Source organism: Elaeis guineensis, chromosome 11 (assembly GCF_000442705.2).
Source record: "Elaeis guineensis isolate ETL-2024a chromosome 11, EG11, whole genome shotgun sequence".
In the NCBI taxonomy this organism is placed as follows: domain Eukaryota; kingdom Viridiplantae; phylum Streptophyta; class Magnoliopsida; order Arecales; family Arecaceae; genus Elaeis; species Elaeis guineensis.
In genome coordinates, this window is record NC_026003.2 from 95,250,585 (window position 1) to 95,322,673 (window position 72,089).

General features: G+C 34.5%; 2 protein-coding genes across 2 annotated transcripts; both read left to right on the forward strand.

Moving 5' to 3' along the window:
* The first annotated feature begins 9,554 nt into the window (after positions 1-9,554).
* Positions 9,555-17,086, forward strand: LOC105053565 (ras-related protein RABF1). The gene is made up of 8 exons (XM_010934778.4): positions 9,555-9,752; positions 10,953-11,029; positions 12,794-12,877; positions 13,081-13,175; positions 13,266-13,371; positions 15,610-15,699; positions 15,791-15,877; positions 16,760-17,086. The coding sequence occupies exons 1-8, from the start codon at positions 9,728-9,730 to the stop codon at positions 16,799-16,801; spliced, it is 606 nt and encodes a 201-aa protein (XP_010933080.1). The 5' UTR covers positions 9,555-9,727; the 3' UTR covers positions 16,802-17,086.
* Positions 17,087-24,456: 7,370 nt separating this feature from the next.
* Positions 24,457-35,662, forward strand: LOC105053566 (cell division cycle protein 48 homolog). The gene is given in 10 exon segments (XM_010934779.4): positions 24,457-24,614; positions 24,732-24,897; positions 25,316-25,544; positions 32,343-33,109; positions 33,201-33,422; positions 33,550-33,621; positions 33,712-33,993; positions 34,082-34,235; positions 34,238-34,440; positions 35,195-35,662. Coding segments are annotated over 10 exon segments (2,433 nt in total). The 5' UTR covers positions 24,457-24,576; the 3' UTR covers positions 35,495-35,662.
* Positions 35,663-72,089: the final 36,427 nt, after the last annotated feature.

A 72,089-nucleotide genomic window follows, 5' to 3' on the forward strand; every position in this document is an offset into this window, starting at 1 on the left:
AGCGAGATGGATCTGCTCGTTGATGGGGTTAGCAATAATAAAGTTGAGGATGGCAAGGACAAATCTATATGAGGCGGTGGTTGTGGAGAGGGAAGATTCTGTGCGGCAACGAGTTTCGAGGTTCTAAGAGAAGGATTGGTGGAATCACTAGAAGATGATTTTGAGGGAAGTAGTGTTGTTTCCATTGAAGCAAGAAGGAAGATAACGGCTAAGGTTTGAGAGGTCCTTCTCTTAAGAAGGGATCGGTAACAAAACATAGGGAAAAGAACTAAAGCATAAAGTTGAGATGACTTACCTTATCGGAATGAAGATTTGAAAATTTTCTTTCATCAAAACAAAAGAATAACTCTATATTACTCAAACATTGGACTGAATGCATGGATTAAGCCTCTTACATACTTTTTTTCCTTTCAAAGTTGATTTTTTTTGTAAATAAGGTTGATTTATTTGAGTTACAAAATTTTTTTTTTCTTGATATATACTTTTTTATGCCATCTGTGGGGATCAAATAATGGCACTGTTCACTAAGGAATCTCTATAGTAGTGCAACAAGTATGACAACCATATTTTGCCAGATATTAATTTGGATTTAAGTTGTATTTTCACATGAAAGAATGATTGATCTTCTTTTGCAATATCAACCATTGGATCACGCTTTGCACAATTTTTGTAGGATGATAAACCTCTTCCTTCTATCCATGACATAGATTACGAAGCTAATATCATGTTTTGAAAGCTATAGAAGATGCAATCAAACAGTTGACATCTTGAAATAAGATTAGTCATTCTTTCGCATGAAAGATATAGCCTGAACCCTATGGATTTTTAATTCTTTAACATTTGTTTGATACTAAAAACTATCCCATATAATCACATTATAGTATTTGAGAGTAAGGAAAATAAAAAGAATCTTGCAAGTGCATTGTTTGTTTGTGATCAACTCTAAATTTTTAAGGCAAGTTGAGCGAGCAATAGATCGAACAAACAGCAACTAACATCCAAGAGAAGATTGCTAGGCCATTGAATGATTACATGCCTTACTTCATCTGTTCGTGCCAAAGATATTAATATGTGAAAAGTGATGTTTATTTTTAGTCCCACCTCCAGTTGCCTATCTTGAGGCATTCTACAATCCAGTAGTATGGGTGTGCAAGATTTGATTCGGACTAGTTTGGGATCAATCTTCAAATCGATTTGACTTAAATCACTTTTCTAAAACTGAAACCAAAATCGAACTGATCAAATAAAAAAAAACCAATTTAGATTGATCCAAAAAAATCAGTTCGATCTAATTCAATTAATTAGGTTGTAGGCTGAATATAGGTAGCTTATGGATTGGATAAATATGCTGCTAAATGAGCAACTTATGGGATGGGTTAAATCAGCTAAATTATTAGCTTATATTTGATGCAACAAATAGGTGAAGCCAGAATAGGTGGAGCCAGAGTGGGAGGAAAGATGAGGCACAATGGTGAATTGGAGATACGAATGATAAGTTTGTGCAATAAATTGATGGAGTTAGAATGGGTGTTGGAGTGGGAGAATAGAGATTTGGAGGGAGGCACGAGCTAGTGCTAGAGTGGGAGGAGAGGGGAGGCACAAATCAGAGCCGAAGTGAAAGAAAAGGAGAGGCACAAGCCGTCGAAGCGGCATAAGAGGAGAGATATGAACCATCAGAGCCAAAGTCGGAGTGGGAGGAGAGAGAAGGCATGAACACAATAGAGAATTTTAGGGATACGGAGGCCTTTAAATGTCTAGGGCACAATCTAAGAAAATGTGAAGTGAATCGGGGTATTGATAAGTAAACTGGTTAATTTATCATTTATCTATATATGTGTGCGCACATGTATGTATGTGTTGGTTTAATTTAAATTAGACTTTTTAAAACTTAAATCAAAATTGAACCAATTTTTTTGATTACTAAAATTTTTAAACCTAAATCGAACCCAATCTAGAAAAAATTGATTCAATCTGAACCAAAATTAGCAGCTCACATTGGATTTGTGGTTTGACTGATTTGGTTGCACACTCCTAGTCTAAAGTTTATTTTAATCCAACATCCACCATTAGTCTAGCCGTTAACATTAGATAGAAACCAAATACCATATCAAAAAAAAAAAGGAAAATAAAATAAACTTAAATAACATAATAACCATCCAAATATATAAAAAAATGTGCATCTTCCTCCTCATTCAAGGATAATTTTGATTTAATTTTCACATGAGGTAAATAATTTTACCAACATTTATAATTTAAGTGAGTGTAAGGGTCTGTTTGGCGATGTTGTAGCTTTTGGCCAAAAAATAATTTTTGATAAAAATAGTGTCTTGATATAAAAAGCTATTTTGGGGCAAAATAATTTTTTGCCAAAAAATGTTTAGCTATCAAGATCCAAAAACTATTATGAAACTGTAGTAGTACTTTGCTATATGTTTGACTGACAAATCCAAAAGTTATTTTTAAATAACAAAAAAAAATCAAAAGGAACAAATACATAAAATGATTCTAAAATTATTTAGAAGTAAGACAAATGAGTACATAACCACGAGATATGTATCTTACCTTATCTTTTGAACATGTGAGTGGCTATCCACAATGGCCTTCTTCGCACATCTTAAGATTCTGATCATGATGGGCTCCAGCCATAGCTTATATAAACTATCACTGAGGGTCTTTTAGATAGGTCAAACTAAGTTTAAAGTCCCAAGTCAGTCCATACGAAGTATAGAGTGGAAGATAGTTGAGATCCTAGCTCTCTCTTTCCCTCTTCCTCATAGACACACTGATTGACTCTGTCATTGGCTCTCTCTCTTTATATATCTTCCACTTAGGACTTCCACTATTATCTTGAGGTGATCTGACTTAAGCATCAGAGGATCTTTCATCGAACAAACTCCAACAAGTAGACTTCCTCTGTTTGTGATGTTTTAGGAACAATTCAGGTATTGGATCAAAGATCTAGCCATTAACAATCACTTCAAAATCTCCAGCCAGCTACTAGATCTCTTAATCATCAATTCCAGCTTTCCAGCTCACCATCCGGCTCACTAGCCTAAGTTAGACCGATCCTCGGTGTCAACAAGAATATAGTGGTGATTATCCTTATGATGGCAAAAAGAAATTATATCTCAATTTAGAGATATAAATTGATTTAAACTTTCTCTTATATGAGATTATTTTTGACTTCTAACTGGTTGAGCAGTGAAGATAAGCTACACACGATTAATATGTATTTTCTTCATTAACTCTCTTTTCCCCCTCCTCTCCATTACTTTCCTTTATTTCTATTTGTTTTCTTGTTTGAGAAAGAAATAATTTGAAAGTATTTATACATATTTTGACTATATTTTTTAAGAAGCAAACTAGCTTGTGGATTTATGAGCTAACCATATCTAGTATAAAACTGCTGCGATAACCTATGTTTCTGAGTTTCATATTCCATCACATGATCTTAGTTCCACTAGTTTATTTTCTAGCTAAGTTTGCTATTAGCCATAAAATTTAAGCTAGTTTGCTTTCACCCAACCCGCTAATGATGACAAAAATTAAGAATAAGATGGGAGAATATGGTAAAAAGTTAAAATGAAAAAATGAATATGTTTCAAATTAACCATGAAGAAGAAACCCAAGCACCAACTACTAATATTCACCTCTTACAATTTATAGTTCTCAACTACAATAACATGAATATTACACATGTTTTCAATTCTATAAATATTTAATGAATATCTTCTCCTTCTAGCCATTTTAGAATCTCCTTCTAGCCAATGAATCTCTTCTCCAATTACTAAAATACTGTACTAAAGAGTACCCACCACCTTTGATGTAATGGACCTGGTGAAAATACTTGATTGTTTTTTCAAAATGAATCCATGATTTTTTATATATAATAAAGTACTGTTACTTCTTTTTAAAATAAAAAGTTATTGTTCAAGCATCGAAGATTTCCTCCGTGACAAATGACCTACAATTCTAGTGGTACCAGCGGCTCAATGAGCCCTTATATTCTTCTTCAAAAATACTGTCTTAGTTACCCCCATCCCATGGCTTTGTAAAGATAAATTTTAATACTTCTTGGTTGAATGACAGAGCAGGCTTGGTTATATTGTTAGAGATCATTGTAGGGTTGTTCTGTGTGCTGGCACAATTCACTCATTAGCCTCTTTTGTACCTAAGGTAGAACTTCAAATGGTATGGACAACTTTAAATACTGCAACTTATCACTGGGGGTTCGCTAGAGTATGGCTCAAAGGAGATTCTTTGATGGTGATTAATTGGATTCTCAAACTTTGCAAAAGAAATGATGTGCTCAACAATCTCAAGTCCTCCCATAAATTGATGCATGATATCATGCAGTGTGTTCTTAATTCCGAAGACTTAAGAGTTTCACACTTATCGCGAAGGGAACCAACCTATGGACCCTTTGGCCAACCATCTGGTGCAAGGTGCCTTCCTTTCCTCCTCTGAGCTCCCTTTTCCATCCTGGAATCTTGTCTTTCTGATACGATTGGCGTTGTCTTCCCTAGATTGTAATGTTTGCATCCAATTTTTCTTTCTTTGGGGCTTTAGCCTTTTCTAAGAAAGTGTATTTGAGAAGACTACTACCAATGGTCTCATTGTTGTTGTTATAAGATGCTATTCAATCCAATTTGTTTACAAAAAAATATTGCTCTAACCCATAAAATTTATGTCACTTCAAATTCTTCTACATGTAACTTCCTCTCTCATTGGAGTGCCTCAATTCCATCAATGTCTTCTCTTCTTTTGTATTTTGATTAGCTTTCCATCATCAACAAATGATCATGAAAATACCTAGAGTAAGGTGCTATTTACTCTATGGTTATATTTGGTGCATCGCCAGACAATTTTAAAAGATAATATAGATTGTCTTCAAGATAGATTGCAACCATTAAATTGCTAGTAATGTTGATTATTGTATTTGGTACATGCAGATAATATTGTAGTAAAATTACTGAGAATCTTAATTGACATGTTTGGTATGACAATCAGATTATCAGTAATGTGAAATTAAATTCTCAAAATATCTCCATTAAATTTTATGGAATGTTGAACTACTAGGGATGAGTTTAGTTTTATTTTCTAAATTAAAATTAAAATTTTAAAGTATGCCTAGCAAGAAGGAAAAACCCTCGAAACAAACCTTATCGCCTTGGCCTCCGACATCGAGACCCGTCGCCCCCTGAGCACTAGATCGGCAGCATTACCATACTCGACGATCGCTGGTAGCTGCTGGAGCATCCTGAGGTCGACGGCGAGGGCTAGGCCAACTTCCTTAATGGAGAAGGCATCCTCGGAGTAGCATTGGATGTTGCAGGCAGCAGTGAGGTCGACCCCAACGTCGATGTAGGCGTCGTGGATCTTTGCCACCACTTGCTTCCAGCAGTGCTTGACGACTAAGATTGTAACCTGCAGCATGAGGATGCAATGGTGGAAGAGCTCACGGACGGTAGTTAGGTCATCGAAGGAGGGGGCAACAATGATGGAGGTAAGGGAGGAGAGGTCGATGTCGGTGCAGAAGTGGGGCTCAGGTTGGAGATGATGAGTGCACAAGCGGAGGGGAGGCAGTTGAGGACAACAAGGGTGTAGGGGTGTTCAGAGAAGAAGGGGAGTGTGAGAGCATTACGCTAGGCCTCCGGGGAAGTAAGAGTTGGGGGACAGATTTTGTGTGATATTTTTGAGAGATAAATTTATCTAAAATTTTTATTACAATTTTGCCAAAGAAATGGGGATAAAACTTATATGGTCAGACCGACTATGGAAGGAATTATGATCGGATCGTCATCACCTACCACGTCTCCGAAGCACGCCGCGTGTGCTTAATGTACGCATTAAAATACTAAAAAAATAGGAATAGATAAACCCCAGGGGTTACGTGATATTTATCAAAACTATTCAAATATCTCTAGGGTTTATCCATTCTTATTTTCTCAGTATTACGTGCGTACGGCGTGCTTCGGAGATGTAGCAGGCGATTACGGTCCGACCATAATTTCTTTCATGGTTAGTCCGATCATAAAAATTTTATCCAAGAAGTGGTAATCTAGATAGTCACCCCTCCCCAAGACTACCAAGTTATCTCATGAGAGGCAATATAAATTGCGAAGGTAATTTGGATCGCTATCCGTAAAGCATACCAAATGCAGTAATCCAGTGAGCCCACTTTAAATTACCGACAATCTGGATAGATTGCCAGCTACCAAATACAACCTATGTTATTTATGTTTTGATCACTAAATCTTTTGATGTAATGATTTGAGGTGGTTACATATCTTAAGTCAAATTATTACTATTGGGTCAGAGATAGATTATGCAGTAGCTATCAAGTGTAATTTTCTTTGAAAATCATAATGTTTTAGTCATGTATTTTTAAAAATTTGAGTTTGAATGTAAGTTTATACATGTTCTTTATATTTCTCATATATGAAAGAAGGCTATTAAATATGTCTGTTTGTCGATCAAACAAAGTTAAATGCATAGGATCACCCATAAAATCGGTAAAATAACTACACATTGACTGGAAGAAGTTGGTTTACACACACAAACACACAAACAAGAGGCTAAAACATTCTCTTTTCTAAGCTTAGAGAAGGAGAAGAGAGAGAAAAAAAAAAGGAAGCTAACTTTAAGACCAGTAAAATGTAATTTGACATTTACAGTACTTGTATTTTCCTATCATTGAATTGTGCTATCAACTACATGGAAATATAAATTTACTAGATGTTATGATCATATAGAATAAAAGAATATGTTAAGTTGTAATTAAACATGCATGCCTTCAAAGAGATAGAATGCATAAAAGTATTAGTTGCATGCGGGCAAGGAAGCACGAGGTATGAAATAGAACATGGTATCAAATATAAATTTTATAAAATTCACACTTGCAAATCTCATAGTTGAACGATGCTCATTTTATAATACTTTTAGAAATAGTGGGAACAATTTTCCTCTCAAAGAAAACGATATGAGACCTATCAAGAATAAAAGAGTTTAATATTTTCCCCTTATATTTCATGCTTGTGGCTCATGGGATTTTCTATGCCACTTTTTCTAGCTTATGATCTGTACCCTGTGGAAGTCATCTAACCCACATAGTTTTTTCCCCCTCTCTAATAAAGTACATAAATAGAGCTTTTTGAAACTAATCATTTATCCCACTAAAAATGTAAAATGGAAGAAAATAAAATCTTAAAAACAGAGATCATGGATGTGGGATGTTAGCATCCATAGGCCTAAGGCTTCTTCACATTTCCTCTGGCCGGTCGACATTGTCACCTTACTATGCTGATAAACATATCAAGCATAATAACGGTCTTGTTCTCCCAAGAGTTCATTGATTCACATTTAATTTCTTTTATTTTTCAAACAAGAATCCTGCTTACCTAAGCTAAACTCTCGTATTTCATATCAAATTAATACTTGCCATAGAAGTAAAGAGTATATTTTTTTGTTTTATTGTCAAGTAAAGAGTGCATTGGAATATGCTGAAATCCACCTTGATGATAAAAAAAAAAAAAAAAAAAAAATTCCAAATATAGGATATCGAAATTTCTTATTATCAACAAAAATATAATTCTTTATCCTTGGAACCTGTATTTTCTATATAATGACCCAACAGAAATTTAATAACATCAAAATTTCTTGTCTTCATACGTAGTCATCAATCAATCACTCCGAGGTCACAATATAAAACATAGAAAGTAAAATTTTACTTGTTGTGTCCCAATATATTTTAAATGTTATGAAAAGGTCAAAGTTTCATATTTCCTTACAATGACTTAAAAAAACATGGTCACCATCGAACACCAGAAATAAAGATTTACTTACATGACCTAATATATACATATCAAATTTGTATGAAGGCCCTCATTTTATATTTTTCTATAGTGATCTAGGAACCATTTCGAGATCATTATATAAATCATAGAAATTAAACTTACAATAAAGCCCAAAATTTGTATTTGCATATCATGACCAAGGGGCCATTCTGGGGCTGCTATATGATATGTGGGAAGTTAAAAATAACTCATGGACACCGGTATATTTCATATATTATATGAAGGTCATTTGCATTTCTATGTCCTAGTCTAGGAAGCATTTTTTGGCATTACTATATAAATCATCAAAACGTAATATTTTAATGAGGCCTGCGTTTTTATTTGCATATAGCCACCTAAGAACGATTCCAAGATTATTATATAAAATAGAGAAAACAAAAATTTACTTATACATTCCAACATATTTCAAATGTTGCATGAAAACTTAGATGTCATATTGTTTCAATAATTTTCCAGGAATCATTTTGAGTTCACCATATAAAATACAGCAACTGAATACTATATTATACATGGATGATGATGTTGTTAACCTGTTTTTGTAAAGATCATCTTAATTATCGTTGCATATAAAAAATAAATAATAAATTAATCTATATTAAAAATTATTATTATTTGTAGTACCTATTCCATGTTTAATATGCCAAAAACTGGTTGTAGCTGCCACTATCCAATAAGAAAATCATCGGTTTACCAGGAACTTATGCAATGACAAAGGTAGGTGGCGTGGCAAGTTCCAGTCATTTACCCCCGATCCATTGAGCAGTGATGGGACAAATGACCTTTTGGTTACTTGATGATCCAAATAGGATCACTGAGATGATCTTAAATTAATGGTGATTTTGGCAATCTGATACTTGGCAAACTAAGATCATCGTATTTGATATACTATATTCCTATAATTTAGATTTCTAAATATCAATAACTAACCAGTCTGGTATTCTATAGAAATCAAAGATCACAATAATACAATAACAAAACTACCTCTAATATGTTCTATACAAATATATTATTAATCATGTAAAATATATCATAGTAAAATAATAACATATTTATTAATATATTCATATATTTTATAAAAATATATTTATTAATTCTATAAATTATTAATCCTACAAAAATATATTAATTATTATTATAAAACTAATATTTTTATTTATATTTGTAATATATTATTTTTAATATTAATATAGATTTTGATCAGAAAAATAAGATGAATAGAAGTGATATATCAAATAATTTTATTATATAAATATAAAGTATAATAGTATAGAAAATAATTTTAAATTATCATTAGATAATAATATAATAATAATATAATTAATAATATATTATAATATAATATATCAAAAATATGATACATAATATTTATATAATATATTAACATTGATATATTAATTTTTTTCATTGGGCAGCTCCAAATCTTAGTCCAAAATTATTATCCTGGATGATCTTGGATACCTAACTTTGAGGAATGATACTCTATTGTTGGATTTGATAATAATTTTAGGGATAGAGATGGTTTAAAATAACTATTATATGGACTCATTAATCAAATACGATGGTTTTATTTGTATCATTTTTGGTCTTGAGGCCATCACCTAATATCAAACGTCCCCTCAGCCCTTGTTAAGCGGACGCTAAATCCAGGACGGACCGTATATAAAAATCCGTGCACTCATTGGGGAATACGGACGGCCGCACGGTTACGGAATTGCCTGGAGACGGAGCGGAACCCTTCTTTAGGCCCCGCCCCGCTGCGCCGAGTTCGTCTCCTCGCCCTCGATCGGCCCCCTGCAGCCTGTTAATAACTTATTTTTCGTTGCATTTCTCCCGCATAATTCGGCAGCCCGACCACTCCTATCCGCCGGCCGATGGGTTGCTCCTCCTCCCTTCCAGGTCTCCATTCCTCCCCCTATATTTTTCACATCTTTTCTCTTCCTCTTACCTTCTCTAGGGTTTCGTAGTTTCCCCGATTTAATTGCTTAGCTCTCGATTTCTTTTCCATAGGTGCAAGTAGGTAACCCTTCGTAGCATCTATTTGTTGAATTTTGGTTTGATATGATCTCTCTCTCGGCATGTAACTTGGAATGCTATTATTTTCTGTTACGAGAAAGACTGGAGTTGAATTCTTGAATAAATTGTTGTTATTCTTGTGCATTTATAATATTGGCATTGTTATCGCGCTTTATGATGCATGCGACGTGTATCGAATTGGCATTATAATTGTGAATTTGTTGTTTGCTATGAGGAAAAGTGCAATTTTTGCTCGCTTTGGCTACAAACACAAGACCTTCCAATCTCGTGTTGTTTGGTTCGTGAAATCGACTGTTTAGCTCGTTCAACAAAATATTATATCAACAGTCTGGTCTTTTAATTTCTTATGTTGGTTGGACATCAATATTTAGGCTTTTTTATCATATGGCAGAAAAATGAAGTGTCATAATAAATTGTTGATCTATTCAGTCTTTTTAACGTATTAGTTTCCAAGATATATGGTGATAAAACTAGATGATGCTTTCTTCTCCAAAGTTTCCCATAGGCAACATTCAGATACGCATAATGTCCTACCATCTTACTGCCATCTTTAAAGTGTAGCAGAGAAATTTTTATGGTTTTGGCCTTTTCTGCTTTATCCTCCAATAAGAGCTTAATTGTGCATTTTGCCAACTAACTTGTTTAAGTTAATCAAGTTTGTTTTGCCACGTCTTCAGTTTATGATGTCCATTATCCGGTGTATCACTAGCTTAGGTGCAAGACATAAAATACTAGTTGTGTGGATAGTGGATTTTTAAGTTAGATTTCTTCACATGCAAATGTTGAATCTTGGAACTTTTTTTTTTGTGTGTTTCTACGTATGAGTTAACTCAGCTTGATATGAAGTTAGGTTGTTACTTATTTGCAATCATAAGGCAACACAAGATTTAGATGAAAACAAATATATAAGTTTTATTTGATGGAGTATTCAGTCTAAAATTGTGTATCATAGTTTACAATTTTCGGTTATAATATTTAGAGTATGCTAAGCTACAGATGAAACAAAGTCAAGTTATTGAGACAATCCAGGATGCTAACATTTGATCTTTTGGCACTAATCAGATAGGAATGCTGGAAGGTTGGGTAGTCTGAATAGCGGAAACTCGATGGTTACTGACTCAAAAAACTTGCGCGTCAAGGTATGTTAGTTTGATTTTTCTGTTGTGACAACATTGTTTGACCTTGGAGCTGTAGACTAATTGATGCTTTGCTTACCAGCTATCTTGATTTTTGTTTCATCTTTTATACATACCATATTGCATTCTACAATTTCAACACAATGAAGAAACTCATGCAAGTGTTTTCAGATTATGACAATATACTTTACAAGATACAATACTCATTTTAATCTCTTTGTTCACTTTTGGTATGATGCTCAGCTCAAATGGACTGCTGGTATGCAGATATACTACATGTATGTGACTTAAAAAAAATGATAATGTAGGCTGAGTGAACAACTCTTGTGAGAAAAGGGAAAAAATAATTCAGTGACTAAAATGCAGATGATAGATATGAACCCTCATGGTTATATTACTAAATTAGTTTAGGGAGAATAGCTGAATTAGGCTTTCAATCCTGGGTTACGTAGTTCTGCATGTTTCAAAGATCACATTTGAAACAAAATTAGTGGAGTTAAATTCATATTTCAATTATTGGAGGTGAGTATTATCATCTAGATGGGCAAGTAGGATGGAGAATCCTTGCAGTGGTGCTCAAAGATGACAAATGATGATGGCTAGACATCATTGATATCCTTAACCTAGTTGTCAGAGCCTTTTGAGTCCATTCAGACCGCATTTTAATTTTAAAAAAATGACGTGATTAGTTCTTTTATTGTAAGACTTACTTTAGATACTGTGGAAAAAAGATAATTTTGATGTCAAGCTTAACTAGCACCTGACCTTTCTCAAAACCCTGTTTGGATGCTGGAATTCATTATCCAGCTGGTAAGGGACAATGACTGAGGGCTTTAGTTTCATGAAGGAAGATAAGTGTTACATAGTTGTGCAGGCTGTCAGTTCCCCTCATTCTGGTATTTTAGGAATTAGATATTCCGCTTAGAAGGTGGTTTATCTTATCAAGAAACACAATGATTTCTAATACAAATGGTGTCCTGATTCTTTCTTATTGTATCTATCTAATTGTGAATCGGTAGGGGGTTTGCATGGTACAAGCTATATCCTACCTAATCAACCTTTATTTGCCACCTTAGACGTGTTGTTTTCAGGATTAGTATTTCTTTCTTACCCTCTTCCTGCCTTTGCTTATCGCAAGCCATGACACTTCCTTATAAAGAATTCTATTCAGGTCTTCAAGGTGTAGGGGGATATGGCATCATTTTAGTAAGAACGTTGAACAAATGGCTTACTGTTAAGAGGATAATATCCCAGGCTAGTAAAAAAATGTATGTTGTTAGTTACTCATGGTGCCATTTACACGCATGATTGTTATGTTTCCTACATATCCATAAGCCCAGGATCATATGCAGTTGCTTTTTTGCTCACATCCACTGGACATTTTGTTCATTGGCAACTTATCTAATCATTGACTAAACATTAGAATAAGTCCATCCATTTTCTCTTACGGTTTTATATTTTTTTGCCCTCATTGATATTGTTTAGCAGTTGGTCTAACTCATGGTAGAAATTTCTTTCTTATTTTCAAACATGTCGATAGCTTTAATATGGGACTTTGGTAGTGTAGATCAATGGCATATAGAGAGGTAATAGTTCAAAAAAAAAAAAAAAGAAAAAAAAAAAAGCCTTTCAATATGGACTTCTGGAGCTTAAACTTGTGCACATGAAAATTACCATTTCAAATTACCATGAAGTCATCATGCTTTTTCTCCATTTGTAACATATAATTCACTTTCATATCGACCCCTTTTTCTTTTATGCATGCAGTTGGTATTATTGGGGGATTCGGGTGTTGGTAAAAGCTGCATCGTCCTTCGGTTTGTTCGCGGTCAATTTGACCCGACTTCCAAGGTAAATCTTCTATTGACCTTTACAGTTATTGACGTAATTATCAATAGTCATTGGACCTGCTCTTATCCAGTCACTTATGCTCATCAAAGTGCTATTCTACTTGTTATAATTTGCTTCTTGTCCTTTATTCTCTTGTAGATTGATTTGTCTAACATATGCCATAATATTTAGATATTGATGCTGTTGGTTCTTGATGTCTTTAGGTAACGGTTGGTGCATCATTCTTATCACAAACATTGGCCTTGCAAGATTCCACAACAGTAAAATTTGAAATATGGGATACTGCTGGCCAGGAGAGGTATATAGTTGAATTAGTGAATTTATTGCAGAATACATAATGTAATCTGCCTCTCTTTTACCATACATTTATGTTAACATATTTAATCAGGTATGCTGCATTGGCACCTCTTTACTATCGAGGAGCAGCTGTTGCGGTGGTTGTCTATGACATAACGAGTCCCGAATCATTTGTCAAAGCAAAATATTGGGTTAAGGTACTTGCATCTTATGACACTATTGTGATTCTTCTGAATATGTTTTCACTTTATGCTGCTTATATCTACTTCCATATTACCCAAGCAGTTCTGATTGTAAGGCTGTACCAGAAAACAAAAATTGAGTTCACATTTCCTAACAATAATGACTCTTAACACCTGGATGCCTTTCTCCTTGGAAGAGAGTATGGCATTGTCAAGGATCATTTATAAAAATTTCTTCTGGAAATGCTGATTGGAATGGAATACTGGAGTGTCCAACAAAGTGTTCAAACCTGTAGATGGTTATGTTGTTGGATGGTTTACTGTCATTTCCTTGGCAACCTCCAACCAACATTACTGTGTTCTACTTGTAACAAACAATTTGAGGCTCTATTTTTCTGTTTTAGTGGCCTGTTAATCTTTTCTCCATTTCATTTGGTTATTTTTGGTTCCATGAACCAAATCCATTCATCTTCTTGTGTTTTATTACTAAGGTGAGGTGTTACATTTTAATGATTTGGCATTTCTGCCTTTGTTATTTCCACTGGCTTGAAATTTAATAGATTTTAGGTGGTGGTATTTTAGGTCGTGACATCTTGACAATGTTGTCACCTGGATGCATAGGAATCTTGTGCAGTCTCTTGATCTGTCATCCACCTTGCCTTTAACTCTATGTCAGTTGTGATTGTATGGCATATCAGTTTTTAGTGGGCACAATGACATCAGTTTTTAGGTGGTACCATGCCTGTGAGTGAGAAGTATTGGAAACCTATCTTACTATTGGGTGCATACCATACCCCACCGATTATACTATAATGGACTATCCAACTAGTAATGTACTGGTATGGTTCAAAATATTGGTTTTGTAGACCTTGTTTGGAAGAGCTTTCCTATTTTGCTGCTAGCTGGAGTATATTTTATGCTGTCCAATCTCATGAATCATAATATAGCTTATTAGGTTTCTTGGGCATGCCTTTTATGTAATGGCCTAAACAGTAGAAGGGTCAATACTTTCGAATAAATTGTCTTATGGTTAAAGAACATATACTTCTTTTTTCTAAGGAGAAGCACCTTGTTTTCTAGAACCACCTATGCCACCTCAAATTATTAGAACATGAAAGTGCAACGAGAGCATTCACCTGAGCCATTTCATATTGCTTTTTGATTGTTACAAGAGCTATAATTGAAAGTTGAAACAACTATTATTGGAGCTTTGATTGTGCAAAATCAGTTGTCCTTTCTGCAAGATTCTTTTCTTTCAAACTACCCTCTTTTTGTTGGTTGCTAATCGTGCATTCTGTCTGAAAGATTCTTAACAAATGTCCTACATCATTAAAAATATCTGTCCGTTAACAGAAGTGTTCACTTCTCTCTCTCTCTCTTCTTCTTCTTCTTCTTCCTCCCTTTTTTTTTTTTTTGAGAAAAATGCACCTCATCAACATGTACGAACCCCTTAAAACTTTATGCACTCAATATTTGAAGCTACATGCTCCATACCCAGAAAGATGCGACCCCATGAATCCGGTATAAATCATATGCGATCTGACACTGGCCTCTTAAGAGTCTTCACACATCTCACTTTGTCTTTTTTTCCCTCAACCTGCTGACTGCATTGAACCTATACATGATTGCTCCTTTCTGATGCTGAAAGGCATGCTTAAGCCCCAAATAAAAGCATCTAGAAGAACATGTCTTCTAATCATTTGAGTGAACACCTTATAGATCTGTTAATTAACACTCCTTTGTAATAGTACTCAAATTGCTCCAAAACTTATCAAGTTCTTTCCTCAAGAACTCCAGCCAGGCTGAATCATAAATATTCATCAAAAAATGCCATTTGTACCAGTCCAAGTTACATTTTTCATTACTGTGTTTATTAGCAATGTATATTCCTTGATACTTCCTGTTACTCTTACGGTTCTTTAGGACTATGGCTCAAGGTAATTTGCACATTATTTGGCCAAATAGATGAATGGTTGGTGGAAATCTTTTTAGTATGTTGTCAATTTGAGTCTATCAATCTCTGCAACTCTTGAGATGTTTTGTGTGTATTTCAGTATTATATTGCACTCCAGGAATTTGTTTTAGTAACTGGAGTATAGTTTCCAATTTGCCTTTTTCTCTTTTTGGTTTCTGGTAAGAACCAAGATGCCCCTTTACTTAGTAATTTATCTGCCTGTACATGCTAACTTGACCCATTAAAATTATTTGCTGATCCATGTTATTGAACAAATGATGGCACTTTGCATCTTACAGGAACTCCAAAAACATGCAAGTCCTGATATCATCATGGCTTTGGTTGGTAACAAGGCGGATCTGCATGAAAATCGGAGTGTATCAGTCCAGGTATGCAGTGTTTCCAGATTCATTGGCGTTTTCACTCATCACTATGATATACTTGGTGCTGAAAAAATTGTCAATCTTTCATTTTCCAAAGGATGCACAAGACTATGCAGAGAAGAATGGTATGTTCTTCATTGAGACATCAGCGAAGACAGCCAATAACATCAACCAACTCTTTGAGGTACCCATTCACATTAGATATCGAGCTCCATGCTGTCAAACTATACCTATTTGAAGTTTGCAGGACCACACATATTGTTTGCACAACCAAGGTGTATTTAATAATAATATTGTTTTCTTTGGTCGAATCGGAACTTCTAGAATGTAATAATATGATTTTGAGTATATGTACAAATTATATGTGGTTTTATCTTTCTGTTTAGATCATATGGGTTTGGTTTGCATGTTTTTGCACATGAACTTAAATGCTTATGCCTCCTTCAGATGCTTAAAGGTGTTGCATGTGTTTTACTTCAACCATGATTTACTAGGATTCCAAGTAATTCTGGTTCTCAAATGTGACTGGTTCATAAGCTGACCCCAAATGGTTGGGAAAAAGGCTAGATGGTTGTGGCTATTGGTAAACTTTACTGGTTCATGGGCAACAGGAAAGTCTCATGCACTTGGAACAAATTCATAAATGGGAACAATTGGTGAATAAGAATTCATCAAGCTGACAGAAATAGTTGGAATAAGGCTTGATGATTATGGTTATGTATCGGTCCATCAACATTTGACAAAATTCTACATGCTTGTTTGAAAATCTGATATTGTGTACAACTATTTGTTACTTCACTAAAATTATAGCCAAGAAAATGAAGAGGCAGCTTATCAATTGTCCATATCCGGTCATATTCTCATCTAGATTATCCATTTCCACCTTGAGTGTGAATGTACTATGACAGTTTCTCTTTTGTTTTATTGATCATGAAATTGAGTGGTGAAAAATAACTTAATGCCAAGAAGGTTATCTAAACTGATGCAGCTCTGTTATTTATTTATTTGAATGATCGAATTGTTAAGATTGTTAACTAGAGTTCTATTCTCCATTTTTCCTTTCCAGGAAATAGCAAAGAGGTTGCCGCGGACAACACCCTCTTCCTGATTGAGGGCTTTGGAGACAAAGCCCACCAACATCCACCTTATACAGGGGACAGTTCATAATGTGTACAATAATAGTAGAATTCTCTTGTTATGTGATGTATCCCCCAGATCTCAGCTATCATCATATTTCATGCATCTCAGTTAATAGTATGTAAATCATTGACGTTCCGAAGTTTATGCATGAGTTACTGTAACAATCGTTATGACTGAGGGGTCTAATCAGTTGGCCTTGTTCTAAACAGGCTGAGCCAGATCACTTAGGTAATTATATTTTATGTTTCTTGTCCATTATGCTCATGTTATGTGAAAAGTAATCCATGACATCTAAGCTGAATAAGGAATGAAGGAATAATTATTTATTACATGGTAAATGTATTGGAAGTAGCGGGAAAGCCATGCAAAATTTTTAGCACACTTACATGTCCAGATTTTTTTTTTCTTGCCTCACTGCTGAACATTGCTTGCATTACAATTGAATTTTTCTTGCCACTACCAATTTCTATTTAGTTTGCTTAACTGATTAAGAATGGTTAGCACTTGATGAGCTGCCATTGCAGTGCTACTTTGACTACATTATATCAACTTATGGTGGTCAAATAATTGAAATATGCATTATTTAGCATTACCTTGGTCCTGGATTAAACTTTTAATTGCCGTAGCAGGTTCTTCCAGATCCAGATTTAAAATACCTGCCTTGATTTCGATATGTGAGTGCTGTAGACCTCTTATATTCCTCTGCTGTTTAATGGGATCTCTTTATTTCTTTTTTCTAATATACCAGGACCTAAGAAAATAATCCTGCTGTTCTTTCGTCACCCATCCCAAGTGACCACCTCTCATATATTAGAAATCATGATCTGTCAAATGCCGAAACAAAGAAAAGATTACTGTTCATAATTTATTTGTAGTGATATACAAATTTATCACAATATTTGCCAAGGAATAGCAGTTCATTCTTGAGTTTGCAAATCAGCAAGGTCAAGTGCATTAGTCCTTATGGACTATTAAGGGCCTGTTGGATATTGCTTTAGTTTTCAGTTTTTCCTTCTGAAATCCAAGAAAAATGAACTAGCCTATAGCATGTATGATGAAACATTACAGTTTTGTAACCTGTTTGTGAAATCTTTTGAGCTTTTTGAAGAAAAGATTTGTTGCATTCGGAAAGAGTTCCAAAAAAATCAAGAAATAATAAAAGTTTTGTGCAAATGTTATCTTTAACATCAATCTTCTTCTGATATTTCACTAATTTGTAGAGAAACAAAAACAAAAAACAACAATAATTTAATGCTAAAGGCTAAGTTCCCTGGCTAGGTCTCTGTATCTTTATTTTCGTATTCCAACATTTTTCTAACTAAATGTAATGTTGTCACTTTTTTGCTTTAGTTTTAATATAATGCATGCTAGTTTTGCCCATTCAACAAAATTCTCAATGTTTATACTCCATTAGCCTTTCTACATCCTCAGTCAAGCAGCAAGGGATCTCCATTCTGCACTCCCAGTGGCTAGTCCTTGGGATTCCTAAGATCTGAAGTATGTTTGCTCAACCTATGTAATACAAAGGCTATAAAGCACAAGATAGATGCATCACAAGAGCTAAAATAATAAAGGACTTGACCGAGATAAAAGAGGGGAAAAAAAAAATCTGTCTACCTATTTACATCACAAGGCTTAAATTACATTAGCAGTCAACACAAATTAGCTCATTGTGAAATAATACTTATTGATTGTTCTCTGTGGCCATCAGCCTTTTCTAAGCACAGACTTTGTAGACCACCAGAAACAAGCAGAGTGCTTGGCAAATCAAGATCATCCAACCAGATAAATATATTGACTTTAAGTAAGTCTGTGCTTATATTACTCAATAGTTGGTGGATCTAGATCTTTGCCTTCTGGACAGAATAGAATGAGAGGAGTTGATTGTCAAATAAAATTAAAAGGGCCGAGTAGGGCTGTAACATAAACGAGCCTGTTCGTGAACAGGCCCGGATTCGGCTCATTTAATTAAGCCCATTTATTAAACATTAAATAAATGACTCCAACAAAATTTTAGGCTCGTTTAATAAACGAGCCGGGCCGAGTAGTTCGCCAACTACTCGGCAGGCCCGAGGCCCTTTTATTGTTATAGCCTTTGAATGAAACGGCGTCGCTTTATGATTAACTTAAGCCCGTTTAATGTGTCTTTTTTTTTTTTTTTGAATGACTTTTTTATTTCGGGCGAAGTATAACTGTAGTACTCAATATTTTTAAATTGTTTCATGTTGATCCATAACATTTGAATTTTATCCCTTAAGGACATTTTTAAAAAAAAATGATGTTTCTATTTAAAGACTTGTTTAAAGGTTATTTGAAGGTTGTTTATGATAAATGAATCGGGCTTATTAAACGAATCCAATCATCTATGCTACTTAAATAACGAACGCAGCCAACAAGTCAAAGGCCGATTCATTTAAAGGCCCGGTTCGTTTAGGCTGAACGCTGCCAAGCTCGGCCGGCCCGATTCGTTTACAGCCTTGTGGGGGGGGAGGGCGGGGAGAGAGAGAGAGAGAGAGAGGAGGACTACGTGTGCTTAAAAATTACCACTGCAATGCTATTGAGTAGCAATAAATTAGAGAATCCTCCATCTTGGAAGGACAAAGCTATCTTCTGGATATGCACAAAGAAATTTCCATAAATTGGTGGATGGGATGTGTTTGGAGGCAACGCTGGACAATGGACGATAACTTGGAGTTCTTTTGCACTTGTCCCAGTAAGATCCACTGAACTGGTATCGGGATTCTTAGTGGTCCGCCATCAGTACCATACCAATACTCTGGCATCGATAAGCTAATTGATGAATCATTTCATTTATTTTTTTTAATTTTTCTTTTCACAATTTGTTTGGGATCATTTATAAATTTGATTTGATTATTGTCTAATTTATGATTTTACTCTAGTTTTGATTTATGTTTATCATAAAATGGAATTGGAGCGAACCAACCAATGTATATCTAAATTGGAAATCAATTTTGATGCATTTAAAGTATAAAATAGGTATCTAAAATCTAGTGGGGTATCAATATGACTCATAGATGTCGGGATCATAATAGTATTCTAAAGGAGCTTTACACCAATTATTCAAGAGGTCAGATAGTCCACCATAATCCTTCCATAGACACTAGATAGCTATTTGGGAGGAATCATTTATTTAACTTTAAGATTGAGTTGGCCATTCGTCTTCGAATACTGATAGTAAAATTTGACTTGAAAGATGGATGAAGCTATGAAGGATAGTAATCACTTGAATATGATAATTTGGATGATCCATATGCATATGGATCATAAGTTGCTGGTGTGAAATAGTGCTCGATATATAACTTTGAGCTAGATGCGTTCAGGGCCCTATTCTAATGCAATGTTATCTACTGTAGTAGCATTACCTCATAAATAATCGCAAGATTTTGTCATCTAACACAATATTATCTACTAAACTGAATGGAGTCACTAGCTTTTGTTTGGTTTGACTTGGTTTTGACTAGCATTTGCTGGTTTTAACCTATATTCTAGTTAAAATAAAAGAAAAAGGGCCTTCATGACTCTTTCCCCTCTTATTTCTTATTAGGAGGGCATGAAAGAGCTTGAGAGAGAGTGAACTTACAGAGATATTTTTATAATAATTATTAGTTTGGATCTATGTCCTAATAAGCCAAATACCCTCCTTTCTCCTCATTTTTTTTTTGAAAGCCTAAATAAGCCAAAAATTTAAAAGATAAATCATTCCCAAATTTTATATTTTGGCATGATTTTATCTTATATTGTAAATGTAAGTGTGGTCTATAATTGATGCTAACTTTGTGATTTTATTGATTGTTTAGTTTTAATTAGAAATATCTTTTAAATACTAATTTAGGAAAAAAAAAAGTAGAATGCTTGGGAGCATATGCAACTTGCTGTTTGTTCTATCGACTTCCTTGGTTGTTGGATCAATTTAACAGATTCATCTTTAGCAAAATTGCAAATAGAATTTAGTTTTCAAGTCTAACCCTAGAGTCTTGAGTGATGTTGATATACTATGTAAAGGCTGATTTGCTTGATAAATTAGAAAATGATAGCAGCTTTGAAAAATCATTGTTCATGGCCTCTTTGTATTGAGCTGAGAGTTGGCCGATATGTTCAACCTTTGAAAGAGTATCATCTCTCAGGAATTTTGAAAATTTTAGAACTTTATAACCTCTGGGAAACCCTGGATCATACATTTCTGAGTATGGTTTTCAATATTTCAGCCTTAGAGCTGGTCGACAAGCACATCCTAACTATCCCTGATCAATTGGATAGCTAAGTAGCATTTGGTAGATTTCATCTTTGGAGTATAATTATATGGTTGAACAAGATGAGTCGGGCCTTGCACAAATAGATACAAAGGGTTATAATATATGTTATAAGCACTTTGATTAACTTGGGATTGCCTCTTAGCATAATATGTTTGGCATGCTTGATTATTGGATAGGGCATGGGAGTAACCATAAGGGTAGTTGCTCCCCAGCCTCGAAATAGAAATAGATTGTGCTGTACATTGGCAAAATTGCCGCCCCATATCTGCTTCCCCAAAAGGTGACTAGCTCCAATAGCAAGGACTCGTGTTAGCATAATTCGATCGACTAATAGCATTCCATAGATCAGCATGGCTGAAGCCTATCTTGAGCTCTAATGTTAGCTTCATATCGATCCAAGTATTGATAATTACATGTTTAGTGAGAACCTTTGGTCTTTCATTTGCTTGTGGAGTAGTCTTCTTTACCTCAGTCTTTAGATCTCAAGGACTCTCTAGGGCAATATATAGCTTTGCCTTTCTCACAAGCCATAAATTTTTGAAGACAAAGTTTCTCAAGAAGCTTGACACTTTCATATCGAAAAGATTGATGGATAGATTTGTCTATCAAAAGAGTAGGATCAACTAACCTCTACATAATATATCAAAGGATACTATGGTGCTTGATAATGTTCGAAAAAAAAAAAAACAAAGGCAAGCCTCTCGAGCTGCTTTGCAATCATGGCTGAGGATGCTTGTATTGGTTGACAAATAGCCTTGAAACAATGGTGACCTGACTGGTAGTGGCTTCCATTAAATCCTCTAACTCTCATCCATATAGAACATGAACTACGAGATCATATTTAGCTGAGGACCAGTTGGTGGATGAATCATTTCTACTTGAGGCACATGGCTTTCAAACTTGTCACCTCAAGAAGCAAAGCTGTTTTGGTCATGAAGAACTTCAATTGGTTGTGGAGCTTAGGGACAAAGTCCATTTGGCTTAGTCCAGAAACTCTGAGATTCTTCATAAGTGTGGTGAAATAGACTTCATGGCAAGCCCCACAACTTGAACATCATTTCCCATTACTGCAACATCTCTAAAATACCTATGCTGTCCCATTGGATGTGTTAGAAATGTTAGCTCTCTTTTCCCTTTAGGAGGAAGGGCATGGACATCTCTCGTTGGGCCATGCAATCATGGTGGTGCGCCACCGATGTCTAAAATTTTAGAAAGGGTAAGGTCAATAGTGTGGGTCCTACCATCTTGAATTTTAAAGACTTTAACTACCAAGGCATTCTCTTCTTGGAGGAGGAAGTAGCTAAAGCCAAGAACATAGGCTAAGAAATATAAGCTAAGAGTAAACTAAGCTAACATAGGACAAGTAAGGATAAATTCAGAAATCAAAAAGGATTAATGATAAGCATTTGATAGGTCAATGGTCCTTCTTCAGAATTACATCCTAGTATTTATACAATATATGTTTGAAAGAGTTGAATCATTGTCCATCTCTACTACTGACATCTATCCAAACCCTGCCTCCACATTCTTGTGGTAGTTTCAATAGTTATACCCTGCGATATCTACTTTCCTTGTTCTTGTTATTGCTCACATTCTTCGCCCTAACGCAACTCTTTCTATTAAGCCAAAAGTCCAACTCTCATAGATCATTGGACTATGTTGATTGCAAGCTTGATCTTTGAAGTTAACATTGCTTGGTCTGTACCTCTATAGTATATTTTCTATGATCATTCAGTCTCTTCTGGCCGCTATTTTTACAAACTTTACTCAACTTATCAAATGTCAAATGATAGCCCATCTAAAATATTCTTTTTCTAACCAATTTGGTTTATCCACATGGCATTCACCTAAGCAATCCTATAGGTTGTTTGAATATGGTGTAAACAAAAAGCATGAGGTTGCCCATGATTGTGGTCCTCCAATTTGATTAACTTTTATGTTTTATGTTTTTTTTTTGGGGGGGTGGGGAAGAGATTAACTTTATGTTAATATAATTGATTTTTGTTCTCCTGCAAATAATATTATTATAGGCTCAATAAAACTTGCTTAGTTGAGCAACCAAATGCAACAGTAACATGAGATTTTATAAATATGAAATATGTAATATTCTAATAGTTCTAGAACTCCAAATATATGCTTGTGCAATAATTAGCCTAGTATGTTCCAATATGATGGACCTCAAACTATTATAACTAAAATTGTTTATGATCTGATGGTCTACATAGCTTGCTTGAGCCCAAATTTGTTGGGCAGGCTCGAGCCAAAAGATTCAGTCCTAAAGTAATACTTTGTACACCGCATGTGATGTAAAAAAAATAAATTATTTCATTTAATTGGATCACATAGCTACCGTTTTTCAATGTGTATTTAATGCCTGTAATTTTTTTTTTCTATTTAAAATTTTGATCGATGAAAATACCTCTCATATTTAAAAAATAAAAATATGACATGTTGTAGTCATATTATGATATCCTGTGATTCAATTATGATTTTCTGCATACAGAAAGTCATAATTTGATCACAGGATATCATAAGGGAAGGATATTTTTATCATTTAAAAGTTTTATAAATTTTCAATGATAAAAATATATATTCTTTAAATTTTTTAGAAGAAAAATTATGATATTCTATATATAGAAAATCATAATTTGGCTGGATATCATAAATTTTTTAGAAGAGGAGGGATATATTTGTCATTTAAAATTTTAAATAAAAAAATAAAATTATAAGTACTAAATATGTGTTCGAAAATAATGGTTATGTGGCTCAATTAGGTGGATCGATATATTTTTTTTACACCGCATGTGGTGTATAAAAAATTTTTCTTCGGTACCAAGACTTGGGCTCGAGGGTTGAAGCCCATGCACCATGATGGAGTCTAATATCCATGCTACTCCAAGCAATCAACGTGTCCACAAACTGGCTGCAGAAATGACTTACCCAAGAGAGCACCGTGTGGGATTTAATTTTCCCTTCAAAATTAAAATAAGGTTTGTTCTAAATTAGGTCTCATTAGAGCCAGTAAAACTGACGGCAGCGATCCGCTTATACTATCCGTCTGACATCAATGGCAGTTCGGTAGCCCTCCCCTATCTAACGGGAGCATCCAACGGCCCGGATCCTTCCGGAAATCTCCCCAACGAATCCCCACCCAACCCACCAAAAAGAGAAGTCCGCATAGAAAACTTTCATGCGGATTTCCGGAGATCATATCCCTTTCGTCGGTTCGGATTGATGGCGGTAAGAATGAACGGTGGATTTCTTATCTCATAGCATACGTTATGCGAACTTCATTAAAAGCTAACATTCCTTAGTGGACACGGATTCCAGTCATAGCTCCGCAAGGAGTCGCACCGCTCTGCTGGGGCCTATAAATACCCGTCTTCGGACGTCTTTTCTCATTTTGCGGAGATTTCTTCTATTTGATTGTTCATTTCTCTTTGGATTCCGGTTCTCTAATTGAGTTCAGATGGCAAGCAAGGGCGAGGCCTCCTCTTCTTCCGACCCGTAAGTTTCCTTCGTTTCCATGGATTCTTGTGGATTTTATCCCTTTTTTTGGGATCTGAATTCTAGGGTTTTAATTTTTTATTTGGTTGATTTTTGTGGCGATGGAAATTGATGCAGCAAGGGAGCGAAGAAGGATTTTAGCACGGCGATTCTTGAGCGGAAGAAGGCGCCGAACAGATTGATCGTCGACGAGGCGATCAACGATGACAATTCGGTGGTGTCGATGAATCCGGAGACGATGGAGAAGCTGCAGCTGTTCCGTGGAGATACCATCCTCTTGAAGGTGACATTCTTTTCTTCTAATTCTTTGTTTTTTTAAATTTTTGTGGGGGATTGAAATATGTGCAGGATTGGGAAAGCTTGGGTTGTTTTAGGGCAATTACATGGGTAGCTTATTTAGAACGTTTTGTTTTATATTTTATTTCTTGGGTGTCAGATTTCACGGTTTTTGGATGGAATTGGACTTGATCTAGTCCAATATGATAAAAGGTCTGAAGACAATAGCATTTTACCCATGTTTTCTTTGTGGATTTTCAGAAGTGGGCTTTGTTGTGGACAAAAGAGTTCTTGTTCCCACTTTACTAATTTTGGATCTTAAGTTCAATTTTATGGTTTTGATTTGTAATTTACATTGCGAGTTGGATTGTTAACTTGTTTTTATACTAAATATACCAGCTGTCTTTCTTTGTTGGTAATTGTAGGGGAAGAAACGGAGGGACACTGTTTGCATTGCACTGGCTGATGATACATGCGAGGAGCCCAAGATTAGGATGAATAAGGTTGTTCGGTCAAATCTCAGAGTTAGGCTCGGTGATGTAGTTTCTGTCCATCAGTGCCAGGACGTTAAGTATGGGAAACGGGTCCATATATTGCCAATTGATGATACCATTGAAGGAGTTACTGGGAACTTATTTGATGCATATCTGAAGCGTGAGCATTCTCTTTTCTTTCCATCTAATCTAAATGCTGGACTCTTGTGAGATATATAAAGTAGATTCTGTGTCTAGAGAATCTTGGTGCATGACTTTTCTTTTATATTTATGTTGGCGCAGGTATGGCTTGTGAATTTTTTGGTTATTGCTGTTCTTCTTGTTGTTTATATCTTCTCTATATGTTCTGTGACAATTTATTTTTCAGTCACTCAACGGTGCTTTTACTTTTGGAACTGAGTACTTGCTAGCTTCCAATTTGTGATTCTCAAGGGTGACGGTGTAGGCTTTGCCTGGTTGTATGATTATGTGGTACTATAGCGGTCTTGAATGGCTAATGTTTTGCACAGAAAATCGTGTTACTGTATTTATGGAAGACAGAATTTTCTAACAAAATAAGAGCTAATTGCATATCATTTTTCAAGTGTACCGTATCCGTATAACTTTGACAAATGCTGTGATCTAAAAAATCTTTATTCTGAAACTTGTCTGGTTTATGTTTTGTTTGTCCAATTTGATTATTTGTAGTGGAATAAAACATAATCCTTCATATGATGAAGTCAATCATAAAAGGCATATGAGTTCAGTACTAGGTTTATCAAAAAATGGATTGAAGTTTTCCCTGAGACTTTAAAACAAAAGCTGAAATGTTTTGGCTTTAGTCAGCGAGCCAATTCAAAAGTATCAGTGGCTAAAACTAACTTATTGGGCCAAATTTGTTATATCTAAACCTTTTAATGCTAATCTTTTGCCTTTCCTTTATTTCTTTAAATGTTGGAGACACATCCTCTAGCTTACAGTTAAATTATATATGCTAGATTTTCCATAGATATGGAGGAAAATAAATTTCCAAATATGTGTAATTGTCTTAGAAGGCATTTTTATAGTTGTATACTTGTTATAGTTTGATGTAGCCTCATTGAGAATTAAATGCTACACAAAGTAAAATCTGCGGCAACTTCTGTTTGAATTGAACAGATCTATGCATTGATCCTGTAAAAGCAATCAGCTTCAATCTGATGACTAATCTGCTGTCTAGATAATAATAGCAGTAGAAGCAGATCCAGATGTAGAATCAGGTCGGAAATTGAAGTAGAAGTAAGGTTTTAAATACAGTGAGACGGGACCATCTTGGTTTTCTTGTGGAAGGAGATGTCCCCATCCAGATACTTGAGATGGCAGACGTCCTCTCCCGTCTGATACCCGGGATGATATCCTGTACCGACACTCATCATTGTTGGATGCCTTGCTGTTCCACTTGTTTAAAATCTTGAACTAACTGGGAATATAGACAGGAATAGTAGAAAAGTAGAAAAGAAAAGAGGAGAAAGGATGCCCTTTGGCCCCTTGTTTTTAAGGTAATTTTACATACTAAAAATCAACCTAAGGTGGGCCACTTCTCGCTTTGAATAAACCTAACCAGCCACTAATCCTACTACAACGAGGACCCTTAAATAAGCAAATAACCCAAACTAAACAACCAACCATTGAATTTAATTGAATAACTGGTTTACAATAAGACTTATGTTAAGACTCCCTAATCTGGATATGAACTCAAATAAGCAAGCAAACAAAGTGCTAAAATAAGCCTTGATTACTGTTCATGGTACTATAGCCTGAATGGTAATCATGAACAGTGTGCTACGGCAAGTTGAACCCTAAAGAGAAACTAATCACTGTAGAAAAAACTGAAAACTCTAACATATCAATCGCTTCCACTACAGTGGATCTTCATCCGCGAGATCTTTTGTATGATTTCTACATGCCCAAGACATTTTTGGATCTCTATAATGTGATGATAAAGTCCCAAAAATAATTTCCTTGTGACTAGTCCATCAGATAGATTGTTGCATCAGTTTATCTTGATCAATGTTCCCGAGGACTTCAATCATATGATAGATTTTAAATACCATTGAATTCAAAACTTTATCGAGGAACAGATCCATGTAGTGTCTAATCTTAATGTCAATCTGGAAAAGAGCGTCAAGCTTATTTTCCATGACCAAACTCTTTAGCTGTTCTAAGTATGGCTCGGTGGCAATTTGTTCCAGTGCTTGTTCATAAATCAATGATCAACTTTCTGAAATAATATATCTTCAATCAAAAGATTATAGATAGTCGATCATCAACTTTTCTTTTCATCTTTATCTTCAATCTTCATTTGGAGACATTGTGGAGGGTCTCTGATTGTATCTTCGTCCAAGTTTTCTGTATCCTCTGCCTCATTGCAACTTAAAGGGATTCAAAGCATACAGAAATAAATCCTCTCTTTGGACCATTAATAGAGGCAAGAAACACATCAAATGTAGTGGATACACATTAATCATACTCTTTTGTTGTCAACACCACTCTTTACATTGCAAACTCTTGTCATGTTCTGCATAATTCACCTATCTTATGATTGTTGAAGAAGTCCTTAAATGATTGACTCCTATGATACCAAATCTGATGAAGCCTTGTTAAGAGTTGAAGTCTACACAAACTAATATCTGCAGGCTGCTGCATGTTCTGTTTAAAACAGAACTGAAGTCATCTGTGGATAAGTCCATGAAGCAATCAGCTTCAATCTGGTTGCTAATCTGCTGTCTAGGAATAATAGCAGTAGAACCTGATCCAGATCTAAAAAACAGCAGCAGAGAAAACCAGGAAAATAGAGAGGAAGAGTAGAAAATAGAAAAGAGGAGAGCAGGGAGAAAATTTGTCCTGTGGCCTCTTATATTTCCTATGTAATTTACATACAGTATTCAAAAATCAACCCCACAGCCAGCTACTTTCCCTTTTAATAAGTCTGACCAACCACCAGTTGTACTCCAATGGGGACTCTTAAAATGGCAATAACATAAACTACACAATCAAAAGTAAGCAATCAACTAAACCATTGATTTTAATTGATTTGCTGGTTCACAACTCGACTCATATTAGGATTCTATAGTCTGGACATAAACTCAAATGGAAAAGCAACTATACCCAAATAAATCTTATTACTGTCCATGGTATTGTATCATGAACAATCACGGTGAGTGTATGTTATATCAACTTGAACCCTAAACAGAAAGTAATGATTGGATAAAAAAACTGAAAACTCTAATATGCTTTTGTAATCTTAAGAAATTATGTAAAAATGACATATTTCTAGTTATGAACTGCTGATTTTTTTATAGGTGATTTGAAACATCCTAGAAATGTTCGATTTGATTTTATTTGGCAACTGTTTATGTGCTTTGATGGCTAGAACTAAAGGTTCTTACTATTGTTGATCAGTTCATGTTATTTTCCAGTAAATTAGAAATTATTTTGTTTGGTAAATTACTTTGCTGATGGTAACCTGACATTGACTGTTTGAAGGTGATTGTACTTATATCTCATCATTGTTTTTGCCTTTTTGATTCTTTGCTATTTAGTAATTTTCAACAGAATTTGGTTTTGTTAGGTGCCTGTTGAATCCGCCTTATCATATTTGTGCATACTTGGGTTGTAAATCAACAAGCATAAATTAACCTATTGTTGATGTTTGATGCAGTGCTTAAGGGTGTACATTCATGTAAATGGTCTTTTATGCCATTTTAAGTGTTCTGTGTATGGGTCTAATTGCTTTATTTTATTCGTAACAATGCCAGTTTAGGTGCCTCAAGCTTTCGAGTTTCTTGAATGGTTGGGCATGTTCGCACTTTATATGATAGTACACCCCTCGACACTTAAAACTTACCACCCTGCAATTGTACTTTTGTTGGATGTCAATGTTAGGCAGTTCTATCTAGATGATGTCAAGTTTAACATTGCAAGTAAAAGTTTGCTCAATTAACAAACTTTGGGGTAGTTGGTTAAGTTTATCTGTTATTACATGTCCAGGATTTTACTGGCTTAGATGGCACATGCTGTGTCATGCTGTTTTGTGCTGGTACATGTGTCACATTGTGCCGAAATAAAGAAAAAGTATTTAATATTGCTTATTTCCTAAAAAAGAATATTTAAGTGTCATGCCAACCTATAGCTAGTAATGATGTTGACGGTACAATGTGTGCATGTCAGCACTTGATTATAATTTGGTGCTGGAGTATTCTGTTCTTATTTACCTCAACTACATGTGGAAGTGAGATCTATTGCTTCAAGTTTATTTATGTGAATAGGTCCACAAAGGTTTGAGATCAGGGTTTTTGTGTGTACATGCAACTTCATAAAATAAAACTCGCATTTAAAGACTTTTCCATCAATTTTTTTAATACATGTTTCTGCAGGATGAAGTTTTTGATCCATAAGAGGAATTTTCTTGCCAATCCTGAAATAAATAAATAGGACAAGTGAAGGAAGAAAACTGACTTCATTTCTTAAGTGTGTTAGGTGATTTTAGCAACATTCTTCTATTTTGAAATTGTTGTACATCTTCATCAATTTTTTTTTATAAAATTATTGTCAGAGTGAGGTGATGCGCTCGTATTTTCACATATCAACGGAGAAGAATGTTCAAAAAGACACCCAGACTTGTTTTCATGATCAAATTCTCTTAGACACCCAAACCTGGTTTCAGCCACTGAAGATGACCCCTACATGGTTGAGCAATGTCTCTTTTCTAGTGAACTCTTTGTTTTTTAATATATATACATCCAGCTAACTACTTTTTGTGTTTACTTAATGGTGGAGTTTCCTGGTGTCGATCTGATTTATGGGGTTCTTTTTACTTGGGATTGCTACTTGTAGCATGGACCATTGTAAGGGACTGTTATGCAAATAGGGACTGGAAAACACTTTAATTGGTCACAAGAATTTAGTTTCATCCAAGGGCACTGTATCCATAAGAACCTCCTGATAAATTTCTTTTTCATTTTCTTTTATGCCCAAATTATTCTCCCTTGACCGCATGTTCATGATCCCATAATTTAGACTAGCTCCCTTGGTTGGAGAGGCATTTAGTTTGATGAATTAGCTGGAACTTTAATGTAACCACTTCTCCATGATTTTCTTTTAGCAATAGCTTTTTTTTTTGTTTTTGTTTTTGTGGAGGTTGTTTGGCATTCTCTCACTTAGATCATTTGCATCTGCTACCAACAATCTGTGACTGAACTGAGAATTTGTTATATGACTATGATCATCTTGTCTTTTTGAACTAAGTTGAGGTAATGTGCCTTGTTTGCTGTGATCTTTTGAAGTCTCAAATTTTGAGGTTTTTGATACTTTGATTCAATAATCGTGATGCAATGGTGCTCATGGTAAATGGCTGGGTATCAAGTAAACTATGAACGCTTCCATAGGCTGCTCCAGTGTTTCAGTGTAGATATGCATCGTCATAGAAAAAACGTCTTCATTTACAATTCCATCCAGCATTCTTGACCACATATATCTTTTTTGTGTCTTCAGCTTTGTGTGCTGCATCATCTCATGTGGTTGAGTAGCAGGGCTAATATGACACCTGGTGCCTGCACATTCCACCTTAGATTATCTAATGCATATCAGTCTTAGGACTTTTTTGTTGGGAGATCTGCTACGTACCTACCTAAATGATTCATTTGCTTAGTAGACTTATGGAGCAAAGTGGAAACTTTTATAGTTGCTTTGAGAGTAATAGCTGTTTTTTTTGACTTCCTCAAGCTGTTGCCACCTGAGAAATTGCCTTTACTGTCGCAGCATAAAGCTTTCCATTTTGTACCAATTAAATTAAACATGCACCACTCATTGGGCTAGGCTAGCTTTTTTTTTTTTTTTTGCTCTAGCCAGTAAAAATTTGCATGTTTATACTTTTTCTGTTATTCTAGATTGGCCCTTAATTTATGCCTAAATAAAACTTGAGTTGGGCTTGGTCCCTGTAGTTTTTATGTACCCAATAACATAGCTTCGACCATTTATAACATAAAACAAGTCCGGTCTATAATTTTTTGAGTTTACAGAGGTTTGGCCTCTAATATTGTGCCCTTTTAAGTTCAATTGGGGCTTGGCTTTCTAATTTTTTTTTTTGAGGCCATTAATTTAGTTTTGACCATATAGAGTATATAGAGTATATTATCTATATAGTATAGATGTCAATTTAGAGACAACAGCTTATCTCCAATTTTAGCTTGCTTGTGATATTTGAACTAGCCCAAGTTCTACAGCACTCCAGTCAGACTCAGATCAAGCAAGTCAGTTCCAACATGGAGTAGTTGAGGTGAAGCCAGGGGTATAATTGAGTGAAGCTTGTTTTGGCCTGGGTCTGATTAGGCTTCGCTTGAAATTATATTTGAGCTGGAATCAATATTCGTAGTTTAGTTCCATATATGACTGTTCATTTCCCTGGAGTTGTTGAGAAACATAGGTATGGCTTTGGGGATCAACAGCTAAAACTGGAGGGAAAGATAAAGAAAAAACCTCTAAGAATTCAGCTGATCCTTTCAAATATTATAGATCGTTCATGGTGTTTAATATTATGCTGCATTTGTCCTTTGCTGTTGACATCTACATTTTGGCAAGATAATTTTAAGGCATTCTTGAATCCTTCCTAGAATAATTTTTCATTCCAGTGATGATTTTGTATGATGCGCCCAAATACATTGCTTTATTCTATGCTGAGAGAAATACTTGATGACATATGTAATGCCTCTAGTTTCTAATGGTAGACAACTTTTCATCTTATTGAGAAGTTCTAATATTTTCATAATGCTAGTTGTTCACATGAAACGATCCTATTGGCTATGTTGGTATTTCATAAGCAGTTACAAAAGTTTGGATGTATTGTGGATTCACTCATTAAATATGTTTTGCATATGAAACATGCTGTTATGTGCTTTCTAATTTCAAATTGTAATCCTTTCATTTCCTGGATATTTTGCAGCATATTTCCTTGAGGCATATCGTCCTGTAAGGAAAGGGGATCTTTTCCTTGTCAGAGGAGGGATGAGGAGTGTTGAATTTAAGGTGATTGAAACAGACCCACCTGAGTACTGTGTTGTTGCTCCAGACACAGAGATCTTCTGTGAGGGGGAGCCTGTGAAAAGGGAGGATGAAGAAAGACTCGATGAGGTGGGGTATGATGATGTGGGTGGAGTGCGAAAACAAATGGCTCAGATTAGAGAACTGGTAGAACTTCCTCTGAGACACCCCCAGCTATTCAAGTCCATTGGTGTGAAGCCACCAAAAGGTATATTGCTGTATGGACCACCTGGTTCTGGAAAGACTCTGATAGCCAGAGCAGTAGCAAATGAGACAGGTGCTTTTTTCTTCTGCATCAATGGCCCAGAGATCATGTCAAAACTTGCTGGCGAAAGTGAGAGCAATCTGAGGAAGGCTTTTGAGGAAGCAGAGAAAAATGCACCGTCAATCATTTTTATCGATGAGATTGACTCAATTGCTCCAAAGCGAGAAAAAACTCATGGAGAAGTTGAAAGGCGCATTGTTTCTCAGCTATTGACATTAATGGACGGATTGAAATCCCGAGCGCATGTGATTGTTATTGGTGCTACTAATCGACCCAATAGTATTGATCCAGCTCTTAGGAGGTTTGGGCGATTTGACAGGGAAATTGACATTGGTGTGCCTGATGAAGTTGGACGTTTGGAGGTCCTTCGTATTCATACAAAGAACATGAAGCTAGCTGAAGATGTAATTGATCTTTGATGATTTTTCTTCTGAGTTTGATTCTTCATGCATTTCTGAAAATCTTTAAATGTATGAAATGGTTTGTCCTGTGCAGGTTGATTTGGAAAGAATTGCTAAAGACACACATGGATATGTTGGTGCTGATCTGGCAGCCCTTTGCACTGAAGCTGCCCTTCAGTGCATACGTGAAAAGATGGATGTTATTGATTTAGAGGATGAATCTATAGATGCCGAGGTACTCAACTCCATGGCAGTTACCAATGAGCATTTTAAGACTGCTCTTGGAACCAGCAATCCATCTGCACTTCGTGAAACTGTAAGTCTCATGCTTCTAGATCCGTCAACCTTTGCACTTAGTGCATGAAAATCATACTGGTTGAAAGTTTGAATGCTTTTAAAACCTAATATATTTTTCAGCCTAATGTGACGACTTTGATGTACAGGTTGTTGAAGTCCCCAATGTTTCTTGGGATGATATTGGCGGGCTTGAGAATGTCAAGAGGGAGTTGCAAGAGGTAGTTTTTGTTGTAATTTGCTGTTCTCTTTTTTCCCTGGAAGCTGAGTTGCTGACTAGCCTTTTTGATTCTTGTGTTCCATATGTATAGACTGTTCAATATCCAGTTGAGCATCCTGAGAAGTTTGAGAAGTTTGGAATGTCTCCCTCCAAGGGAGTGTTGTTCTATGGACCTCCTGGTTGTGGGAAGACCCTATTGGCTAAGGCAATTGCTAATGAATGCCAAGCAAACTTTATCAGTGTCAAGGGTCCTGAACTGCTTACCATGTGGTTTGGTGAGAGTGAAGCAAATGTACGTGAAATCTTTGACAAGGCTCGTCAATCTGCACCATGTGTCCTCTTTTTTGATGAGCTTGATTCGATTGCAACTCAGGTTTGTACATCATTGCGGGTCACTTCTTCCCCCCTCCTTTTCCTGGTTGTTCTGTCTTTAGATAATTTCTATTTATTTTCTATTGCAGAGGGGAAGCAGTGTTGGTGATGCAGGTGGTGCTGCTGACAGGGTTCTTAACCAGCTTCTTACAGAGATGGATGGCATGAGTGCCAAGAAAACTGTATTCATTATTGGAGCAACTAACAGGCCTGACATTATAGATCCAGCATTGCTTAGGCCGGGCGTCTTGACCAGTTAATTTATATTCCACTTCCTGATGAGGCTTCTCGTTACCAAATATTCAAAGCTTGCCTGAGGAAGTCACCGGTGTCCAAAGATGTTGACCTGGGGGCCCTTGCTAAGTACACTCATGGATTCAGTGGTGCAGATATTACAGAAATTTGCCAACGTGCTTGCAAATACGCCATTAGAGAGAACATTGAGAAGGTCAGTCTCTCTCGAGCACTGTACATGACTTGCAAGTGTTTCTCTCGTGTTTATTTTCAAACTCCACAACCCCCCTTCCCCCTCCTTTTCCCCTCTTTCTTGTTTTGCCACTCTGTTCTCTACCATCTGTGGAGGGAATATATGCATGGCTTGGTAGAAACTGAAAACTGTGAGAAGCTTGATCAGGCGCTTCTTACAGAAGCTCAAAAGCCTCCACTTCCTATCATACTCATTTCGGACAGACTCATATATTAATCATTGTCCTCATTTAGAAATTTCATAAGTTCACCTTGGCTGTGCTTTATATACATTGGTATTCATTTTTTTTAAATCATAAGAAGACTATGATTACCTTAGCCTGTCCGTTAATTGTCATGCACCTGTATTTTCTTTAGTACCTTTTGTCTTGATTTTTCAGATTGTTTATGAAGCGAAATGGCTTGTAAAAGTCCACTGTTGATGTAATCGAATTAATGTACTCAAACTAGGTTGGCATTATAAATTTTGTGGATAGTACACAACAATATAAATGTTAATATTTCATTTTTGCAATGGTACACAACCCCATGCCTTAAAGGCCTGTGGGAAGGGATATCTCTACCACTTTGACTAACCTGGAGGGTACACAGTCTCTCTTGATATTACCATTCTATTTCATAAATCACTCATCCATTTCTAATTGGTAATTTTTGCAGTGCGTGAAGCATGCAAGATGGTACTCATGGGAAGCTAATTTGCTGATTTTGTCATGCAGGACATTGAAAGGGAAAGGAGGAGAAGCGAAAATCCTGAAGCCATGGAGGAAGATGAAGCTGATGAAGTAGCGGAGATCAAACCTGCTCACTTCGAAGAGTCAATGAAATATGCTCGCAGGAGTGTGAGTGATGCTGACATTCGGAAATATCAGGCTTTTGCACAGACTTTGCAGCAGTCAAGGGGATTTGGCAGTGAGTTCCGCTTCTCAGAACGCTCAGAAACTGGAGCTGGGGCTGCTGGATCTGATCCCTTTGCATCTACAGCTGCTGGGGCCGATGATGATGATTTATACAATTAGTTTACGATCATGTGTTGTAATACTTTGTTCTCGCATGATGATCTGGATATTTTTAGGTGGATTTTTTTTTTTGTTAAGTTAATATCTTTAAGACTAAGATAGCCTTTTGGATTCTATTTTGATGATTCTTATTGAAAAACCCATGAATAGAGCTAAAGATGTTTTCTCCTCGTGAGCCATAACCATTATACATATTCCTTTTTAGTTTTTTTACCTCTGCACGTCGTAGTTATCTTTCAGGGAAAGTAATTTCCAAAATAACTCCGTACTTCATTAGTGGTTAAACGTAACGCACTCGAGGTACCTCGTAATATGAAAAATCTGCCATTCCATACGAGTTCATGGGCTGGATGGAAGTGCGATAAATTTTCTTTGTTTTTGTACTGGAAATCCGGGTTTGGATGTTGAATCGCAGGCTTCTTGTGTAGCCTTTTTTGGTACAAGGCTTCTTCTGTAGCTTGCTTCTGCTTCTGTTGTCTGTCTGATTTAGGCTGCGTTTGATTGTGTAACAAGTCAGGATAAGTTGGATGATAATAGTTTCGCTCCCATTTTATTCTGTTAACCTTTTTTTTTGGGGTTTTAACCTGAATTTGATTATTATAATTTTATCTCACTTATGGGGTTTCGATATCTTCAAAACGCTCATCCAATTACCCATTATGTACTGTTCATTACCAGGAATGAAAGTAATTCAAACCAACAACATCCAGACTTGTTCCAGCTTCCAGAATAGCAGCAATCATCTAAAGTCTGCCTAATCAGCAGACCGTCTGGATTTGTGATGGATATTGTGGTATTCTGGTTGTACCTTTGGGTTGCTCTCTTTTTCTCTCAAGGAAAAAGCAACAGCACCATAACAAGATACACGGGAATGGTGATAGTTTTCACATGTTTTCCTGGCTGGGCAACAAATGCAGTCCCTTTCTTCCAATTTGAGTTCAATGTAAATTATGATGGAGCCGTTAAAATCTTTTACACGTCCATCATGGTAAGTCTAACTTGCTTTAGTCTATGATGAGACAGTTCAAGACCGTTGGAGGCTTGCGAAATCCTAATGAAGACCATGCAGCTAGGTCTCCCAAGGTCTAAACTAAAAAGGAAATCTGCCCTCATCATTGGCAATCCAAGGAAAATCTTTCAGAGTTCTATAGGTGTGCTTTTAGTTACATGCACACATCGCTTTAAGTGTAGCATAAACTACACCTAGTTCAGGTTAGTTGTCAGTCTTTCACTCTTTTGTGCAATGAAAATAGGTCCTACGCAAGAGAGGTGGAGTGTAAGGCTCATTGCGTGTCTAGGCAGTAAAGAGCTATGTGTAGGTTTAGTATACTGTTTGGAGAACCGCGATTGACCCACCAGACAAGTTTGATAGCAATTGCTTCTCAGGTCCAAATCCAAAAATTTTGAAGAACTGTTTGAATTGCTTGTCTAAAAAATACAACTTTTTGAACCAGCTGGTTCAACACCTCCAAATAATAAGGTCAAGAAGATGGTTGAGTCATCATAGCCATCTTAACCATTAGCATAGTGTATTATCATGCGACTCATTGTTTCTGTTAAGAGTATTGTTGCAAATTACCCATCCATTCACTTCTCGGTTGAGTGCGTATGTGTTGGATTATACACTTTATATTATCTTCTTAAACAAAAGATGGAATGATTTAAATCTATGATGGACCATCCAAATTCAACATTCAAATTGTTGAACACAATATACAACCCAAAAATATCTAGGATCTAAATTTTATATATTTTGATGGTTTCTTCAACCTAATCATTAAATAAGTAACAAAATGGATAATTTTAATAGCATGATATTATGTTTTACTATGATTTAATAATCAAATTTAGAGAATTTTAATCTATTCATATTTTAAGATATGCGGATTGTTATTCTTACAGTCAATTTTCAGTTTGTATACCCTATCTTATGTTTTACTGTAGTAGTGTAATCGGTGGCATTAATTTTTACATAATTTGATGCATAAGTTAGAGAGATCACCAAAATATATCTATTCTATTTTGTACATATATTTATAATATAGATTATGACCAATGATTTAGATTTTAAATTTAGATAAATTATTATTGATTTTAAAATTATTGATTCTTTTTAAGCAGTAAATACGAAGTATATTCCATCTCTTTAACATGCACGCATTTATATATATGGACGTCAAAAAAAAGGTGAAATACAAAGGAGGTAAATGGTTCTCGTTTCTTATTCAACAACGTGGTGATAGGATAAGCAACCATAAGTATTTTTCTTTTAGAACTCATATTCACGGGAGAAGAAGGGAAAGCATGGTCAATTGAAAAATAAAAAAATAATCTTATATTCGGTTGAGGTGATTTTCCCACCGACTAAAAATTGGTGTATTTTTTTTTCAAAAATATCTTTAAGCTTTTAAATAGAATGTGTAATAATTTTTTTATTAAGGACATGATAGGTATTTTATATAATATTTTTTTAAAAAATAGATATTAAGCCAAACATAAATTATTTTACAATGTGCCACCTTTTTATGGTCAATCGAATACATATATAAAAATTATTTTTTTAGACATCATATATTTAGATGCAGTCTTTGTAGGAAAAATATTTCAACGATGAGTCTTTATCAATTAAAATCTAAAGAGTGTATTCCACCTTTTTCATGTTCCTCTAAAACCTTTACAAACACCAAAGTTTGCAAGCATCCAATATGCTCGTAATTTTAATCTTTATTTTCTTCGTTATTGTCTACTCTACGTATACTAATATGATTATGTATGTAGCAAGTCACAATTGCTGGTTCTTATAATTATACATCTGAGATATATGCTTGACAATGGATTGATATAAATTAATGGTCGTTATTGGCAGTATGCACAATACATTCAGGGAGTATTTGGTTAGAAAGAGTTTGTATCTGAAATAAAAATGAAAATAAAAAGCTTTCATTTCAATCATTTAGTTAGAAGGATCTCATTCCAATTTCGATCTCTAAAATTTAATTCAATTTTTTTTTAAAATTTTAATTATTATTTTAATTAAAATAATAAATTAAAAATTTAAAAAAATATAATTATTTTTATTTTTATTATAATATATTTTAATTTTATTTTTATTTTTGATTTTGATTCGAATCTCGGTTACGAATTAAAAAATCTCACTCAGTCCAAGCAATAATTTCCCACAAGGGAGAGCACGCGCACGGATAGGAGCAGTCCGTGGAATGAGGACCCGGAAGGGCGGTGGTTCTACGTACAACATAAAGGATGGGGTAGGTCACGTTTGAAAAGGCCCGTCCTTGAAAGAGAGAGAGAGAGAGAGAGAGAGAGAGGACATGATGCCACCCGATTAAGGGGACAACGTCACGCCACAATTCGGACCTGTCAGCCCGACCCGCACGTGTTGTAGAGGTCTTCCAGCGACATCCATTCATGAGACCATTAAAATGCGGGTCCCACGCTATAGTTTGCCCCTTGACTTCCTTAAAAAGTGAGATTGCGCGGATCTTCGGGCGATGCGGGAGCTTTGAAAGAAAGCCACCACCGTACTCCCTACCTTCTTACCTCCCCACGTTCTCCTCGAGAGCCCCTTCTTCTGCGGATAAAAAAAACTATCTAAAAAATTATATTTTTTTTAAATAAATATTTTTTAAACATCATTTAAACAAAAAAAATAATATATATATATTTTTTATATATTAAAAAATAATTTAAGAATCTATTATTCATATTCTTTTGTACTATTATTTTTTTTAAAAAAATTACTATGATCTATCTATATTTTTTATAATATTTTTTATTATATAAATATATTATATTATTAATATATTATAATATATTATATTATATTAATATCTTATAATAGTATAATATATAATATTATAATATATTGTAATAAGGTATAATATATTATATTATATTAATATATACTATTATATATAAAATATATTATATTATTATTATAGTATTATATAAATATAATGTAACATAATATACTATATTATATTACATTATATTAATATATATATGGTATGTTATTATTTATAATATTATATTATAAAATATTAATATATTATATTATCCTATTGTTATATATTATTATAATATATATTATAATATATAATATTATTATATCTATAATAATATATAATAATATATTATAAATATTAATATATAATATATTATAGTATATTATAATATATTATAATATATTATATTCTATTATTATTATAGTATTATATAATATATAATATAATATATTTTATTATTATATATTATTTTATTTTATTATAACATATTATATTATATTATATTGTTATATTATTATATTATAATATAAATATTAATATATTATATTATTCTTTTGTTATACATTATTATAATATAATATATTTTATTATTATATTATATTCTTATATTAATATCTTATATTAATATATATTATATAATATTATTATATACAATAATATAGTATAATATATTATATTATTATATTATTATAATATATTATATAAATATTATATTATAATATATCATATTATTATATGGTTAAGGGTATATTAGGAATGAATTAAATGGGTTACTTTTCTGGTTGATGGAAAAATAATTTAGCCACTTCTTAGGTGGATAATATTTTCTCTCATTTTATGGGTAAATGTTAATTATGCTATCCATAAAAAAATAATTTATCCATCTTAAAAATTATCAAAATATAAATAAATTGATCAGTAAAAATATTAATAAATTTTTTTATAATATTTATCTATAAAAAAAATAGGTTTTAAGTCTCTCAAGTTGTTCTTCTCCTTTTATGTGTAAATTCTTTTTACAAACCTGTGGGTAAACTTTCCAGGTTGCTGAACTGTTTGGTGACCTTTGCCATTTTGCAATCCATTTTTTCGCTACATTCTAGATATGGAAGATATGAGTCAAGTGCAATGCATATACCACGGGGATGATGAATTTCTAGGACGTACGGTCTTGCAAATGTACACAATAGCTTGATTTAGTCGAGTATTATAGTCGTAGATCCTTTGCATGCAAAGCTGGTTCTGACAGATCAAGGACTTTATACCATCCTCTCATGAACTCGTTGCATGACACAAGTAATTGCGTTGGCCTCTTGAGTTACATGACAGAGACATGAGCCTATAAAGAAGAGAGAGAAAAAAAGATTCATATTTGGTTCTTAAACTATTTCAGTTCATTAATATGGTTGAGGAACACATATGACGTTTAGTCTTATACAGACTAATTAGCAGGATGTCGATGGATTGGCATATAGATAGATGATTTGATTCAAAATTTAATAGCTTAAACATTTAAGTTCAATTGAGTTTCAACTTATATATTAAGATATTTTGACTTCTATAGTAGAGCTTCTTTTGATTGGACTCAACCTTTCCGTTCCTTTTCAACAAGCGCTGTTAGAGTTGATGATGGCCGATCAGATAATTCTTGAAGCTATATATAAGCATTGGAATTGGTGACTCTCGTAAAGAATGGTAATATATGGCCTGAAGAATGAAGTTATAGTGGTCACAATATTGTGCCAAGTTGATGCGGCAAGTGTTGAGTAGGAGCTAAATGATTGGTCCTAAAATTTAATGGCTTAATCTTTTAAGTTGAATTACTGGCCTATATTTGAAGATTTTTTCTTATTTAAACTTGAACCTCTTGTTTTTTTCCAGCAAATGCAAATTTCAGACTCGTCGGAATAACAGGATAAGTTGGAGGGCAAAGGGATGGTTAAATTATCGGAGAGAATCATTTTTGAAAGAATTGAGTTGGACATATCTATTTTTCTTTAGAAATGATTTAATCTAAATATTCATATGAATATTAGATTGAAGAAGGGTAGAATAATTGAGTTAAATAATTTTTAATTTTACTCATTTGCTAATCAAATTAACCGACTTGGTGGATCCAACGAAACTAGTGATCCTATAGCTCAAATTCTAGCAATCCACCTAATCCATCTTTATGATGAATTATTATAGCTTTCTTTAATTATTTTCTTCTTAATATTATATTATACTTTAACTCCACTATCTTCCTCAATCATTGAAGCTCCTGAGGCACCAAATTTTAGCGTATTGTGCACCCTCTGTGTTCCCATTGGTCCAAGATAATTAGTAACCTTGTTTTAATGATATGAAAGCCTACATTAAGTCAAATCATTAATGCTCAATAGTGGTGGAAACAATGATGAACCAATCGTTTTAATATCTTACCGTCATCATACGAATTTTGAATGCGTACTTGCAAACGATCCTGTGAATCGGACACACGATGTCCCCCCTACACAAGGCCCACGTGTGGAACACTTTTTGCTTTTGGGAAAAAAAAAAAAAAATTCCACTTTTGAAACGGTTCAGCCTGTAGTATCCTCTCACCTAGGGTAAGGATAAACACCTTAGACTTGATCCCGTTTATAAATTTCAAAGTTGACAAGCAGTGTCAAAATAGAAATTATTTTTTTTTAAATTTCTTAGTGCACTTATAATAATTGCTTTTTTGCTTCTTCGCAAACTAAAATTTAATAAAAATAAATTGAGATTTATCTCAATGGTTATAAGGTTGGATCCGAGTGTCTAAATATTTGAGTTTGAATAGTTAGAATGTAGTGGATCTTCCTCTCTCTCTCTCGAAAAATTTTATAACAACAATAAAAAGCTTATAATATGGTTGCTATTGAAGATTGGGCTTGACTCTAATATCAAGCTAACTAAGTCACTAGAACGGTCCAGTTGGAGAGATTGATTTGAAAGTTGTTGCATGCCTTTGAAGAAAAAAGAATGCTCAGATGGTGGTTTTGAAGCCGTCTTTTGACTTGAAACACCACAAATAAAGGAAGTTTTTTTATCAAAGAGGATCCAGTGAGAGACTCTCTGATATCTAAGTTAACTTGACTCTCATAGAAGAGGTATTGGGATAGTGGAAGAGTGGTAGTGTGAAGAAAATAAAAGTACTTAGGAATATTTATCTAAAGGATCCCTTGAGAGTGGTTTATAAACATAAGGGCTATTTTTTGTCATCTAGAAAATTAGGCATACGCATCAGCTATTTTTGTAATATATCGCATCTTTTGATGAGGATCACGTTTGGGTATGCCTATGCATCTCATCTATCTAGATCGCTCATCCATCATGCGATTATGGAAATCATTTGCGATGGTGATTGAATTGTCGCTAGTTAGGGGAGTGAAAATTAAGAGACTCCATATTTTTTTGGAGTTGGCTATATGGCACATTTTTATTAGTTAGCTTGTGGCTTCTTGACGAGCATCTTGGTCTATCTGTCATATTTGCTTTGATAAGCATATCAGTATTTATTACTGTAATTTTATGTGAGATGCTTATTTTAATGAAATTTCTGTGAGGGTGAAGACAAGACCATGCAACATTGTAGGAGTACAAGCCCAAACCATCTCCCCTTCATTAGAAGTCACTATCAAGTACCTGAAAATAGAGTCGAGGGAACATGGGTGGTGACTGACTAGTGAGCTTACCCAAAGGTTTCTGGATCTTAATTTCAGTACAAGAGTAGGCCTCAAGGTATCCTTCTAGTATCGACTTCTCGGCCATGGCGATTTTTTCTCTCTCTGACAATAACTTCGTACGAACGTCAAATGGTGCATGGGAGAAAACAGGAGTCGGGTGGGAGTGCACGGGGGGCAGCCCTGGTGAGCTGTGAGCCCGTGCTTTTGACGCACCCTCTCCCAAGGATTCCTCCTGTCGGCTACCCGAGCCCAGTGAATGACGGGGACAAACCCTACCTTCCCTCCATATCCCAAAACTCCTCCTCATCTTTACCAAAAAAAAATGGAAAAAAAAAAAAAGAGAAGCTCCTCCTCATAGTGGCTTCATGTTACGAGACCTCATAGCAATCATAAATTTCTCCAAATTATTAACAATTGTCATGAAGAAATATTGAATCTCTCTCTTTCTCTATCTATAAAAAAAATATATGCAGGCATGTTTATGTGGGTATGTTTTAGGATGGTAAACTTTTATTTTAAGGCCATAGATTTTGCCAAATTATCCACAAGCTACATAGCTTCTTGTACTGTACACATGTTCTGGGATGATGAGTTTTTAGGTTAAGGTCACATCAACTTGTCGCACCTTCATTGGGTCATTTATGGGAAGTGTAGCAATCCTCTTTGGACCTGGATTTCGCCACATTATGGGTCAAGTAAATGGCTTCTTGCAGCATATTTCTTTCACCTTTTCTTTCAATCCCCTGAGATCTTGTGGCATACTGGTAGTGGTAGTACCTAAGATACCGAAGGAAGTTTTCATAAAGAATGCCATAGCTTGATATGCTATATGTACTATTGAGAATTTTGGGTGTTAGAGGTTTTGCAATTATTATATATGCTCTGCTATCATTTAAGAATGCAGATCTTTTGTGGTGCACTGCAGCGTGTAGTGCTCATCCATCACAAAATGGACAGTTATCAAACAATGCATGCATGTGCATGGATCGTACATACACACAGCATGGATTGTTTGTTGGCCATCCATCATGAGATTAACGGCCAGCACAATACATTGCACATGCATTGCATGCAATGCAGAGGAGCCAGCCTCATCATTTAAATATGTACATTAATTCTTCACTAGTATATAATTATATCCCATAAAAAAAAAATTTAAAAAGTCTCGGGTGGTTCTTATTGAAATGCCATCCACTTCCAATAATAAAAGCAAATCCATGCACCATCATAACTTGCCACTTGAGCCAATTCTTGATAAAATTAAATCAAAAATATTCCGTTATTGTTACAGATTCAGACTTTGTATTTGATTTGAAGCACTAATGTTGAGATTTGAAGTTGCAGCTACTTAAGCACCAATAATTAGGGGTCCCATCTTTTTCATTACAAGGATGGGATAAGTAGGCACTCAAACAAAAATGGGATGGTTGAGAGTTAGTCATGTAGTGGTGGTTGGTAGCTCATAAAGTTCTTGGCCTGGGTCAAATATTCTTCTGATGATCATTAAACAAGTAGTTGAGAGTCAATTACAAAAGGAAAAGGTGAAGCACATTCAAACTTTGAGCTTGCTAGAGACCCTAGGAAGAGGAGTGGAGGTCCCAAAGTAAAGGTAAAAGTAATTCACTTTTGTACGACTATATAAATAGTCGTATGACCTCCTAATTGCCTGCAGATTCATTCAAAGCGCAAATCTGCCAACATAGTCTGACAAAGACAAATTACTTTGTGATAATGGGTTTGGTGACTTGGATTGAAGAGCACTTTGACATCATATCAAAATTTTAGAAATGACCTTATAATATTTTTGATTATTAGAGGATTTCTTGGTCATCATTTATGAAATTTGGCTTATTTGTTTGTGGATGTAAAATGACATTTATTAGGGTTGAGTGAATGGATGTGCATGCATGGTTGAAGAAACGTATGCGTGCTTCAAAGGTATCCCATTTAGATAATTCTAATATTTTTGGTAAAGAGAAACATGAAAAACAACAAGACCAGCAAGGAGTGAGCCATATGTTTATAAAAAAACTTTAAAGTCAAAATGGCAATAAAAGATATTGACTAATCAAAACCCAATTTATGGACTATGTAGAACTTTTGGATAATGGTCACTTTATATATGACACATTTTTTTTCCCCTTTCTTGTATAATTTAAGAGGTTGTATATTAGAAAAGTTGCAACCACATATATTTTTTCCTTTCTTTTCCTTCTATTTATTTATTTATTTTTCTGAGAATAACTTGCAGCCACAAACGGCACATGATCGGGCATGAAAGCTATTTTAGGATTGAGCTGCAAAAGATAAAAAATTCCAAAAATTTAGAAATAGTAGTCTTTCTAAGCTGCGAGCTCTTGTGAACTAGGTTTTACCCCATCTGGTCATACCCCTTCTCCTAGAGCCAGATATTCTGGGTTTGAGTTTTGGGCATTGTATTCCCAAGTACCGGCACCCTTTATTTCAAAACAAAAAGGCAAAAAAAAAAAGAAAAAAAAAGAAGAGCCTGCAAGAGAAAAAAAATCAAGTTAGTTTGTAGGAATGCTCATCCGATTAGAAGTGTAGAAGTACAATATCACATTGAAAAAAAAAAAAAAAAAAAGAACTCCACTTGATTATGGACCTCCCTAGGTATGGTCTTCTCTCAAGTGAACTTTTCTCTTATTTGAGACTAGAATAATGCAATTGCGGCAATCATAACCTCACCCTACAAGCATCATCCATATATCGATGGTGCCCATTACGAATTAAAGTAGGATCCATTCATAGTCACTTAATAATTCATTTTCAACTTGACAACGACCCTCTTAATCTTAAGTTGGTGCTGAAGTCAGTCAACAAGACAACTTTGGTCAACATATCATTGTTGTTTTTTAGGCTTATGCACTGACCAATTAAGTGTGTACTATGTCTGAAGAGAAACTAATATGAAGTCAGGGGTAGGAAAGATCAGAGGATCAATCCAGAAGCAAATACTCTGGCACCATTTAAAAGACTTGACAGGTGTTTATGTTGACATTTATGGAAGGCTTAAGTCTGACTAGGACAAATATAATTTTGCCACAATAATGGCTAATCATGCTAATCAGTTTAACCACAGATGATCAAGAATTGCTATGTAATGAAGCTTTCAATTCTTAAATACCAATCTCACCAAAACTTTGCTGCACTCTACAAAGAAGGATGATAGAAACAACCACCAGTTGAACTATGACAATCTTGGCTGTGACTATGACTGCTCCCCATCTATGGTTATTGGCTTTCTAATCCCTTGCTCCAACCTTGGACAAAATGGCCAAACTCTTTCACTTTTTGATCACACAAAGGGCCAAAGGCACTTTTCTTGAGATATCAATGTCCAATGCCACCAAGGTTCTATTGTAGAGGACCATTTATCAATGGTCATGGCACTATCCATCTAACAATCTTACAAAACTATTCATGCTTTTCACAGTTTTGATACAATAGCAACTTTAACAGGAGATCTATTCTAACAATCCAAGATTTCACTCAAAAGATTAGTTAAATAGTATTATTTAAGTTCCTCGACCTTTTATAAATACCCAAGATGTATGCAATGCATACTGACGTAGAACTAAACACATACCCATATGGGTCCTTACACACTCTCTTATTTAAGTCTTGTCATCTTCGCTAAGCTAAAGATCTAAATTCATACTAATCCAATTACAAGTACTATAAATCCAATCGTAAATAATATGATCAGTTTATGATCAGTCCAATGGACCTATATGCTACATTGTTCGCGAGTCTATATAGGTCATGAACTATGTTCCCTCTAATACTATTTCTAATAACCTTGGATTTTATCTAAAAAGACTAGATAGAAGGTTTTATTTGAGTTCTTTGGTTTTGTAATAAGTATTTATCCAGTGTATAGCTGATGTGGGACTAAACATATATATATATATATATATATATATATATATATATATATATATATATATATATATATATATATATATATATATATATATATATATATATAGAGGTCCTAACATCTATCTTTTAAAGCTTACTAGAGGAGAAAGAGCCCCATATGTCATCTATGAGCTTAAGCCTATTAAAATTTGCTTTCTAGCTTAACTAGTAACTCAGCCTATGTTCAGTGTTATATGATGCATTACCACAAATTTAGAGTTCTAATTATATTAAATCTTATGAATTTGCAAATTTAAATTAATTACTCAAGCTTGTAGCTCTTTCTAAATTAATTTTTGGAGGGCAAACATTGATACAATGCTATGAGAAATGATGGCATGTCTCAATGTGCACTGTGGTCACAAGTGATGTGCTTATGCTTCAACCTGCTAAATTTTTGATAAAGCTAGGGGAAGTTAACCTTCATCAGTTTGAATGTTTAGGATACATAGATAGATCGATAGATGGATGGATGGTTGGATCTATATATATATATATATATATATATATATATATATATATATATAGAGAGAGAGAGAGAGAGAGAGAGAGAGAGAGAGGAACCACTGCCATTTCTTCCAAAATGATCATCTTATCAATATTTTGCTTAGAAATCATACAAAAAGTTGGGGATAATTTTTCACTTATCCACTTGAAGAAAGCTTAAATAACTGTAGTTGTTTACTTAAATGAGAGGATAGTATGATGCCCATAGTTTACAGTCTGGAGAAATATTAGTCAGTTTGAATGTTACATCGTGCTCAATATGATTAAGTACCTATTTCATGTGACTACGGCTTTCAAAACCCAAAGAATATTATCTGGGAAGAAAATACATATGATCTCCACGAAATGACATAATTTTTCATCCAAAAAATATAAGAAGTAAATAAATAAGAGTATTTTTCTGAGGTACCAATTAATCAATGTTTAGAGAAGAAAGAAAAAGCAGTTCATAAGGAAGTCAAGACCAAAGGGCATACAAACACAAGAAACATCTAGTGGCTAAATCAAGAGACAAATACCAGAATATCTATATGACCCACAAAGAACCAGATCTTGATAACTAGTTGATGAAGGGAAAAAAATACCTAAGGGAAAAAAGAGGAATCCTACATTTTTCTCATATTTAGATATAGTGAAAGAGGAAAAAAACTAACAAATACTTTGGATAATTTTCTCAATGAGATTAATCCCTTCTTGAAGGATGAGTTGATCACCACATGTATCAGTGTAACTATATCACTTAAAAGAAAGCAAAACACATATCCAAATCCATGAATAGCATGAGTCCATCATAATGCCTCTTAAGATACATGTTAAGCTGTATCTTGAGATGATCTACATTTTCCAATGACAGCATTTTCATGAGATCAAGCAGCGTACTACTATACATCTATCTACTCTCATTATAGAATGATCATGGGTCGTTATGATCTCTCCAGCACATGAGCATCACAATACATCGGCGAAGTATGTAGAATCTGGACCTCTGCTCCCTCGCCAAAAGCCGGCACCTCTGGCTAAACGAGCAGCACGACGAGCTCTTCTCTCTCTTGGCCATTGCATGCACCTCTCTCTTTCTCCTCTCTTCACTCCCTAAAGTTTGCCACTTAAACTAAGGAGGAGGAGAGTGGGAAGACACAATAAGAGAGAGAGAGATGTGGTGGTCTTTTGTAACTTCTGCTTGTGGTTGCTCTTTATGGATTCGATATCTTGCGCAGAGGAATACTTGAGAGCTTCTTTTAACTCCCCCACAATCCTTGTGAGAATGGTGCGAGTCCTCCACAACATGATCCAAGGTGGAGATTCCATTGCAAACAGTTGTTAATAGAAAAGGGGCCCAGTCATCGGGGCGTGGATCCTCGTGTGATTAGCGGGTTTTTTTTTTTTTTTTTTTTTTTTAATTATTATTATTATTTTATTTTTCTTAATGGTTTTGATCATCTTCGGGTTTGTAGTTTTGGTACTCCACGGAACTCCGGATGGGGCCTCCGGCTTTGATTGCTCTATGCCTCATTCTGACAGGCCACGACAGGGCACGTGCATGAGGGAGAGGACCAAAGGAGTGGTGGACGAGACTTTTGGCGCAGAAACTGAAGGTGATAACTGGGAAGAATAATTCGGTGGTAAGCCTATGTTTACTAACTATGATACAAGTTCGAGTGTTTGTCTCAATCGGGGGTTCTGGCTTCCAGCTTAATTAGCCTTTGTCAAATGGTGTGTCAGCATCCAGACGGTATTCTTCATCTGGGAGCGTCCACTTCCAAGCTTCCTCAAGACAATGTGATTGATACGGGCATTGTTGATTTCATGATGAGAGGTCCAGACTTGAGGTTTGTAGCAGCTGGGGATCAGTAATTTTTGACATCGTCATCATAGGGATGGATGAGGACTGCTTTGAGAGATCTCACTTATGCCCAATGCATGCCCTACTCTATCCTGATGGAGGGCAATTCCGCTATAATGATTAGATGGACCCAGATGTAGCATCAGATGCTCATCCTCTTCCAGAACATTTGGTGCATGGCAGGGAAAATGCTTCTTTTTTTGCTCGGCATGTTTATTGTGAGGTGAATGGGACTATTGATTGGATAGTTTTCTTCGTCGCTGAGCACTCCATCGAGGTGATATAGACCGATATCTTAGTTGCTCTGAAAGCCTCAGGGATACTGTATTTTTTGATTTCTTTGGATGTGTTCATGCTATAATGATGTGTTCAGGGATCCTTCTTGTGTTTTGCTTCTAGAACCTGACCTAAAATATGGAATCTGACTCATCAATGCTTAATCAATCAATTTACGTGGCCAGCCCATACTAGCAGGCCTTGGAGAGGATCAAGCTTGGGCTAAGTTATCACCATGTCAACGTTCTCGTACAAGAAAATGGATTTTAAAAAGTATAATATTACTTTTTGATCCCTGTTATAACCTCATTTTATTTTTTTATAAAACCTCGTACTCTGGGATAATGCTATCTTCTGGTTTGTCTCATACCGAATATGCACACGATCAACCATCAAATTTTCCCCGCGCACTCGACATCATCCATTCACACATTTATCGTGCTTGCTCTACTTGTGCTTGTCTATGAAATAAATTTTTACTTGAAAGGAAGAGTTAATTTAATTAGGATATATTTGAGGGTTGGTGGCCATTTCATATGCTACATGCTTAAATTTCATTTGTTTGAATTAAGAAGGGCTTCCCTTATGGTTTATAATGCAGTTTGTATTATGTATTTTATATACTACATGTTTTGGATCGAAGTACAGGAAACTATAACCTAGAAACCGAATTCATGGGTAAGAGATTTGAGCATATAGTTTTTCCATTCGATCGAATATTCTACCATTGACAAACATATATAGTAAAATCATCTCAAAAGCTGGAGATGGTATGTGTAAGATTCTTTTAGAATAATAACAAAAGCGTTGTGGATATGAAAGACCAAGCATAAATGCAGGTGGTCCATGCAAGAGAAAATTTGTATGTATGGTGCTTCCTTAATTTCAAAATGTTCTCTGATGGACGGAGGAGGAATGCACTTCCTCCAGACCTAGTGAAGATTGTGGTTTTTGCGGCGCCTGTTTTAAAAAACTGCTAATATTAGCTGCTTGTTCTAGTGTGTAAGGATCTTAGAACATTTTTTTTTTCAAGATTAATACCTTTAAAATAGTTGATTGTCTTTTCCTTTCCTTTTAGGTTCTATATTAAAGAAGATTTTGTCTACATGAGACCAACTCAATGATATGTTTTTGTTGTCATCAAAAAAATATAGTAGGCTCCAACTCTTATGATCGATTAATGAGAAAATAGGCCTCTCTCATGATGAAAAATGCTCAAATTTGCCTTAGCATTACGTAAACCGATCAAAATGATTTTTGGATGCATGCTAAGCAACCTTGAGATGCATCTAAAGTTTCTATGTATCTTGAAGTGAGTTTGGTGACAGTTGCACAAGTCAAAAAAACCTACTTAAATATTTTCTCATTAATGGAGCCAACAAGCGCATATTTTAAGAAGAAAGTTAATTCAACTAGGTATTTGTATGTTTGTTTGATAGAACAGCATGCTATATATAGTAGATCGATCGTATTGGCTTAAGATCCAAAATAAATCTCAAGCAAAAAAAATTTACAAAGAATCACGAGAAAAAAATTTATGAAAAAATAAAAATTGAAATAGAAAAATAATTTATTGAAAGAATAAAAATCAAAATCTCACAAAGATGTCTCATGAAGAAATCTCTATACGTACAAATAATTTCTCCTCTCATTTTCTTCCCACATATTTTTTTCACCATTTTCCATACGATTTTCTATCCAGTTTTTCATGTACCAAGAAATACCACAGGTCCCTTTAACTAGAGCACATTATAGGTTGGAGTTTGACTCCTACTTAACTCACAAGCCAAAGACCCACTAGGATATAAATTTTAACAATCTTTAAAAAGAAATAATTAAATAAATTAATCTTAGAAATAGAATCCTAAAGTCATTATTAAAAGTAATGGCCAACTAAAAATAGAATCCTAATTGGATTGGGACTTGGCAATGAATCTCAATACTTTCCCTCATTATAAAATCCATAATGATAATGCTGAAGTTATTGATGTCATGAAGTGTCATCGTAGCAATCGCCATTATTGCCATATATAGTAAGAGCAATATGTAACAATTTGTCGAACTAGCAATTAGATAATAGAATTCTTTTATTAACTTAAATAATAATTCTTGCACTGGCTCATCTTCTTCGATACATGTATCGAAGATAATGATATCCGCAACACTTTTTTTTGGCATTGACTCGACGGTTACGGTGTCGAAATTTCTTCGAGCATCTAATTTATCTCAATGAATATCAAATTATTGGTTGCAATAACTATAAATACCAGCCATTACTTGCACACAAATAAAATCAAAAATAAAAATTTAATCATATCCATATGCTCCTATTTACTTTGCTTCAAGTATCTACATATAGTTGGCTTTTTTCTTGAACATAGAATTAACTTATGTATAGAGTCTTCTAACAGCTCAAACTTTAGAGTAGCTTTAAAATTAACTGGTACCAAGGCACAATAAGATTCATCTCCACCAAATATATTTTCTTGTTTCTTGATCTCTGAAGCTACTTTAAAATTAATCAGCTTTTTATCTTCATAGCTAACTAAATCTTCATAAAAAATATTCAAATCTTGGATAGCTTCAACATAGGACTCTTCCGCAAGATCTAATTCCTCAATATATATTTCCATAACTAGATGAACTGTGGCATCCTTTAAGTCTTCTTAAGCAATTTCAAAATTAAGGGATTCTTCTTGTAGTACCCCGCCCATGTAGGCCTTAAACCCAGCCCACAAAGAAAAAAATAATGAAGAAGACTCCCGCAGGGAGTCTTCTTCTCCCGATCTTTTGGGTCTTCTCCCGATCGGCTCCTAATCGGAGTCGAAAACCTCATCGAAGAGGAGTCAAACTCCTCTCTTCCGACTCTATTTATGGGAGAGACCCTTCTCCCTTCTTCCCACCAAAGAATCCTGGAGCGAAATGGCGAAGATCACCAAAAATCGCTCGCGAAAATCGTCACTGTGCTCGCCGTAATTCCTCACCAGAGAGGTCGTCGGAGCTCAAGGTAAGCATATGTTTTCTTCCTCTCCTCTTCCCTTCCTTCCCATGCCAACATGCATGCTCGTCGGTGATCGGGGTCGTCGAATTTTATCAAAATAAAGGTTTGATTTTTTTTTTCTAGTTTTTGGGACGTCGGTGGTCGCTGCCAGCCATGGTTTCGATTTCTTTTGATGGTGGTGCGCTCTCCTCCGATCGCCGGTCATTCCCATGTCGGCTGGCCATCAGTCGGCCAACCTTATGAGGGGACCTCACGGTCCCCTATTTCACCTGTTTCACCCATAGGAAAGCCATGGGAAGAAGGAAGAAAAGAAAAAGAAAAAAAAGAAAAAAAAAAGAAAAAAAATGAGAGAAAGTTTTTCTCTCTTCTCTCTCCCTTCAGCTTGAACCATTGCTTTCTCTCTCTAGAATTGGATTTTTCTTTCTACTTTCTCTCTCTAAAATTTTTTCTCTCTAGACTATTTCTCTCTCTTGATGGATTTTCTCTCTAAGTTATTTTTCTAAAATTAGCATAGTGAAAGACTTTCTTTTGATGATTTTGATTAAGCTTAGTGAAGGATTCGATCTTAAGTGGAGTTTCGATTTAGAATTTATTTAAATTTAATTTTAAATTAAAATTAATATAAAAATATAATTTTTGGATAATAGACACTGAAGAATCTTCTAGAAGTTAGTCGATCTGTTTATTCAGTGATTTGTGAAAGGTAAGTAATGAATCATCTTCTCGAGATATTTTATTTTTATTCTGAAAGTAAATAATTATTCTTTGAAATTATGCATAATTTATGAAACTGTATTTTGAACGAAAAGTGATTCTGAAATATTATAGTTTATTGATTATGCATATGTTCAATAGAAATTATGATATATTATGATACAAAAGTATTTTGATACAGATCGAATTTATGCTCTCAATCTAGCTATATTTAGTGGATCCCGTCAATGAGGATTATATGTTGGTACTCAATGGACCCTGCCAGTGGGGATTGTACGTTGGTATTTAGTGGATCCTGCCAGTAGGGGTTGTGCGCTGGTGTTTAGTGGACCCCATCAATGGAGGTTAAACGTTGGTCATAGTCGAGGCTGTTGAGTTACGAGTATTTTGAATCGAATCGAATTTATGATTATATTATATGTGAATATTTGAAAAGATTGAATTTATATTAAATCAGCATGAAATATATTTTTATGTTTATTTGCAGTATTATTCTTAAAATTATATAATATCTGAAATATCTAGTTGAGATATTTGTTACTTACTGGGCTGTCTAGCTCATTATCTTTTTTCTATTTTTTAAATTCAGATAATTAATTACGAGCGTGGAAATTAATATTGGGATAGAAATTTTAGAGGCAAGATTTAGCATTGTCAACTTTATTGAACTTAGATCTATTTTTTTATTTTTAGTGAAACTTTATTGGATGTAAAATATTTGATTTAATTATTTGAATTAAATTGAATAATAATTATTTAAATTTATTCTGCTGTGATGCATTGATATCGCGATGAGATACCTTGCATGCTTATGGAGAGAGTTGTTCATAAGTATGCGGCGGTTGCCGCGACCTCTTGCTCGTGATTTTGGGTCGAGGCATGATAATTAATATAGTATCAGACATAAGTGGATAAATTATATGACATATAGAATTAGACTTGAGTATAGGTGGGTAGACACTAGGAATATTGAGACAATGACTTTACTGATCATGATATAATTTAGAAACTTAAATTGACATACGTGTATTAGTGGACTGAATCAGAGTACGCAACGAAAGTATAGTGGTCTGAATTGTTCTCAAACTGATCAAAACAATAATTTGATTTGATAGATATTATGATGAAAGATATTTTAAATTAGAGGATGACATGATTTAATGTAAAAGTAATATGAATTTTTGAGGACTTAGGCAAAAAAAAAAGAAAATTTTGAGGATGAATTTATTTTTAGGAGGAAAGAATGTAGTACCCGACCCATGTAGGCCTTAAACCCAGCCCATAAAAAAAAAAAATGAAGAAGACTTCGCAGGGAGTCTTCTTCTCCGACCGGCTCCTAATTGGAGTCGGAAATCTCATCGAGAGGAGTCAAACTCCTCTCCTCTAGCTCTATTTAAGGGGGAGATCCTTCTCCCTTCTTCCCACCAAAGAATCCTGTAGCGAAACGATGAAGATCGTCAGAAATCACTCACAAAAATCATCACCGTGCTCACTGCAATTCCTCATCGGAGAGGTCGCCGGAGCTCGAGGTAAGCATATGGTTGTCTTCCTCTCCTCTCTCCCTTCCTTTTCGTGCCAACGTGCATGCTCGTCGGTGACCGAGGTCGTCGGATTTTGTCAAAATAAAGGTTTGATTTTTTTTTCTAATTTTTGGGATGCCGGTGATCGCTGCCAGCCACGATTTCGGGTTCTTTTTGATGGTGGTGCGCTCTCCTCCGACCGCCGACCATTCCCGTGTCGGTTGGCCGCCGGTCGGCTAACCTTATGAGGGGACCTCATGGTCCCCTGTTTCACCTATGGGAAAGCCATGGGAAGAAGAAGGAAGAAAAGAAAAAGAAAAAGAAAAAAAAGAAAAGAAAAAAAAAAGAAAAAGAAAAAGAAAAGAAAAAAAAAAAAGAAAAGAAAAAAATAAGAGAAAGTTTTTCTCTCTTCTCTCTTCCTTCAGCCTGAACCATTATTTCTCTCTCTAGAATTGGGTTTTCTCTCTCTACTTTTTCTCTCTAGAATTTTCTCTCTAGACTATTTCTCTCTCTTGATGGATTTCTTTCTCTAAGTTATTTTTCTAAGATTAGCATAGTAAAAGACTTCCTTTTGATGATTTTGATCGAGCTTAGTGAAGGATCCGATCTTAAGTGAGGTTTTGATTTGAGATTTATTTAGATTTAATTTTAAATTAAATTAATATAAAAATATAATTTTTGGATAATAGACATTGAAGAATCTTCTAGAAGTTAGTCGATCTGTTCATTCAGTGGTCTGTGAAAGGTAAGTAATGAATCATCTTCTCTAGATATTTCATATTTATTTTGAAAGTAAATAATTATTCTTTAAAATTATGCATAATTTATAAAACTGTGTTTTGAATGAAAAGTGATTCTGAAATATTATAGTTTATTGATTATGCATATGTTCAATAGAAATTATGATATGTTATGATACAAAAGTATTTTGATACAGATCGGATTTATGCTCTCAGCTTAACTATGTTTCAGTGGGCCCTGTCAATGAGAATTATATGTTGGTACTCAGTGAATCTGTCAGTGAGGGTTGTGCGCTGGTATTTAGTGAATCCTGTCAGTGAAAGTTGTGTGCTGGTGTTCAGTGGATCCTGTCAGTGGAGGTTGTATGCTGGTGTTCAATGGACTCTATCAATAGGGGTTAAACGTTGTTCATAGTGAGGCTGTTGAGTTACGAGTGTTTTGAATCAAATCGATTTATGATTTTATTATATGTAAATATTTGAAAAGATTGGATTTACATTAAATCAGCATGAAATATATTTTTATGTTTATTTACAGTATTATTCTTGAAAATTATATAATATCTGAAATATCTAGTTAAGATATTTGTTACTTACTGGACTATCTAGCTCATTATCTTTCTTTCTATTTTTCAGATTTAGATAATTAATTGCGAGCGTGGGAATTAATATTAGGACAGAGCTTTAGAGGCGAGATTTAGTATTGTCAACTTCATTGAACTTAGATCTATTATTTTATTTTTAGTGAAACTTTATTGGATATAAAATATTTGATTTAATTACTTGAATTAAAGTTGAATAATAATTATTTGAATTTATTTCACTGTGATGCATTGATATCATGATGAGATGCCTTACATGCTTATGGAGAGAGTTCTTCATAAGTATGCAGTGGTTGTCGCGACCTCCTGCTCGTGATTTTGGATCGGGAGCATGACACTTCTATCGTAATTTCTTCTGAATTGGAGACTATAGCCATCGAATTAAGCTTCTTCTACTCAAGATTCTCTTTTAGACTTGATCGATCTTCAAGCTAATCAATTTTATCATGCTCTGAGTCTTCAGAAGTCGATCTAATTTCCAATTGATCAAGCTTCTTCTATTTCACATCTTGATATTTAAACTAATTTTATTCTTCTTTGAAATTTTTGGAAAAGTCTAGAACCAAAATCCACTCTTCAGATAATTTTTATTTGGGATGTCTTGGCTTGTTTGAATTTAAGCAGACATCTGCAAAAATATCGCATACTTTCTTTGGCTCCTTTGCATCTTGAATATGAAGATAATTTTCTTTATCAATTGAAATTTAAAGAATCCATATTATCTTTTTAGATTTCAGATTTCATGTTCTTCTTACAATCTAATCTGTTGGCATCATCTTTGATTCATCTAAAATATCCGATAAATCTTGGCCTTTCAAATAAAATCTCACAAGATCCTTCTGATATATATAACAAATATTGTTTAACTTATAAAGATAAGTGATAGTAGTAAAAATAGTCTTGCTGATATTGATAAGATCAGACATCTCATAATTAAATCCATTGATAGAGATAGTGATAACATCATCCATGATGATTCATTTCTTGACTCACCAAACAAGAGTCCAAATGCTTGCACCACCGTACAGTAAATTACTAGAAGCTCTTTAACCATGTCAAGCTACGAACATAGGAATCACTAACAATCAAGTTAATGCTCCAAAAAAAACTATGCATCAAATAAATTTGATTAAAGCCACAAACTACTTAATCACTCTCCAAGCTTATAGCTCTAATATTATATAGAGCCACAAATCAAGATTTTAGTTCTAATATCATACAGAGCCACAAACAAATAGATTACGAATCTCAAATCCTTAGCTTTGATACCATATAGAATGGCATGCTACATATAGTAGATCGACTATATCGGTCCAAGATCCAAAACAAATACCAAACAAAAAATATTTATAGATAATCATGAGAAAAAATTATAAAAGAATAAGAATTAGGAGAGAAAAATAATTTATTCAAAGAAAAATAAAGACTAAAATGTCACAAAGGTGCCTTACGAAGAAATCTCTATATGCACAAATAATCTCTCTTCTTTCTTTCATCCCATACACTTTTTTCACTATCTTCCATACATTTTTCTATCCAGTTTTTCATGTACCAAGAAAATACCACATATTCCTTTAAATAGAGCACCATTTAGGGAAGAGTTTGACCTCGAATTGAACTCACAAACTAAAGACTCACTAGAGCATAAATTATAATAATCTTTAGAAGGAAATAATTAAATAAAGTAATACTAGAAATATAATCCTAAAGTCATTATTAAAATCAATGATCAACTAAAAATAAAATCCTAATTGGATTGGGACTTAGCAATGAATCTCAATAGGTTCTGCTAAAATAAGAAGTTTAAGCTACTCTAAAACAAGTTTTAAGATTGTTCTTGGATTGCCTGAAATAATACAAGACCGAACCATTCACCTCAAACAAAGGATAAATGTGTGACCGCCACAAAGAAGTCATACATATGTAGTGGTCTCACTAATTTTATGGATATGAACACATAGAATCAAAATAGGTTAGGCTGGATGTGCTTCACTGATTGATAAGAGTTATCTGAATGCTCTAACTAGACAAGCCAGGACAAGAAAAATGGAACAAAACTGCTAAAAAGAGCATCTTGAAAAGAAGTCACATGAGTAATATGCTATTCAATCACAACTACACTACTAGATCCACTTTTCTCATAAAACAGCAAATGCTACTTTTTCTTTCAAGTATACTGAGAGTTGTCGTTGACATAGATGCATATCTATCGAGGATGAAGATACTTCTCTTTGTTTTTTCAATAGAAAGCTCCTTTTAAGCTTTTTAAGGAGAAGGGGGAAGGGTAACCTAGGTTTCTTTTATACTAAAGCAAATTTGGGGGAATGATTGGGAGATGTCTTTCTATTTCTTTTCCTCAACTGAAATGATGCAATGCTTTATTGGCCGTCAATATGGCTTTGGTCTTGTTTGAGACTCCTGTTGGTAGTAGAGCTTTCATCGATAAAGCTTTTGAAAGTAGAACTTTTACTAGTAGAACTTTAAGCAAAATATGATTTATTGTTTAGTAATTATATTTTTAAAATGCTATATTACTTTTAGCTTTTTCATATAAGAAAATAATGATATTTTTTTTTTCAATTTTTGGCTCTTCATACTATTAAGATTTATTAGCATAAAGAATTCTCAATATATAAATTATCTATTTTGAATAATATAACATTAGAATAGTACAATATTGTAATATAATATATAATATTATTGGAATGCAATAATATTATGCTATTGAAGTATGATTACTTGACAAATAATGATAATAATATGGTATTGTCATCATATTAATATACTATACTATAATGTAATATATATTATAATATAGTGTAATATAATATTGTGTAGTATAGTATCATAATATAATATAATATAATGTAATGTATCCATTATTACTTATAATTGTCATACAATATTTTGATATAAAATATTACAATTACTATAATGCAGATAATATGTCATTATATAGTACAATATTATTATAATATATGAATGTGATACTATTATTTTAGTATTATTGTACCATAATATTGTTTTTTATATTAGTATAATATAATATAAAATACTGTGATCTATAATTCATATTTTTATAATCTAAATATTATAATAAACAAGATAATATATAACTACAAAGTTCAAGGATATTTTGGTAATACAAACAGCTTCCAAATGGGCTTCAAAAAATATTTTTGGGGAGAGGCATCAAATTGGAGCTTTTGCAAATTAGAACTTTTTCAGTTTCTTGGAGGACCAGAAAGCTATTGCAGATTTTTTAACAAACATCCATATATCATCAAAAAGTGCTTTGTAGACTCTGGAAAATGCTTTCGGCTTCTTCAAAAGCAATCTCAAGTGGGGCCTTTTGTCATGAAAGATAAGATCTCTGGGAGTCCTAATCATTGCAATGCAACTTCAGTCAGAGAAAAATTGGGTCTTTGAAATTTGTCTCCCCTGGATTTTGGCCCCATGGCTTCAATGACTCATTTACTTCTAGTATGTCCAAGGCTAGGATGGGGTTGCGCCAGGCTTGTTTCTTGAACTTGCCCTTAGATCTGTGGTCTCATTTGAGCCCAATGGGGACCCTCAAAACCACTATCATCCATGACCCAACCCATTAAGATCTTTTAAATGGAGCAAGTTTTGACCAGCTTATGACCATGACAAGGATTTAAAATCTTGTTTTATTTTTTCAACTTGGAATTGCTATCTCCTTAAATGGGCACATGCCGGTGCTTGATACTTGCCCACTCTTTTTTTCCCACATTAGTCACTACTATTACTTGATATTTGCTAAGTATTAGTGATGACAAGAAGAAAATACAGGTAAGTAGATCAAGCTCTAAAGAAAGGCGTTTCCCCTAGAGAAAAGAAAAAGGCTTGATTTAGGTTGATCTAAAAGTTATCTGTTCATTTCATTCTCATTTCAACATTCCTAGACTTGGCATAAATTCTAGAAATTAATAATTCAATAGCTAGAGATTATAGCTTCCTTCAAAGTGATAATAAAGCATGATGGATTTTAGGGAAGAAAGTGAAAATAATAGAAGGCTCGTACTTCCATCCTAGGTAGTCATTAATGTTGAACTTGATCTCGAGTTAAACTTGATCAGTTTGGTATGATTTCCATTTCCTCAGAGTGAAATATTGGTCACACCCAAGATAGCAATTTCTTATCATTCAATCTATTCTTATGAATAGCCCAATGCTTGTGTCACTGGCGTGGATTAACTTAAAGGCCACAATTGAAAGATATCTCTATATTATGGGCTGGTGTGGAGAATTTTTGGGACAGACTTTCTATTGGATATGTTTGATGACACAGGATCTCGGTGGTGGGACTTTTGCACCCAATGTATGGTACCATCGTAGATAGCCACCACATCATCCATCTCAAAGATGAGCATCTCTTCCTCATCATCACAATGCACTATGTACTGCACTACCAGTACTTTTGTCATATTGCAAGAATGAACAAGAGCTTCTCATCTTTGAGATGGATGATATGATGGTACCACCTTTATAGTGCAAAAATTATACTATATAGGATCCGAACTCATATTTGGTTGCCTTTGAGTGCCTGGCTAGTAACTCATTATGTTGAAGTAACACTTGCCCTCTATTAGCAGAAGATGCTTCTAGCATCTTTGAACCTAGTTCTTCTCATGGTGGTTTGGGTCACACTTCAGGCTACTTTAGAACAAAAAGATGCATGTAGTCACTTCTTGCATAAATGAGTTCGAGTGCCTACTTATGGCTAACCAAATATGAAAAATAAATCCAGACAAGGGCTAGAGATGGAAATATAAGATAAACTTTCTATCACTATTTCTTTGGTATTTGTCTTAAAGTAGAAGTCCAAAAGTTAAGGTCTTCTTCTACTAATGCAGTCATCAGTCCTATGATTAAAATAAAAAAATAAAAGAAATCACCTGTGACATTCTCTTTTTTCTTATGTTCTAACCATATTTTTATCGGTACATACTACATTACCAGATAATACATACCAAACAAATTAGTCATCTAGCATTTCAGTACATATATCTAGATTAATTTAGAATTTGTAAACCATATGTTCATCAATACACAATCTAAGTCTGGTAATACATATTTATCAAATTTGTCATCTAGCAATCTAATACATACCTCTAAATAAATTAATGCATAATTATGAGAATATCATATTCATCAGTACACACTATATGGTTTAGTGATGTACACCTATCGACTTTTCGATATATACCGCAAGCTTCTTTGACATGTATCTCCAGATAAATTGATACACAGTTTACAGAATATATTTTTTACCTAAAAATATGTATTAGATTACTATTGGATGTGTATCAAAAAAAAATTGTAGTATGCAGCAAAAGGTTCATGAGTATGTGTCATCCAAATATGTACTGTGTACTAGTGAATACGATGCTCTGAAAATTATATATTAATTTATTTAAAGATGTATATTGAGTTGCTAGATGACTACTTTGATAAGTGTGTATCACTTAGCCATGTATTGTATATCAATAAACTCTATATTCTGTCGGACTGTGTATCGATGTACCTAGATATATGTATTGACTTGCTAGATAATTTATTTTTTTATATATATCATAGGGTTATATAATATATATTGATAAAAAATATATTCCAAAAATGAGAACAAAAGAGGATGCCATACTTTTTTTAAAAATTATCAGATTGATGACTCCATTGGTAGAAACCATTTTGATTTTTAGGCTTCTGCTTTAAAATAGGCGCTAGAGAAACTACGGCAAAATAGAAAGCCCACTCTATATTTATTTCTCTTGGTGTCAGCCCTATATAATTTTTGTCCATCAAATATGACTTAACATAGACATTTTAGAGAAACCTTGGTGGTCTCATTGTTTGAGCATATTTTCCTCCCTTTTTTTGAAATAAGAAAAGACAAAAAGAAGAAACTTATTTACAAGGCCATGTTCCATATTATTTGCCAGAGTTTTTTGGTATCTTATTATCTGATTTAGTTTAGAGAAGGTTGTGGTAAAAAAAAATATTCTTTTGAGCTGAGGTCTTCTAGTAATACTAAAAGAGAGACAAAAAACATTGTTAGCTCATTACCTTGGAGATAGTGGATGGTTTGGTTAGAGTACATTCTGTGATGCTTGTCTTAAGATTTTTGTCTTCATATTTTTAGGCTATTATAGTTTTAGGTTCAATATATGCGTTGGGCTTAGACTTAATTTGCACTCAAATCTCCACTGAGTGCATAGTTTGGTTCTGCATGCTCAATCTAGTATTGTCTTGAAATAAATTATCTCAAACATTTTGGTAAGGTAACAATCATACTATTTCAAATCCCGACAGATAAAATATAAAAGCCAAATTTCATATCCAAGCTATGTAGCAATGGTTCCAATGCCAGGGTCAAAAATCTATCCTGTTAAGTGAATAGCTAAATCATCTTAAGATTTTATATACTTTCTAATTGAATTATGACTAGAAACTCTGACTTTTTTAGAATTTTTTAAGGAATCAAACTACGGTCTCCCTAAAATTTACATTAAAATACTAAATCTATTTTGTATTTTAATCAACTTTAAAATTAGTACTTTGTTTTGTCTAGATACTGCATACCATATCACTTTGATACTTTATTTGACCAATCAAATAGTCTTAAGAATTCTTTAAATTTTGTAAGATTAAAATTCTATAAGCTCATAACATATCCCTATATCCTTGATTAACTTTCTTAAAAAAACTTAAGTTATAAGTTTTTGAATAGATAAAGATAGAATTTATCTCCCTGTGTCAAAAGCATCCTCAAGATCAATCTTGGTTACACTTGATGATGCAAGTATAATGTGCTGATCAATATTCAGAATACTTCTGCTAGCCAACCACTACCTTCGAACGTTATGCCCACTTGGACTGGGAGTCGATTGGTTCTCTTTAGGATCTTTGTTTCAGTAAGTATTTGGCTCATCCAGAGAGGTCCTCGACCTCAATATCCATACCATTAGTTAGGATTTTGGGAGAGCAACTATCTCCTCAAAATGGTGTAGAAGGTCTTAGACGTGCTCCAAAATAGCTTGTAACTATAGCCTATTAGGCTGTACCCCATCTAGGCATGACTAGATTGATAAAGGGAAGCAAGTCTTGGTGTTGCCTTCCCCATCATGACTTTTGCTCATTGGTGAATCATCTCGGGACTTCGGCTGCCATGATGGGTATCCAACATTATCAAAAATACTGATAAATGATGGAGCCATGGACGTTGCCCTGCTCATCACGATGATCTTGATATAATGGTTCATGATATTAAATTAACCAGGTTCAAGCTCTCTAGATGACCTTGATCCACATGCAATTTCAAATCTTTCTTTGATGAGGAGATAGAAGGTGTCAAGAGGCATGTTGAAGATGCCTTCCTTGTCGATGTTATCTTCTAGGAATGATCAATGGAAGAGTGACAGTAAGCAGAGACTCTATTATCACTCTTTGCTATCGACTTAAATGGTAAAAGTCCGACTTTGGATGGGACTTTGAAAGGAGATCTTTTAGCTTCAATTCTTAGCCCTAAGATTTGCTTAAATCGGTTGTCACTGAACAAGGAACTGTGATCCAATTGACTAATTTTTTGGATCTCATTTCTTGTGGAGAAGGAGAGGGCAACCTAGGTCATAAGCTTGATTGCATATGGGCCTAAAAAGGTGGGGCAGATGAAATATATTTCAGATCATGGGCTGGCCCAGGGGGATGACCATGAGAATGATCCAAGCTTGGCCCTAGGAGTGGGCCACTCTATCAAAAAAAATGTTGGCTGCCAAACATATCCTTTTATTGAAGACTCATGCAAAATTGGGTCTTTCTATGAGACGCAAGATGGAGGTGTGGAGGACTCTATGGAGATGGCATGCATGTATAGAAATGTAACTCCCTCCAAGTAATAGAACTTTGCTAACGACTCAAAAGCTAGTGCTCTTGATGAAATATTTGAGCTATGTAAACATGCGCCTCTGATCAGGGCTCTAGAGCTTCAAATGACCACTAGAAAAGATATGGAAGATTGCAACAAAAAAGTTCTCCAGCAATTAGAGGAGGTAGCATTGCAATCAAATGATCAAGTTATAGTGAATGGAGAGTTCGAGCTGGACTCTCTAATAATGCATAAGTCCTTCAGATTGAAAGTGGTGGATCCGATTAAAGAAGCTACATTAAAGCTACTTTAGTGAGAAGAAAGAAGAATGGCTCTAAGATTGACTCGATTGAGCTGGACTCATCTAAAATCCTGAGCACTATCCTTCAATAACTCCTAGAGTGGGGTAGAACTTATGGATTCTTGTTCTTAGAAAATGTAGCATATGAGGTTGTGCAAATCTTGTTGGAGTTAGAGAGTGCAAAGGCAGCAACATAGGCTCAATAGCTAGATGGTCCTTTGGTTGGTGATGTGCTCTTCCCTTTTACTCTATTACTATTTCATGTCTAGTCATGGTAGTGTGGTGTAGCCTCAGGATAGTAGTGATTGGCTATCTAGTTATTATGATGAAGTAAATTATTTTCTTAGCTATTTTTCTTGTGTTATGCACTATAGTTATGGGGCCTGCTTTTTTATTGTTGGTGGTTGAATGGTTCTTTTGGTATTCCTTCATGCATTATCAATGTATTTATTTCTGTATGCTTGTGCAAATAGAGGATTGGGTTCTCTCATATGCTTTTTAGAGGGATGATGGCCAAGACATGGTTACTTTGCATGGGCATTCTCACTATGGGTGGTCCTCAATATGGGTGGTCAGGCTAAGTAATAGGGCTTGTTGTTGAGTTGGAGGGCTGCATGGATGTAAGAATTGGTTGATTGAAACTAATGGTGGATGAGCTCTGGTGTTGGGCTACTTATCTGATTATGGAGGACTACTATAGGCAACATGCTGATTATTTCTTAGAATGTTAGAGGAACTGAGATTGCTGAAAAATGATGGGCCATTAGAGATTTAATTGTGAATTCAGCCTATGATATAGTTTATTACAAGAGATAAAAGTTGCAGCACCTTCCTCTTTTTAGATCATTGGGTGGTTCAAGAATTGATGATTGAAGTTATTTGGATACGATTGGCTCAATTGGAGGATTGCTTGTTGGCTTCAAGAGATTCTCTTTTAAAAATTCTATTAAGCTGGTTTTCTCATTATCAATAAAGCTATATTGTCATGATTTGAATAAGGATGTTTGGTTTTCCTTAAGTGTATCAGTATTATGGGCATGTGAAAGGGGTTCTGGAGAGGTCTTCTTTGATGAACTCTTATTTGTCTGAATTACTTTGATAGGGCCATAGTTGTTGGAAGGATATTTCAAAATTACCAAAGGTGTGGAAGATAGAAGAGGCAATCCCCAAAGTTTAAAACATAGCTTGTTGTTTATGGATTTATTTTTTGAAAATGATTTGATTGATTTGTATTTGAATGATTGACTTTTTATATAGAGCAATAGGTGGGAACATCTATCCTTAGTTCGCTTAGATCACTTCCTTTTTTTAGTAGAATGAGAATATATCTTTCCTACTTCGGTGTAGAAGGCTCTCTAGTTCTACTTTTGATCATTTGCCAATCACATTGGCTTGTAAGCAAAAGTTTTAGAGATCTAGATAGTTTAGATTTGAGTCTTGCTGGTTGAAGGAAATAGAATTAGATTACATTATGATGGGTGCTTGGAAGAGTATTAGGGGTAGAAAGACTCAATAGAGGTATGGAAAAGGAACTTGAGGAATGTCCATATCATCATCAAATATTGGACCTTTGAGAAGAAGATCTATAATAAAGACCTAAAGAAGAATCTTCTACATGATGTTGAAATCTTGGATAAGAAAAAAAAGATGGTTGATCTTTCAACTACAAAACTCTCCACCCATTCAATCTTGAGAGGCACCCTCGGAGACTTATGTAGAAAAGAGAAAATTTATTGGAAGTAAGAAGCAAAGGTCACTTGGCTCAAAAGGATGATAGAAATATTGCCTATTTTCATAAAGTTGCTTTGTATCAGGAAAGAAGAAATCATTTATCTGTGTTGATGGATGGTGGCACCAAAACTAGTAGGTAGGAGAAGATTGCTTCTAAGCTTCATACTTTCTTCAAGAAACTATTTGGACAACGTTGATTGCTTAAAATCAAAATTAATTGGAAACTACTTCTTGAGAAGCTGATTATTGACCCCTTTAATCTTGAGCAGTGCTTCTTCATTGAGGAAATTAAGGAAGCAGTGTTATCTTTTGAGGATAATAATACCCCTGGCCAGATGGGTTCATCTTCATTTTTTTTTCAAAAATTTTGAAACATTATGAAGGATGATCTAATGCTTCTTTTGGAGGATTTGTACAAATGAGAAATTAGCTTGAATTGCCTCAATTTTGCATATATCTCCCTAATGCCAAAATAGGTATTCTTTCTACCAATTGAGGCCTATCAGTCTCTTGAATAGTCTATACAAGATCATTATAAAGATCCTTCAAGAAGACTTGATAAGTTTTTGGTAATACTTATTGATGATTTTCAATTGGTATTTGTGAAAGGTAGAAGTATCATTAATTGTTTCTTATGTGTCTATGAAATATTGGTATACTATAAAAGGTCAAGATAGAGAGGGATCCTTTGTAAGCTGGACTTCAAGAAAGTCTTCGATAAGTTGAGGTGGGATTTCCTCTTTGATGGGCTCCATGTTAGGGGCTTTTCTAGTAGACAGATGGGATAGATTCATAGTATGCTTTCATCGGCCTCTATTGGCCTCCTATTAGATGGTATGCCTAGTAGATAGATTAAGTGCAATCAAGGCTTGAGGCAAGATGATCCTCTTTCTCCATCATTATTTATTGTTGCGGTGGACATCCTTGCTCCATTACTTAGGAGAGCTAGTGCACTTGGCTTAATTGAGGGCATTGGTCTCCAAGAGGAGTTTAGTTGTTTATTAAACATGCAGTTTGCGTATGACATCCTTCTGTTTTGTGCAAGAAAAAAAAAAGTACTTTAGTTGCCATTGCAATTTTGTTGGCCTTTGAGAGCATATTAGGGCCAAAGATTAATTTTCATAAAAGCTCCATTATTTGCATAAATATGAATGATAGGGAAGCATCTCAATTTGCATCATAGATGAAAGATACCTTTTCTTTGCATATGTGTGTCTTCCATTGCATTGCAAGAAGTTGTCCAAACAATGTTGGTTGCTTTTAATTGAAAAAGCTAAAGGCTTACAATTTAGAAAGAGAAGTTGCTTTCATGAGAGGAAGATTGACTTTAATAAAAAAAGTAAGCTTGAGACTTAATTTGGAAAGGAAAGTTACTTTTATGGGGAAGAAGATTGACTTTGATAAATTCAATCTTAATGGTGCTTCCATCATATTATATGTTTATATACAGACTATTAGACTGGATTATCGAATAGATTGATAGAGTGAAAAGAATATTTCTATTGAAGCATATAGACAGCGTCAGTGGATTCAACTGCTTGGTGAATTAGGATGTTATTTACAAATTGAAGGAGCAAGGTGGTTTAGGTCTTAAGAAATTATCCCAAATGAATTTGTCACTGATGGCTAAATGGACAAGAAATTTTTTTATAGAAATCTAAAAACCCTTGGTGGGGATAGATTGATAGAGCCTATTAGTCGAGGAAGAGATTAGGCATGAAAGTGAGAAAAACTACCTTATGACTTTCTCTTATTTAGAAAGATGTTAGTTCTCACAATGCAGCTTTTTTGAACTATGTGGCTTTTAAGATTGGAAATGGCGAGTATATTCACTTTAAAGATTTTGAGAAGCTCTACTCTCAAGTCTTTGAGTAAATATTCATTGTAATGGTTATACCACATCATATTTGTCACAAACTAATAAAACCCCTCCTTTTCTCTAGCAAGGACAAGTATTTAATCAGCACATTTTATGTTAGTTATTAATAGCGTTAGCTGATATTTAATATTTACTCCTTCATCCTTTCTCTTTTTTAGAATAGCTGATTTTTCTACCGCCTCTTCCTCTACGTATCTATTGCAAATACAGCCATAGAAAGCTTTAGATCTTTAGGAGATGAATATAATCATCTACGATTATAGTGATTAAATGCTTAAAAAAAAAAGAGCTTGATAAACATAAGCGTTTCATCTTCCAGACTTCTATAACAGAAACTCTTTCAGCTTCTCTCTCTTTAGCCCCACCCTTCTGATAGCTGCGAGAACATTCATTAGAATACGGTAAGTTGTCTCCCCTTTTCTCTGCGTTGCTCATCCACTTGCAGACCTGCATGAATGAAATGAAAGCATGAATAATCTATTTATGATGGTAGGTCTCCATTGTAGTGTTAACTATTAACTCATTTTGAAACTTATATTTAAATTGTAGAATGTTGCTTCAATATCATTGATAATTGACTCATTGTCCATTAATTGCTAAAGAACATTTATAAACTCTTACTTCTTATATAACTTGTCTTTTAACTGATATATGGTAGACTAAAATATGTTGGTTTAGACTTCAAGCCAAATGATATTATCTTCAAAGTATTTAATCTACTACTAATTTATATTTACTACATACAGATTGTGTTCCAGAAACAAATGACATCGATTGGCCCATTAGAAATTGAAGATGGGAATGTTAATGCAGGTATATTAATCTCACTATCTTAGACTCTTTTTTTTTCTTTTACTTATAGCTTATAAGTTTTTTAAATTAGCAAACCAATTTTATAACTGAAGTCATGACTTGTTTTTCATATCTGAATATTGTTTTCTTCACATTATATCATAAACAGGTGTAAGCATTGATGATGAAGATGATCCAACGGAACCTAAAATTGGAATGTTAGTTTGTAGTGAAGATGAAGCATACAAGTTATACTATAAGTATGCCATACAAAAAATATTTGTTGTTCGGTAAGGTAATATTCACTACAGTGCTACTGACAAGTCACTTATAACGATGATGATCCTAGTGAATCAAAAAAAGCTAAAAAAATGGTATAGAGAACTGGTTGTAGAGCTTTTATTTAGTTCATAGTTAATAATGAAGTTTGGAAAGTTACTCACTTTCATAAGGAGCATAATCATGAATTTGTCAAACGGTAGACGATTATATTCATCTCCTAAAGACCTAAGGATTTCTATGGCTGTATTTGTAATAGATACGTAGAGGAAGAGGTGGTAGAGAAACTAGCTGTTCTAAAAAAGAGAAAGGATAAATGAGTAAATATTCAATATCAGCTAATGTTGTTAATAACCAACGTAAAATGTGCTAATTAAATACTTATCCTTGATGGTGAAAAGGAGGGGTTTCATTGGTCTGTGATAAATATGACGTGGTATAACCATTACAACGAATATTTACTCCAAGTCTTGAAACTAAATCACCTCTCTTCTTATTGGAAAGGCAGAAGAATGAGCTGGTGTATCCGTGTGAGAGGCCCATTGATTAGACTCAAGACATCTCAGTTAGAGACTTTGCTTTGTCTTCTCATCCCCTATGGACCATCGCATATTGTGGATGTGCCAATTTGGAAGCTTTCACAAATTGGACTATTCTCCATTGACTCTTATTATAATTTTCTCAACTTTAGTGGCTTGAGATATTCGTATCGCAATATTATTTGGAAAATACCTAGTCTGGAAAGGGTGAAAGTCCTCCTTTGGTTTGAAACTAAAAACAAGCTGCACACCTGTGAAGTGCTCAACAAGGAATGATGGAATGTTAGTGTTGGTTGTTTCTTTTGTGGAGCGAGTGTGGAGTCTGTTAATCTTCTCTTCTTCCGATACCCTTCTGTGAAGAGCATATGGACTATAGTAAAATTATTATTGAAGCTAAGAGAAAGGATATCATTTTTTCATGACCTTTAGAAGACTTAGAGAAGGAAAAACAAAAGTATGATGGCAGCAAGTGATGAAAATTAAATAAGTAGAAAAACTAAGCAAAATATATGAAAGATGCAGTGAACAAACTAAACATAGAGAACATTAAGATTTATATGAAAAATCTCTCAATGTGAGGAGTAAAAACTCTGACCGACATCCACAACTTTTACTATAATCAAATAATGAGAATACACAAGATTCCTCTCTCGTTATTAACAACTAGAGGCATACATCAACTTCTTAACGTAATAAATTATCAAGAATCAATATTTTTTTGACAGCCACAAACACCTAATGATGTAACAAGTGAAGTTAAGGAAATATTATCAGAAAAATAAAAAAATTTGAAAAAAAATGCAAGCAAAAGCCAAGGCTAAAAGACTCCAATCACAATCTCCACCATCCAAATTCAAGAACCAGGTGTCAAGAACGTGCGACCAAATTTCAGTCTGATCCAATGGTGAATAAATTTTTGACGATCACTTTTGTGAAGGCTGCACAGTCTGATCCGAAAAATAGAATAATCTATTTTTTGCAATTTCTTTTGCTTTTTGCTCTTTCGTTTCTACTGATCCATCTTCTATTTTGCTGATTTTCAACCTTCTTCTCTGATGTGGGTGCTCTGTAAAAATTATAATGATGGCTAGAATTTTTTTAGAGCAAAATAAAATAAGTTATCCACATGGGTTTGAACCCATATGGGCTTTGGGCCATTCTCCACATAAGAGAAAAACCCGACCCAACAAATCTCTCTCTTTCAACTATATGGAGGGAATCATCATCCCAGCAATATGACGACAAACTTTGATCTTCTTTGATGAAAATGCCTTTGTCAACATATCCGAACCATTATGATTAGTGGATACTCTCTCAAGTAGCAACAACTTAGCATTCAATACATCTCTAATCCAATGGTACCTCACATCAATATATTTTGACCTCAAGTGAAAAGTAAAATTTTTAGCAAGATGAATAGTAGTTTGACTATCACAGAAGAGGACATACCGATCTTGCTTGAAGCCTAATGCCCGAAAAATTTTTTCATCTATAGTAATGCCTTGCTAGCTTCAGTAGTTGCAATAAACTCTACCTCCATGGTAGAAAGTACAATATATTTTTATAATCTTGATTGTCAAGCCACAACTCTCCTGAAAAGGTGATCAAATAGCCCAAGATAGACTTATGAGAATCAACATCCCCAGCCATGTCTGCATCTGAGTAACCAACTAACACAAATTTCTCACTTCCAAAATAAAGACTCAGACTAGAACTACCCTGTAAATACCTCATGATTCACTTCACCGCATTCAAATATTCTCTCCTTGAATTTGAAAGAAAATGGCTTACCATGCCAACTGCATAAGCTATGTTTGGCCTCATACATGCCATTGCATATATCAAACTACCTACTACTGAACTATAAGGCATGCGTTGCATATCTTCTTTTTTTTCATCAGTAGAAGGACTTTGTTTGCTATTCAATCTAATAGCAGTAGAGAAAGGAGAGCTAACCACTTTGGCTTTATCCATCTTGAATCTTTAAAGAACTTTTTCAATATATTTTTTCTATGATAAATACAATTTCTTTGCAGCTCTTTTTCCAGTGATCCTCATGCCAAGAATTTATTTTGTTGGCCCTAAGTAAGTCTTTCATGGCAAAAAACTTGCTCAACTATTTTTTCAGACCATCAATTCTAGAAGCATTCCTGCCAACCACTAACATGTCATCAATATAGAGTAAAAGGATAATAAAATTATCATCAGAGAATTTTTGCACCAAAACACAATGATCAGTTATGATTTTTGTGTAGCCCTACTCCCTTATAACTAACTCAAACTTTTTATACAATTATCTGGGTGCTTGCTTCAAACCATAAAGACTTTTGTTCAACTTGCACACAAAGTCTTCTTTTTCTTTTACTTTAAAACCCATAGACTGTTCCATGTAGATCTCCTCCTCCAAATCACCATGGAGGAAAGCAGTTTTTAGTTACATCCATCTATTCAATCTTCAATTCAAGACTAGTATCTAAATCAAGAATAATTTGAATGGATGATATCTTCACAAGAGAAGAAAATATTTTTTCAAAGTCAATTCTTTTTCT

What these genes read in the sequence shown, in the direction of transcription:
- LOC105053565 (XM_010934778.4), top strand. Translation starts at nt 9,728, where the DNA reads ATGGGTTGCTCCTCCTCCCTTCCAG. An exon ending in TTGCTCCTCCTCCCTTCCAG is followed by an intron (nt 9,753 to 10,952) that starts GTCTCCATTCCT and finishes GGCACTAATCAG; the next exon opens with ATAGGAATGCTGGAAGGTTG. An exon ending in GATACTGCTGGCCAGGAGAG is followed by an intron (nt 13,176 to 13,265) that starts GTATATAGTTGA and finishes ATATTTAATCAG; the next exon opens with GTATGCTGCATTGGCACCTC.